This window comes from Oncorhynchus gorbuscha, linkage group LG04 (assembly GCF_021184085.1).
Source record: "Oncorhynchus gorbuscha isolate QuinsamMale2020 ecotype Even-year linkage group LG04, OgorEven_v1.0, whole genome shotgun sequence".
Classification (NCBI taxonomy): domain Eukaryota; kingdom Metazoa; phylum Chordata; class Actinopteri; order Salmoniformes; family Salmonidae; genus Oncorhynchus; species Oncorhynchus gorbuscha.
In genome coordinates this window covers 11464142-11525089 of record NC_060176.1, presented here as the reverse complement: position 1 = coordinate 11525089, position 60948 = coordinate 11464142, and the positions used below count along the sequence as shown (strand labels likewise).

At 45.1% G+C, this 60948-nt stretch overlaps 1 protein-coding gene across 1 annotated transcript; it reads right to left on the bottom strand.

Moving 5' to 3' along the window:
• Nucleotides 1-326: 326 nt before the first annotated feature.
• On the bottom strand, nt 327-34533 carry LOC124033657 (leucine-rich repeat-containing G-protein coupled receptor 4-like). The gene is made up of 18 exons (XM_046345810.1): nt 33742-34533; nt 20476-20547; nt 17223-17294; nt 14205-14276; nt 12266-12481; nt 11079-11150; nt 10370-10438; nt 9145-9216; nt 5846-5917; nt 5520-5588; nt 5270-5341; nt 5096-5161; nt 4896-4967; nt 4474-4545; nt 4200-4325; nt 3938-4032; nt 3767-3820; nt 327-3669 (listed from the first exon to the last, which is right to left on the bottom strand). The coding sequence occupies exons 1-18, from the start codon at nt 33927-33929 to the stop codon at nt 2321-2323; spliced, it is 2880 nt and encodes a 959-aa protein (XP_046201766.1). The 5' UTR covers nt 33930-34533; the 3' UTR covers nt 327-2320.
• Between the last annotated feature and the right edge of the window lie 26415 nt (nt 34534-60948).

The window sequence follows — 60948 nt, the reverse complement described above, 5'->3', positions numbered from 1 at the left end:
ATCAACAGGGTTCTTTTTTAACCCATAATGCATTCAAACCTTTCCACACACCAGTCAGAGGAGCCAATTGGGAGAGGTGTCAGTGCCCTGGTGCACTGTGAACCATTTATAGCAATGATGATTTCAACAGCACCCTTGAGTAGCACTATGGTCAGTCAGTCAGACAGAACCTAACATTGTAGGCAAAGAAAAACACTCCCGATAAGTCCTGATGAGGTCAAAATTAGGCCAACTTAACTGTGTGTCAGTGTGGGGCAAATAAATGATACGAATGAGTGAGAATGTCTGTTAGAAATCTTGTACATAAAACGTTTTTTTTTTTTTTAAAGCAACTGGTTTTATATATTTTGGTTTACAAAAATCACAGTATACAGTACATACTGTACATTCCTCCCACAATTGGCATCAACTAAAGGCGTGACTTAAATTCAGTGGTGCTGTACAACCAGATGTATTTACAAACCAGGCCTACAGTTCAAACCAAAATAACAAAATATCAATAGCATAAGAACACACACCTTACAAAGCACTGCTGGTAGCCACTAAAGTAGAAGAGGTAGCTCCCATGGTTAGACAATGCATCCCATTCTTGATTATTGGTTTTTCTATCAAAAATAATTTACATATGGATAAACAGACAGCAATACACACCAATTTGGAATTTGCACGTAAGGGCTTCAAACATCTCCTATACAATCTGGACAGTTGGTTGGGGTTAAAATTACACTCAGTCAAAACATTGACAAATCCATACAAAAATAAGAAACTTTGTGATAGAATTTCAAAAGCCAATGAGCTTGATAATGTGGACACATTAACAAAGTGTTGAGGGGAGTCTAGGCTTCCCTACATTGCCTAATTTCCTGAGCGCTCACATGAAATACACATGTGGATACAGGCTCCTAGGGTGTGGCATGGTGCAGGCCCCATACGCAAAGTCATGCTCGTGCACATCAAACCGATATTCCCCTACAGTCAAACCTGATCCAATAAAATGTTTCATAGTGAAACACTATCTACATATGTTGTTATTATATCATAATATATACCATGATATACATTACACTGCTGAGCTGTGGGATTGTATGCATATTGATCAAAATGAATGGGTTGTGAGCACCAATGATGTCCATAAAATGTTTATTTTACTACAACGCGAACTGTCTCAGAACAATCCAGAAATGAAGGCCTTTGTGTGGCACCAACATTCAGCGCCAGAGGCTTAGCTTGCACTTGGTACATGCTGCACTCACCTTTCAAAGCCAACTTCCTGGCACCTGAAATAACCTTGTCCATGGCCCAGACATTCTGCACCTCTTTAAGCAATAAATTAGAACAATCCTGGGGGTAAAGCACAGTTCAACTACATTATTTTCAGTCCAGGAGACAAAACAAACAAAGTCATAAAAGTCTCCACAACAACCTGGGAAGACTGTTGATAAAACCGTGCTCTCTTCCATTCCCACGGGACATCCAAGACTTTATCACTCATAGCGAGGAAGAATTGTTGACACTTATTGTCAAAGATAATAAACATTTAAGTCATTGTCTTGTACTCTTGAGGAATGAATACAGGGCATGTGAAGATACATGAACACATTCAGACTGGAGATTCAGTTGGCTCACATTGGGAGGGCTGAAAATGCAGCTGAAAATGCAGCTGTCAGATTAAATTAAACACATTGTCAGTACCCCTTAATTTAAAGCCGCTTCCATACAATTCTCCTTTCAGTTACTTTACATTCTCATATGAAAAACAACCCTAGAATGAGGATTATGATTACATTTTCTACATATACAAATGAATAGTGATTATGGCAAGGCTTTAAAATCGACAGACCAGGGAATAACAATAAAATAAAACATATAGCTAGCTACAGGCAGAACCTACAAAAAGATGGCACATAGATGCTTGCCTCAGCAAGATACGTGACAGATGAATTCAGGCTTGTAACATCTTGATAATGAGTTAGCTCTAAAACAAGAACCAGGCACTGGTGGCAAGGTTTCCTCTTTTGTTACATATTTGACAGACAGTTTGGTGTTATCACACACAGGAATCAGTTGTAAATCCTGAAGGGCCAAACAAGGGTTGGCCAAAAGTCTCAGGTCTCAGAGAAGTCTAATTTAATGCCAGATTCCTTTTTTGTGACAGTTGAGTCTGTTTCACACAGTGATTAAAGAAGTGCTCCCTGAATGATTTGTGTGCAGGGACCCACATGCACATGTTTTGCTGTTTATCAAAAACCTTTACTTTTTGTTATAGTGTCACAGACACAGACACACACACAGACACACACACACACAGCTGAAGAGTTTCTCAGTCTTTGATGCGAGGTATGTTGTATGCGTAGTGGACCAGAGGGAGCCCTCGACTCTGGCAGAAGCAGGCTCGTCCACAGGCCTGCACCTGGTCTGAACTGTCGGACACAAACGAGTCCCCCTCGTCAGCGTACTCTGACTGGGCAGAGAGGGTGCCGCTGTCTGCCCAGTATCCCTCCGTACGCTGGCCCGCTGCCGCACCAGCCGAGAGGGTAGGGCAGCTGTGGGACTTTACCAAGTGTCTGCAGACTGATGTTGAGGAGGAAGAGGTCCTGGCGTGTAGAGCCACCTGGCAGCGCTCACACATGCCTGTTTCCCCACAGAGCTGGGAGTACACCCCACAGTCATAGCCCAGCCGTGTGGAGGAGTCTCCGTCCCCATCCACAACCCCAGAGCCCCCTGCACACTGCCCAGCCTTCATCCCCCGGGCCACAGCTCCATGGCCCCGCAGCCGCAGCCAGTCATCCCGGAAGGCGGGGCTGAAGAAAACGTAGAGCACGGGGTTAAGGCATGCCGGTAGAGGGAAGAAAATGAGCGTGATGGACTTGGCGATCTCAAGGCCCCCTGCGGTGCCAGACCTGGCCAGTAGAGGGGCGAAGGAGAAGGCTGCCACAGGACAGAAGAAGATGCAGTTGGTGAATATGAGCCATGCCACATGGCGTACGGCCCCTGCCTGCTCCTGGTCTGCCAGCTCCACCCTGCCCAAGCCACAGTACAGCTGGGTGTACACTGCTGCTGTGAACAGGTAGGCCAGAGCGTTGAGCAGCACCAGGGCCACAGTGACCCCCAGCGCAGGGCCCTCACCGCCAGAGAAGGGTAAACAGAGAGGGGAGGCTGAAGGGTCGCTGGTACTGAAGAGGGGCAGGCAGGCTGCTGCAGCCGCCAGGAGTCCCAGGAGAGCAGCCGCCAGGGCGAAGCGTCTGTCCCCGAACCCCCTCTCGCTGCTCCTCCTGGGCGAGATGGCCTTCCCCAGGAGCCCCCTCACCGCCACGCTGCGCTCCACAGCCGCCAGGGGCAACAGCAGCACCGCCCACTCGGAGGAGAACACCGCCAGGGCCCCTGTCGCCCGACAACCCACCCCCGTCTCCCACCAGACCCCAAACTCAGCGAAAGAGCCCCAGGTGGCAGCATCCAGGACAGTGAGCACCCCCACATAGACCCCAGTGAGCAGGTTGGTGAGGGCCAGGAGGCCAACCAGCAGCCTGGCAGGGGAGAGGGCCAAGGCCCGGCGGGAGAAGGTGGCTGCCAGCACCAGAGTGTTGAAGATCAGGGCCACCAGGCAGATGAACCACACAGTCAGACGGATCATCCAGCTGCCCAGGAGGTGCTCACAGGGCTTGAAGGCTCCTGGAGGAGAGAGACAGAGTCAGACTTCAGTTAGTAGGAGATGTGATGATGTACACAATTCAATGCTGTAGATGACAATAAAGTGACTGTGGTTTACCTGGAGAGGGAGAGCAGTGCATTACCATCGATATCCTCTCCACATCTTCTCCACCTAGAACACAAAGATGATTTAGCTAATCAGTTTCAATAAACTTTTTATCTCTCCTCTGAATAATACTTGTTTATGTCAAGAGTGGTCTAATGACCAATCATGACTGACATAATTTACCTGTAACCTTCTTGATGTTCTCATCAGTGGAAGATGTTGAAGAATCACATCCCACAAATGCACAGCACTGGTAAGCATAAGGAACTGATACTGACCTGTAGACCACAATAGGACCATTATCATTCAAAGTGTTGCATGACCCCAACCTCACAGTTGGACTTAAGTTTAGTTACTGTAAGTGAATTGGGTTTGGCTCTACAGTGAGTTCACATCTAGTTCAGGACAGTGTGAGGTCATTTGGATGAATTACTGGGATTCTAACCTTAGTTTGGGGAGGCTCTTTGCAGTAAATACATTTTTCATCTGCAGGTTTCCTGTGAGTTTCAGTTGGTTCAGGGAACTCAGTCCAGTTGTTGGAATGCTGGTCAGCGAGTTTAAGCTCAGGTCTCTAAAACAAACAGGACATATTAGCATACATACATTCCTGGAACACACTACTAGCATATGTACACATTTGTTTAAACAGTAATGTATTTGTTATCATGACTTGTATGAGAACAGATGTAGTTTTTACCACAGTACAGTGTCCTACTCACAGGTTTGTTAGCACCGTCAAATAGAGGAAAGCATCTCTGTGGATGGTTTTCATTTCATTTCTACTCAGGTCCCTGCAGTAAAGAAAATTACTTAATGATGTGTTCAGAATCAGGGCAGCAAATTAAGCATGCTTTTTTAAATTAGCCTCTGGCATGAGCTAGTGAAAGCAGAACTGAGTTAATTTCCAATGAGATCTACTTAGGCCCTTCACCTTTAAGCCTCAAGGTACTATAGGCTGCAAGTGTGTGTGTGTGTGTGTGTGTGTGTGTGTGTGTGTGTGTGTGTGTGTGTGTGTGTGTGTGTGTGTGTGTGTGTGTGTGTGTGTGTGTGTGTGTGTGTGTGTGTGTGTGTGTGTGTGTGTGTGTGTGTGTGTGTGTGTGTGTGTGTGTGTGTGTGTGTGTGTGTGTGTGTGTGTACTCACAGCAAGCGCAGGGCAGACAGGCCCTGGAATGTGTCCCTGTCGATTTGCTGGATGTGGTTGTGCTGCAGGCTTCTATAATTAGGGCAGAACACAGAATATACACTCAGGAAAAGGTAGAAGGTGGGGGTCATCTTGAGTGCAATGTTTAAAAATGTGTTTGTGCTCTTGCTCACATTCCCAACAATATATACAATACTCACATTTCCTGCAACTTTAGACAGCCCTGGAAGGAAGGCAGCTCCTCAATCTCATTGTAGGACAGGTCTCTGATGGGCAAAAGGATGAAATAATATAATCTGGAATGTCACCAGCATTCATGTGAAATAGATTAATAAGGTAGGATAAGGGTGAGAGGTGAGGTTGGGGATACTTACAGAGTCCGCAGCACCTTGAGATCCTCACAGAGCTCAACCGGTATGGCAGCAATCTTTGTGCCTGTCAAAGTACTGAGAAAGAAACACGCTGATTTAATTACCACTGACAAACTGTCTCACTTAACCTCAAACAAGGCAGAAAAAAAGCCAATCACTCAATCTGTCTAACACAAACACATTCATTCTAACATTGTTGGTCAGTGTCAGTTGTGTATGTTGATGTAAAGCATCTGCTGTATTGTGTACTCACAGACTCTCCAGGTTGTTAGTCCCAGTGAGACAGGGAAATTCCTGCATCATACTGGCTCCACGTAGCATCCTGAAACACATACCTCACAGGGTTAGAATACAATAGGTATGACACACCAGACACTAACTTTATGCTGAATAACTGTCCACTTGTAACATTAGATTATGGTATGAAATAAGCACCAGCATGATTCAGTGTACTGTATCACATGGTGATTAAATACACTTTTATTGTAAATCAGTTAATTCAGAGATTCTTACCACACTATGAATACAATGTTCAGAGTACCAGACTTGGTTTTCTAACAGATATGGACAGGGACTTACAGGGAGTGCAGGTCAGACAGGTTCTGGAAGGCGGAAGTTCCCACAAATGACAGGGGGTTGTCATACAGGTGGCTGGGGAGGATAAGAGAAGAGGACACTGACAATAAACGTATTTACTATGAGAGAATGGCACCATCTTCTGGACAAGTATCTTCTAGGCCCATGGTTAGTCACTATATTACCAGCGTGGTGCTGTCAGTCAGTCACTATATTACCAGCTTGGTGCTGTCAGTCAGTCACTATATTACAAGCTTGGTGCTGTCAGTCAGTCACTAAATTACCACGTGATGCTGTCAGTCAGGCACTATATTACCAGCTTGGTGCTATCAGTCAGTCACTATATTACCAGCTTGGTTCTGTCAGTCAGTCACTATATTACCAACGTGGTGCTGTCAGTCAGTCAGTCACTATATTACCAGCTTGGTGCTGTCAGTCCGTCACTATATTACCAGCATGATGCTGTCAGTCAGTCACTATATTACCAGCGTGGTGCTGTCAGTCAGTCACTATATTACCAGCGTGACGCTGTCAGTCAGTCACTATATTACCAGCGTGATGCTGTCAGTCAGTCACTATATTACCAGCGTGACGCTGTCAGTCAGTCACTATATTACCAGCGTGATGCTGTCAGTCAGTCACTATATTACCAGCGTGATGCTGTCAGTCAGTCACTATATTACCAGCGTGATGCTGTCAGTCAGTCACTATATTACCAGCGTGATGCTGTCAGTCAGGCACTATATTACCAGCGTGATGCTGTCAGTCAGGCACTATATTACCAGCTTGCTGCTGTCAGTCAGTCACTATATTACCAGCGTGATGCTGTCAGTCAGTCACTATATTACCAGCGTGGTGCTGTCAGTCAGTCACTATATTACCAGCTTGCTGCTGTCAGTCACTATATTACCAGCGTGATGCTGTCAGTCAGTCACTATATTACCGGTGTGGTGCTGTCAGTCAGTCACTAAATTACCACATGATGCTGTCAGCCAGTCACTATATTACCAGCGTGACGCTGTCAGTCAGTCACTATATTACCAGCGTGACGCTGTCAGTCAGGCACTATATTACCAGCGTGATGCTGTCAGTCAGGCACTATATTACCAGCTTGCTGCTGTCAGTCAGGCACTATATTACCAGCTTGCTGCTGTCAGTCAGTCACTATATTACCAGCGTGATGCTGTCAGTCAGTCACTATATTACCAGCGTGATGCTGTCAGTCAGTCACTATATTACCGGTGTGGTGCTGTCAGTCAGTCACTAAATTACCACATGATGCTGTCAGCCAGTCACTATATTACCAGCGTGATGCTGTCAGTCAGTCACTATATTACCAGCGTGATGCTGTCAGTCAGTCACTATATTACCAGCGTGATGCTGTCAGTCAGGCACTATATTACCAGCGTGATGCTGTCAGTCAGGCACTATATTACCAGCTTGCTGCTGTCAGTCAGTCACTATATTACCAGCGTGATGCTGTCAGTCAGTCACTATATTACCAGCGTGGTGCTGTCAGTCAGTCACTATATTACCAGCTTGCTGCTGTCAGTCACTATATTACCAGCGTGATGCTGTCAGTCAGTCACTATATTACCGGTGTGGTGCTGTCAGTCAGTCACTAAATTACCACATGATGCTGTCAGCCAGTCACTATATTACCAGCGTGACGCTGTCAGTCAGTCACTATATTACCAGCGTGACGCTGTCAGTCAGGCACTATATTACCAGCGTGATGCTGTCAGTCAGGCACTATATTACCAGCTTGCTGCTGTCAGTCAGGCACTATATTACCAGCGTGATGCAGCATGATGCTGTCAGTCAGTCACAGTCACTATATTACCATGATGCTGTCAGCCAGATGCTGTCAGTCAGTCACTATATTACCAGCGTGATGCTGTCAGTCACTATATTCGTGATGCTGTCAGTCAGTATATTACCAGCGTGATGCTGTCAGTCATGCTGGTCACTATATTGATGCTGTCAGTCAGCACTATATTACCAGCTTGCTGCTGTCAGTCAGTCACTATATTACCAGCGTGATGCTGTCAGTCAGTCACTATATTACCAGCTTGCTGCTGTCAGTCACTATATTACCAGCGTGATGCTGTCAGTCAGTCAATATATTACCGGTGTGGTGCTGTCAGTCAGTCACTAAATTACCACATGATGCTGTCAGCCAGTCACTATATTACCAGCGTGACGCTGTCAGTCAGTCACTATATTACCAGCGTGATGCTGTCAGTCAGTCACTATATTACCAGCGTGATGCTGTCAGTCAGGCACTATATTACCAGCGTGATGCTGTCAGTCAGGCACTATATTACCAGCTTGCTGCTGTCAGTCAGGCACTATATTACCAGCTTGCTGCTGTCAGTCAGTCACTATATTACCAGCGTGATGCTGTCAGTCAGTCACTATATTACCAGCGTGATGCTGTCAGTCAGTCACTAAATTACCAGTGTGACGCTGTCAGTCAGTCACTAAATTACCACATGATGCTGTCAGCCAGTCACTATATTACCAGTGTGACACTGTCAGTCAGTCACTATATTACCAGCGTGATGCTGTCAGTCACTATATTACCAGCGTGATGCTGTCAGTCAGTCACTATATTACCAGTGTGATGCTGTCAGTCAGGCACTATATTACCAGCGTGATGCTGTCAGTCAGGCACTATATTACCAGCTTGCTGCTGTCAGTCAGTCACTATATTACCAGCGTGATGCTGTCAGTCAGTCACTATATTACCAGTGTGGTGCTGTCAGTCAGTCACTATATTACCAGTGTGGTGCTGTCAGTCAGTCACTATATTACCAGTGTGGTGCTGTCAGTCAGTCACTATATTACCAGGTGATGCTGTCAGTCAGTCACTATATTACCACGTGATGCTGTCAGTCAGTCACTATATTACCACATGATGCTGTCAGTCAGTCACTATATTACCACGTGATGCTGTCAGTCAGTCACTATATTACCAGGGTGGTGCTGTCAGTCAGTCACTATATTACCAGCTTGCTGCTGGTGTGTTTCCCAACTCCTGTCCTGGACTACCCCCAACAGTACACATATTTTGTAGCCCCGGACAAGGAGAGCTGATTCAACTGTTCAACTAATGATCAAGCACTCAATGAGTTGAATCAGGTGAGTTTGTCTGGAGCTACAACCAAAATGTGTGCTGTTGGGGGTACTGTAGGACTGGAGTTGGGTAACACTGTGCTAGTACATGAATGTGTGAAGGCTTAAGGTTCTATTCTATAGTATTTGTTGACTGTCGGACTGGCTTTGAAGTATGGTCTTACATGGTGCGGAGCAAAGGGTTCTTGTGGAAGGCTCCCTCAGGTACGGCTGCTATGTCGTTGCTGTGAAATCCACTGGAGGAAAGTGAAAATATACACAGTGAAAATTATTCTAACCACAATCTTTGGGATGAAGGTGGAATATTAAATATGCTACGATACACTTGCAAGAGCTGAACGAGAAGAACGAGATACAAATTGTGATTAGGAAAACAGATGGGTCCCAAATTAAGTAAACTGTTATAGTTGCCAACATATAAATGATGACTAATTCTGTACACGTGTACTACAGCTTCTTGATTTCTGCACTTAATGTGGTTAATTCTAGTTTTCACCATTAGATGGCATCTTTCAATCTAATGTGTGTCAATTATTTTACTGAAGGTCAAATAATTACTAATTGCTAATTAATCTATACAGCTGTCATAAAACATGGTAAATTCCATATATGTTTAATACTGTTTTTCCATCAGAAATATGAAAGAAATATGAAATATGAAAGGACACCAGTTGTTACTGTCCACATGAAACGTTGTGAAGTCATGATCTATTGTTCAAAATGTCCCAGTGACACTGAAAACAAAGACCAGGTAATATACCTAATGTGCCTGTGTCTTTATCTAGTAGACATGTCACTTATATCCATCACAAGTTCAAGGGATCAAGAAACCATTGTACAGGAACATTAAGACAGCCTCTCTCTCTACTACAGCGCTGACAGACAGGAGAGGAGAGCAACAAAGGTAAGGAAAACAGATAGAGGAGTGTATTCTTGGGGGCACTAGTCAGACCCCATCATTAATCTCTCAGCTCCCCCTGCCAAGGTTCACAGTTCCACTGAGACACATCAACAGCTCACATTTCTACAAAAACACTGCAGCCTGCACGCATCAAGAAAATGATATCTCCTCTAGGCCACATGCCGCTTACTGACTAAACAACCTAATCACTCAAAGTTGACGTTTCAGATTTTAAAAATCTCACTAAGGGAATCTGTGTACGCATGTGCATCCCTGTGTGTGTGTGTGTGTCGGTATGTGTGTGCTTCCATTTGTGACTGTGTGTGTGTGTGTGTGTGTGTGTGTGTGTGTGTGTGTGTGTGTGTGTGTGTGTGTGTGTGTGTGTGTGTGTGTGTGTGTGTGTGTGTGTGTGTGTGTGTGTGTGTGTGTGTGTGTGTGTGTGTGTGTGTGTGTGTGTGTGCATGTGTTTGTCATGGGACAGTACTCACAGCTCCTTCAGTTTGGGCAGTGCCTGGATTGCTTCTGGGAAGGTCATCAGGTTGTTGAAGTTAAGATCCCTGAGGGGCCAAAAGGAGCAGGGAGTTTCATAATCATTACACCACACACCACAGCACACTCAATCATACTGTAACCATTCACTAGCAGTGCTGTGCAAACATACGGTCACCTTAACGATAGTAAAATATTGATCTTCCAGTTTCAGTTACTACACTATAAAACATTATCTTGAAGGGATATCCAGTGTTCACGAATAGCCAAGTGTACTGTAGTTCCCATGACAGACTGGAGTGCTCACGTATAAGGTAGGCTCCTATAGTAAGTAAGAACATTCTCTTTATGCTTTATCAGTGTCAACGTTGTGAGTGAGTTTGACACCGCAAAAATAATTGTAACAGCCATGGTACGTCTAATATGGCTGCTGTTAAACCACAGGTCAGAATGTCTCTGTCCCCTCCGGACTAAAGATGTTGTGTCACTGTTCAGGCTGGCGACGCAGGAGGAAACGAACAATGGGAGGGTAGTGCAGATAGCCATCACGGACTCCGCTCCATTTATCCTGGAGCAATTACAGGAGGAAGTGGACACACTGACGTCCCGGCTGCTCTGGGTGTGTGGGTGGGTGTGTGTGTGTGTGTGTGTGTGAGGGGGGAGTGGCTCATACACACTGTTAATGAGTTTGTATTCAAATGCACTTACAGCGTCTCAAGGTTCTCTAGCCCCGTGAAGCAGCTCTCCCCAATCTCCTTAATTCTGTTATTATGCAGATGCCTGGAAGATAAAGGAGATATTTATATTCCATTCCCGGCTCCAAATAGACTTCACTGTTGCAGACGAGCCAAAACGGACATTGAACAACAGAAGGAACATGTATAGGATATCTAGTCTATGTGATTGAACATGCAGGGAGGTTTTAACAGGAGTCTGTCTGGGTTTTTAAGCAGGATATAATATAGCTATTCTTAGTGACATACAACACACATAAAAACAAAATGCTCAATCTGCCACATGGCATCCCATCCTTTGTGGATGAACAACACAGCACTTTTCACATCTCCCACACTCCCTGCCTGGTAGTAAGACCCAATTCCATCTATTCATCAGGTAAATGTCCTCTGCAGCTATCACCAGAGACCACAGTGATTGGGAAGTCAGGTATCATTGTGAGTGCTGGTGTGTCGAAGGCTGATGTATTTTCTTCTTGTTTATTCTTGCCAGCCACTAGAGACACAGCTCTGTCCTATTTCCCTCTAACTGGGCCCTGCAGCCATAGCATTTTTATTGTGTGTGTGTGTGCGTGCATGCGTTTGTGTGCATGTGTGTGCGTGCACATGTGTGCATGGGTGCATTTGTGTTTGAAGTGATGGCTTCATACAGTATGTTGATATATTTAACTAAGAATTTCATTTGACTTGTAGAGGAATGTATTTGAACATCTGCAGTGTTTGAATGGTGGAGAAATGTAATCTGATGGTTTGTTCCTTTGACACTGTTTAAAAATAACTGTCTTTCATAATAAAAGTGGCGATTGTTCTATTACCCATGATTCCATGATTCTACATTTTCGTCTTCCAACAGATGTAAATCTCCACCAAAAATATCTCATATCTGTGCTACATCTGAATCTACAGTATACTATCAATGAGTTGAAACCCCCAAACTCTCCCATATGGGAAGGAGCACAGAACAGATTCAGAACAGGGTTTAAATAGGATCTTGAGTTTACTGAGCTTGCCTGACACAATGGAACCAATAGAATAATCACAAGAAGTCCAAACCCTGCCCCTCTTGCACTCCAGAGAGACTAGAGCAAACGCTAAATGTATTTGAAAGATTCAAATAGTATTTGAACCCAGGTCTGGAATAGATAGATCTGCAGCACTCACAGCACCACCAGACTGGAGAGGTTGGCAAAGGCATTGTTGGGGATGTGGGTGATGCGGTTGAGTGCCAGGGTGAGAGCCTGCAGGTTAGCCTGGTGTCTCATGGGGCCCACTGGGACCTCAGTCAGGCTGTTGTCATCCAGCCAGAGGTGGCGGAGCTGCTGCAGGCCCTCAAAGCTATCCTCAGGCACCGTCGTGATGTGGTTGGCATCCAGACGTCTGCAGAGGGAGGGGGGGGGGGGATTTTAGAAACCTTTATCTTACTAGTTATGTCACACCAATGTGTGAATCCTGTCATACATTCACCACCATGAACATTCTCATGTTGAGGACATCTCATATTGATACAGCACATAACGAGACAGAGAGAGAGACAGAGAGAGAGAATCAAGGGCCATGTAAGGAATGGTATTTATGAGGTATTTCTATTGCCTCAGTAGAAAAACATTACACTATGGTCTTCCATTTTTAACAGCTTTCCATTGCCCTTACTCTTATCAACTGCAAATATTTGAATGAGCCATTGGATAGCCTACTACATTATAACGTATGTATAGTAAGTATGGTGTTTATGGTGAGAACTACAAACAAAATGTTTTAAATAGCTTTGTTCTACAATCAAGGTTTCTACTAGTTTTGTATTTGGCTGGTGCTGCACATTCTGTACCTCATTCATGAAACCTGCTCCTTAATGCTGATATCACAACATTAACTCTCTAAGTTTCCCTCTCCTCTTCCCTCGCTCTCTTTCCACCTCCATATCTCTCTCTCCCTCTACATTCCCTACGAGTCTGTGTTGGAAGAAGAAAGGCACGATGATTGACATCTAACTCTCAAAGGCATTATACAAACCCAGCTAGGCTCTGCCAAAACATATTACTTCAGCTACAGACCTTAACTCCTAAGAGAGAAAAGACTCGTGCAAAAAAAAAGAGAAGGAAAAAAAGAGAGGGAAAAAAAGAGAGGGAAAACGTGGGACTGAGGGAAAGGATCTGGAGAGGTGATAAATGGCAGAAAGCTGGATTTTCAGCATGTCCCGGACCAGGCTTCCAGCTGGAACTCATCCTACACTATTCACAGTCAGAGTCAAAAGAGGCACAGGGAAACAAAGATGGAGTAATGCTCAGTCATAGTCCCTCGGAGAGTGACATGCAGTAGTCACAGAGAGTCACTAAGTTAAAGTCAAAGAAAAAAGAGACGCTGAGGAGCCGGGGATTTGGAAACCAGTGCAGGGTTCTACGCGGAGCATTTTTACAAGGAGCACATGTGCGCGCCTAAGTTGAAAAATGTAGGCGGACACAAAGACATTTAGGAGCACAATGAAAAATAGGTATTAAAGCTAGAATTCTTAATTTTTCTAGGCACATTGGTGACTAAATTCAAATTCCAGGTCGCACAGCAATAATTAAAATGGCCGCACTGTAGAGCCCTGCAGTGTCTGGGAAACAAAACAACCCACACACATCCCTTTCAAACCCATACAGGCAAAAACCAATCACATAAATAAATAGATGATGTCTCACTGTTGGTAAATGCAGCGTGGTGGGGGGTAAAGACAGCATGGTAACCAGATGGTGCTGTGTGAGCTGTGTAAAGGTTAGTGCAATGATGCAGGCCAGTCTAGAGGAAGCGAATAGGTCAATTGGATTGTAGAGTGAATGCTTCCCATTGTAAATGTCATGATTAAGCTTACGATGTCCATTTGAGGAGTTTTGACATTTCAAGTCTCTAAAATATATGCCATTTAGCAGACGCTTTTATCCAAAGCGACTTACAGTCATGTGTGCATACATTCTACGTATGGGTGGTCCCGGGGATCGAACCCACTACCCTGGCGTTACAAGCGCCATGCTCTACCAACTGAGCTACAGAAGGTGTGTGTGTGTGTATGTGTGTGCATAGTCGTGTAATTCCAGATGGGTGAAGAGATTGGGGGACTCACAGAGACTGTAGAGAGTAGAGGTTCTTTATAGCTGTACTTGGAACAGTCTTCAGCTGGTTATTCTGCAACATCCTGAGGGAGAGAACACAGTTTTATAACCTGAACTGTGGTCACACCAACATGCCTCCTCGTTACAATTTCTGCACAACCAAATCAAATCAAATTTTATTGGTCAGATACACATATTTAGCAGATGTTATTGCGGGTGTAGTGACATGCTTGTGTTCCTAGCTCCAACATGCAGTAATATCTAACAATTCATAACAATACACAAATCGAAAAGTACACAATTAAGAAATATATAAATATTAGGACAAGCAATGTTGGAGTGGCATTGACTAAAATACAGTAGAATAGAATACAGTATTTACATATGAGATGAATAAGCAGTATCTAAACATTATTAAAGTGACTAGTGTTCCATTATTAAAGTGACCAGTGATTCCATGTCTATGCAACAGCCTCTAAGGTGCAGGGTTGAGAAGCCGGCCAGGTGGTAGCCGGCTAGTGATGCAACCAGCAGTCACGTGGTGCGTACGAGAATGACAAGATCAGCTCTGTATCAAGTTAAAGTGTAAACACAGTATGAAAATGTATGCATCAACTACTAGTAAGTCGCTCTGGATAAGAGCGTCTGCAAAATGACAAATGTAAATGAACACAAAAGGACTACAAAGTGTTGCAGCCTCAGCGTCCCATCTCTGTGAAGAGTCAAAGTCATTGACTAACTAGCACCTCAGGCTTTGTTTCATAAGCTTGTGTATGGGTTCAGGGTGAAGTAGAGTGTACAGCATGCATTACAGTATGGGGAGGGGAGGATGTGTGTGTCTCTGAGCATTTGTGTCTGCATGCATATCAAAAAATACTATAGTGTATACTATAGTCGCACAGCAATAATTAAGGAATAGTAAAAACACTACACTCCAAAAATGCAGATTACCTACTGTATTCTATTCACTGTAGTGTTTTTGCGAACTTTACTCACTGTATTGTTTAAAAAATATATTTTTAATTTTACCCCCTTTTTTCACCCCAATTTCATGGTATCCAATAGTTTTTAGCAGTTACTATCTTGTCTCATCGCTACAACTCCCGTACAGGCTTGGGACAGAGGAAGGTCGAGAGTCATGCGTCCTCCGAAACACCACCCAAACAAGCTGCACTGCTTCTTAACACAGTGCACATCCAACCCGGAAGCCAGCTGCCCCAATGTGTCAGAGGAAACACCATGCCACTAGCAACCTGGTCAGCGTGCACTGCGCCCAGCCCACCACAGGAGTCGCTCGCGCGCGATGAGACAAGGATATCCCTACCGGCCAAACCCTCCATAACCCGGACGACGCTAGGCCAATTGTGCATAGCCCAATGCGACAGAGCCTGGCCTCGAACCCAGAGTCTCTGGTGGCACAGCTAGCACTGCGATGCAGTGCCTTAAACCACTTAAATCACTGTATTGTTTTTGCAGACTGAAGTCCGCAAAAACACTACACTCCAAAAATGCAGATTACCTACCGTTTGTTATGAAAATTTGATATCGGCCCTAATTAATCGGCCATTCCGATTAATTGGTCGACCTCTATTATCTATGACATAGAAGTGGGGGGCTTTCTCTTTGACAAAACGTAATAGACAAATACTGAAAGAGCAAATTTGCAATAACCTGTAGGTAGGTAAGACTGGGGTCTGAACGGAAGGTTCAGAGCTTCTGCTCTTTTCTATAACCATAGGGAATATAATACACTTAGTGTACAGAGCATTATGAACACCTTCCTAATATTGACTTGCACCCCCTTTTGCCCTCAGAACAGACCCAATTTGTCGAGGCATGGACGCTACAAGGTGTCGAAAGCATTCCACAGGGATGCTGACTCCAATGCTTCTCACAGTTGTGTCAAGTTGGCTGGATGTCCTTCGAGTGGTGGATCATTCTTGATACATACGGAAACTATTGAGTGTGAAAAACCCAGCAGCATTGCAAATCTTGACACACTCAAACACACAGTGCGCCTGGCACCTACTACCATAACCAGTTCAAAATACACTTCAAATCTTTCGTCTTGCCCATTCACCCTCTGAACAGCTCACATACACGATCCATGCCTCAATTGTCTCAAGGCTTTAAAATTATTATTTAACCTGTCTCCCCTCCCCTTCATCTACACTGATTGAAGTGGATTTAACAAGTGACATCTATAAGGGATCCTAACTTAACTGGATTTACCTGGTCAGTCTATGTCATGGAAATGTTTTGTCCACAGTGTAAATGGTCTATCCTTGACATGCATGTTTCTCACTTACAGGTGGGTGGCACAAATTGGGATATGGGGAGGGGAATGGGCAGGGTATATGCATATTAAATACTGTAATATTTACTATAGTAAAAAAAGTTTGGGCGGACTAACATTTCATGAGTATTTACTATAGTATTCTACAAAATTATATACTACTAGTACAACACACAATCAAGTGATACTACAATGTGTAGTATATAATTCTACAGTATACTACAGAATTATATAGTAAGTACTGTAGTATTCCATAGTAAAATAGTATATTTTATGTGGGGTGTGAGTACTTGACCATGTAGTGATGAGCGTTTGTATCTGTCTGTGGATCCTAGTATCTACTGGACACAAATGTGGCTATGGTGACTATCTCCCTTCCTCTCTACTATCAGTAGTCTCTGTCGTCAAAGCAGGCTAGGGCCCAGGGGAACAGGCCCTCTGGTTTCCTGCTTCTTCACACACGTCACATGGCCACCGCTCGTTGGGAAGGAAGTGAACACCTCCATTTTATTTCATTCACCAATTTTATTTACAGGTGTGTGTGTGTGTGTGTGTGCGCGTGTGAATGTCTGTGTGTTTGATTTTGTGTGGGTTGTGCCCGAGCACTCACCAGTACTGGTCTTTGAACCCTTGGCTCAATGTACAGTCACAGAACATACAGGTATTATATGAGTGTTTGTCTGTGTGTCCGTGTTGTAAGTGTGTGTGTAGGACCAATGAGCGGCACACTTACAGGACTTTGAGCTGATGTAGTCCAGACAGAGCGTCAGGGTGGATGAATGAGAGGTCATTTCCTGCCAGTCGTCTGAGGTAGGAGGGAGACGAATAGAGAGAAAGATGAAGAGGGAGAGAAAAAGATGGTGATCAATTCAGAATTGCATCGGAAGCTAAACGAGGATTCGTACAGTAATCTATATGTTGTTGGTACAACTTTCAAAGCTCTCAATTTAACAGCTTCACTTTGAAATGTTAATACATACAAGATTGAAAGTCATCGACCAAAAAAACAAATGAAAACACCTCACAGGTTCCAGTTTGTGTTATCAGGCATAGCATAGCATAACATAATGCCTGGGGTGCCAGAGAGACGTGCCAGTGCGACGGCATGTTGTCAATTCACCAGACACTCTGGGGAGAGAGTGGACACATTAGGACTGGGCCTGGGTTTCCCCTCCGGGGCCTGGTCTACCTCCCCTTCCCTTCCAGCCAGGGTATCAGGAAGAACTGGCAGTGTGAATAATCATGTGGGGGCGGGTTGTCAGGGACTCATAGTTCCACCAAATCTGGCCTGGGAGATTAGCACCAGATTTATCACCCTCTGCAACTTGAGTCGGGTGGCATTAGATTCCCCTGCAGCCAATAGTTGCTGGGTGTGAGCCTGAGAGCCTGGGGAATCTGAGTAACAACTCCCACCATGCCCTAATACAACCCCACAACGCACCCCCTTACTGGGGCCTACTCGGGGACACACTTCCAGGGATGTCGAACACAGTTGGTCCATCATTTAACAACCAGACAGCATCATATGACAGGGTCTCTAGTCTAAACACACAAACGCTAGTGGCAGACTTCCACTGTGATCCAATGGCAGACCATGTTAAAAATCACATATTTGTTGTGGTTGACAAACATGGTTAGGATTTGGAAGGCTATATAATGGTACATGCTCTACAACTTGACTTGGCTTTGGCTCAAACCAAATGATTGCCTTCCAGTGGTGGATTCCAAAGGACACGCTTCACCATCAAACACCCAAATCAATTTGGCTTCTCATGAGTCTTTGTCAATTATTAATTTCACAGCATTTTCATTGTTTCTCAGCAGCAAACTGTAGGCAAATAGGACAGTTTCATGCACATAAATCAAGCCTACTCCTTGACTCAATTGCACTAAGTTTGCGGCAACTGCAACTACTGACAATTATTTATTATTAATCTGGGACTCAAGTAACACATCTTCAGGTTTGAAAGCAGAGTAGGATTTATGTGCAAATTGGTTAGTGTGTCTGCTAGATTTATAAGGTACTGTAAACTTTACGTCCACAGTCTTGGAGCTGGTCAACGCCCACATGTCTACGGCCCAGCCACCACACACAGGCCTGCTAACAAATTGCTAGGACATCCTTCACATTTCAGGGTGAAGAACCTCCCCACCCATTCCCTTTCTCTCAACAAATTCAGAACACGTCCCCCTAGGCTTTGATGAAGGCAGAAGAATGTGCTAATCCTTGTTGAGGAAAGACTAAATCCTTCCCTTCTGTAGCACCACTCCCACAACCATTCTATTTCACTAAGAAAGTCACTGGTAGACAACATACACTTCAACATGAGAAGGTGAAGAGATTTGGAACACACACTCAGAGAGACAAATGTGTGCAGAGACACAGACAAATACACAAGCACTCAAACACAAATTGAAGGGGATGACTCCCCTACATCTCTTTATCTGTCAGCATGGTAGCTAGGCTGTGTTGTGCTTTGTTCAGGATGGGAGGTGTGTATGAAGGAGGGTTGCGTGACTATCAGAGAGGGAATGCTTCTCTCTGGGCATGTCCCCCTCTCTCTCAGTCAGCCCTCAGGGCTGGAGCTGTGGTTCAGTGACACAACACCACCCCGGGCTACAGAGCCATCCGCTCAGTTCACTCAAATGAAACATTATGATTTGTTTCAAGGATAAGGCTAAACAAACACAAATTAAAAACTAAAGACAGCTGTCAACAAAAAAGCATTCCGAAGCATGAATATAACTGCTAGGCCCTACAGTGCTGCTCAGTAGGGTTGGGCGGTATCCCAATTTTCATAGCGAGATACCGTTTCTGTACCACACCGGCAGTGCACACAATGGGAGCTAATTCAAACAAAAGAAAACTAGTTTTTTGTTTAGTTTTTTTGGGGCACAGAACAATTTAGGCAACAGGGATCCGGAGGGAAATGAATGTCTCTGCTGTGACCAAAAAGCTTGATCTTGACATTTAGCAAGCAAGTTAGCAAAACAAATGCGTAGCTGGGGCCCTCAGCCTGATATAATTGATTTTGGCACATCTTATATTTCTTATAGTTATACTTAAAAGCAGTGGCGTAACACGCACCCCATTTTTGAAAATGCACACACCCCAGTATTGAAAATGATACTGTAAGTATTTTGAAATATACCCCGGTATACGGTATCTCCCAAGCCTACTGCTCAGCTACAGAGCAGGATGGAACCCAGAGAACAGGTTTCACTAAGTATATATGACACTGGGCAGAGACCCCTGTCCCTGCCTGAAAGGTAATGTTGAGTGGTGGAGTGCAGCGAGGGTGCGTTTTTTGCCAGGTTGTCATGGAAACCATTGTTTTGCCTTCTTCCTTCCTGCCTGGCATTCCTCCACTTACAATGCGATGAAAAGTAAATTGCCCTTTGACAGAGCAGATGAAGTAGACCTAGTGTTCAGAAGAGAAGGGAGCAAAGACTTGTCCGAGATGATAGACACAGACAGGCTAAAATAACATGGGCACAGAAGCAGAATAATGTTAGCTGGTCATTTTGCATTCTCAGGGTGACATGTTACCTGATATCAGGTAGACAGATCTTATCTTTACTTCCAGCTCTGAACCAGACAGAGGGGTATTTCAAGAGTTTTAAAAAATGACAAAGATTAGATATGCTCATTGAATGGGTCCCAGAACTGAGACATGCGGTTGCCACCCTGCAAATTCTCAAAGAAAACACAATGAAAGAAAGTGAAATATCTCACATACATGTTCTCTGGAATCATATGTAGCCTATAGTCATGGTACATTTTGATAGCTATCATGATATAACTTGCCCTTTCTGAAAACACTGCAACTTAGCAGACTACTTTGGTGTTAGAGAAACTACAGGGTTCTTTATATCTTGTTGAGCAAACACATAATACAAATGGTCTGTTGTGGTTGAAAACCACTGATTATCTTATGCATGTGACAACAACTGTAGTGGGTAATGTAGAAGAGATTAATACTCACAGTTCTTCTAGATAGGGGAAGTTCTTGAAGACAAAAGCCGGGAGCTCTGTGATGTTATTCATGCTGATGTCACTGTAGAACCAAACAACATGCGTCATGATTGGATCAGTAATTCTCTCAGGTTAGAAAAAGAACACAGTCATGATTACAATTAAAATCTCAAACAATCAAGGTGGATTTATACTCCTAAAGATGCAACAACAGAGAATTGCAGAAATAGTACATAATGTTTGATGCCATGGTAGTGTGTAACAAATGTATCTTTTTGGGGGCATAACTATGAAGTAACTGCTCAGAAGCATGCTTTCAATACGGTTACATTGGTTTTCATGTCATGTAGATTGGTAGAGGGAAAGTTCAGTCATCTTCCCCAGCAGTATAATGATTCATTTGGGCCAAAACAGGTCCCCAGTAGTACTGTAAACCCTTGAAAAAACCCTTCTCGTATTGCCCAGGGGACGTTCACTTTTCCAACTCACTGCAGAGAAAGACAGGCATGTAGCGGCACGACAGCTATGCAGACAGCACTCACATTTCTTCCCCACCTGACTAATTCAGTATGTGACTTACATATAGTTGAAGTCGGAAGTTTACTTACACTTAGGTTGGCGTCATTAAAACTTGTTTTTCAACCACTCCATAAATGTCTTGTTAGCAAACTACAGTTTGGCAAGTTGGTTAGGACATCTACTTTGTGCATGACACAATTCATTTTCCAACAATTGTTTGCAAACAGATTATTTCACTGTATCACAATTCCAGTGGGTCAGAAGTTTACATACACTAAGTTCACTGTGCCTTTAAACAGCTTGGAAAATTCCAGAAAATGATGTCATGGCTACAGAAGCTTTGGATAGGCTAATTGACGTCATTTCAGGCAATTGGAGGTGTACCTGTGGATGTATTTCAAGCCCTAACTTCAAACTCAGGGCCTCTTTGCTTGACCTAATGGGAAAATCAAAATAATTCAGCCAATACCTCAGAAAAATACATTGTAGACCTCCACAAGTCTGGTTCATTCTTGGGAGAAATTTCCAAATGCCTGAAGGTACCACGTTCATCTGTACAAACAATAGTATGCAAGTATAAACACCATGGGACCACGCAGCGATCCTACCGCTCAGGAAGGAGATGCGTTCTGTCTCCTAGAGATTAATGCACATCAATCCCAGAACAACAGCAAAGGACCTTGTGAAGATGCTGGAGGAAACAGGTACAAAAGTATCTATATCCACAGTAAAACGAGTCCTATATCGACATAACCTGAAAGGCCGCTCAGCAAGGAAGAAGCCACTGCTCCAAAACCGCCATAAAAAAGCTAGACTACAGTTTGCAACTGCACATGGGGACAAAGATCATACTTTTTGGAGGAATGTCCTCAGGTCTGATGAAACAAAAATAGAACTGTTTGGCCATAATGACCATCGTTATGTTTGGAGGAAAAAGGGGGGAGGCTTGCAAGCTGAAGAACACCATCCCAACTGTGAAGCACTGGGGTGGCAGCATCATGTTGTGGGGGTGCTTTGCTGCAGGAGGGACTGGTCCACTTCACAAAATAGATGGCATCATGAGGCAGGACAATTATGTGGATATATAGAAGCAACATCTCAAGACATCAGTCAGGAACTTAAATCTTGGTCACAAATGGGTCCAAATGGACAATGACCCCAAGCATACTTCCAAAGTTGTGGCAAAATGGCTTAAGGACAACAATGTCAAGGTATTGGAGTGGCCATCACAAAGCCCTGACCCCAATCCTATAGAAAATGTGTGGGCAGAACTGAAAAAGTGAGTGCGAGCAAGGAGGCCTACAAACCTGACTCAGTTACACCAGCACTGTCAGGAGGAATGGGCCAAAATTCACTGGGCCAAAACTTATTGTGAGAAGCTTGTGGAAGGCTACCCGAAACATTTGACCCAAGTTAAACTGTCACATCCTGACCATAGAGAGTCCCTATTTTCTATGGTAGAGGGCGTGACTGGGGGGTTAGTCTAGTTTATTATTTCTATGTGGGGTTCTAGGTTTGTTTTTCTATGTTTGTGATTGTGTATGATTCCCAATTAGAGGTAGCTGGTAATCGTTGTCTCTAATTGGGGATCATATTTAAGTAGCTGTTTTTCCCACCTGTGTTTATGGGATATTATTTTGAGGTAGTGCACGTAGAATCTCTGTAGTCACGGTTCGTCGTTAGTTTATTGTTTATTTGTCTTTATTTGTTATAAAGTGAAACTAAGTAATGTGGAATTCAACATCTGCTGCGCAAACAATTTAAAGGCAATGCTACCAAATACTAATTAAGTGTATGTAAACTTCTGACCCATTGGGAATGTGATGAAAGAAAGAAAAGCTGAAATAAAATCATTCTCTCTACTATTATTCTGACATTTCACATTCTTAAAATAAAGTGATGATCCTAACTGACCTAAGACAGGGAATTTTTACTCTGATTAAATGTCAGTTATTATGAAAAACTGAGTTTAAATGTATTTGGCTAAGGTTTATGTAAACTTCCGACTTATACTGTATGTAATGCATAGAGAGTAACCATGGGCAAAATTGTGATCGAATCCAACTGAAGTTCTAGGAATTGAGAGATTGTTATATTAGGCAGGTTTAGTAAAGATTGTAAACTGATTGCAGAAGGATCCTAAAGCAGCCAACAGATTAAGGCACATCCAACTTCCAATAAAAATGACACAGGCTATAGTATAAAAGGACTGGTATGGTATGACACCATAGCCATTCCCTTGTGTTCAACAACTCCACAGAGAGTACCTTTTAACTTTGGGCCACTCATCTTGATTAGGAATCCTTTCATCGGGTTCAAAGAGGAGCCCATAGACACCAGATGTTGGAGTTGAATCGAAACAGGACTGAAAAAACATCCTGCGTTTGATAATGAAGCGACCCCCCCCCCCAAAAAAAGGGTCCATCTTGAATTTCACTACCAGCCGTCCCCAAAGTTTTGCAAGTGTGTGCATGTAGGACTTTGGACCCTTAAAGGATAATATCGCCCACCACACTCCCACCCCCCATGTTTCTAACTACAAAGGCCCCCAACAGAAGCCCTCATCGTCCCTGCAATCTATCTTTCCCATCTCCAGGTTACCTAGCTTATCCAATTTCCTTCTAGGCTCTGTACAATGGAGCTTCCACCTTGATCCACCCCCCTCTTTACCCCCCTCCCCCTACGGACTCTCCTTGGGGCGTTGTGTGTTCGGTGGTCCCTCCTTTGGATACATTATGTCTTGCTGACAGCACCCCTACACCTGCACCCTGTCACCATCTTCCACAGGCTGTTGGCTGCCATGGTCAAGAGTGCAGGCAGCCACAGGGACAGGATGAAAGGGTGGTCTGTGAATGCTGTCACCCTCCCTCCCAGCTCCTTTAGTCATCAGGGGACCTGCCTATCCTACATAGAAATACAGCTGTGGTACATATAGAAAAAACAGCACTCTTTCTGAAGCAAAACAGTTACATGCCCACTGTTTTTAGGGTATGAAATGTCAACATGACATCAAATAATGCAAAGGTGTCACTTTGGGCTCATATCAGCCTTGGTGGGAAACGGAAAGAATCACATTTCCAGCAAGAGTTGCCAAAGGTTTCACTTCTCAAGCGAGATTTCCCTACATTTTAAAAAAGAGATCGGCGACAAAGACATCCTTCAAAACACTAATCACATCCAACAGAGGAAAGTATGGGGAGCAGGCAGCAGAGGAAATTATGGGGAGCAGGCAGCAGAGGAAAGTATGGGGAGCAGGCAGCAGAGGAAAGTATGGGGAGCAGGCAGCAGAGGAAAGTATGGGGAGCAGGCAGCAGAGGAAAGTATGGGGAGCAGGCAGCAGAGGAAAGTATGGGGAGCAGGCAGCAGAGGAAATTATGGGGAGCAGGCAGCAGAGGAAAGTATGGGGATGGGGAGCAGGCAGCAGAAATTATGGGGAGCAGGCAGCAGAGGAAAGTATGGGGAGCAGGCAGCATTATGGGGAGCAGAGGAAAGTATGGGGAGCAGGCAGCAGAGGAAATTATGGGGGCAGGCACCAGAGGAAAGTATGGGGAGCAGGCAGCAGAGGAAATTATGGGGAGCAGGCACCAGAGGAAAGTATGGGGGGGAGCAGGCAGCAGATGGGGAGCAGGCACCAGAGGAAAGTATGGGGAGCAGGCAGCAGAGGAAATTATGGGGAGCAGGCACCAGAGGAAAGTATGGGGAGCAGGCAGCAGAGGGAAAGTATGGGAGCAGGCAGCAGAGGAAAGTATGGGGAGCAGGCAGCAGAGGAAAAGTATGGGGAGCAGGCAGCAGAGGAAAGTATGGGGAGCAGGCAGCAGAGGAAAGTATGGGGAGCAGGCAGCAGAGGAAAGTATGGGGGGGAGCAGGCAGGCAGCAGGAAATTATGGGGAGCAGGCAGCAGAGGAAAGTATGGGGAGCAGGCAGCAGAGGTATGGGGAGCAGGCAGCAGAGGAAAGTATGGGGAGCAGGCAGCAGAGGAAAGTATGGGGAGCAGGCAGCAGAGGAAAGTATGGGGAGCAGGCAGCAGAGGAAAGTATGGGGGAGGCAGGCAGGCAGCAGAGGAAATTATGGGGAGCAGGCAGCAGAGGAAAGTATGGGGAGCAGGCACCAGAGGAAAGTATGGGGAGCAGGCAGCAGAGGAAAGTATGGGGAGCAGGCACCAGAGGAAAGTATGGGGAGCAGGCAGCAGAGGAAAGTATGGGGAGCAGGCAGCAGAGGAAATTATGGGGAGCAGGCAGCAGAGGAAATGGGGAGCAGGCAGCAGAGGAAATGGGGAGCAGGCACCAGAGGAAAGTATGGGGAGCAGGCAGCAGAGGAAAATGGGGAGCAGGCAGCAGAGGAAAGTATGGGGAGCAGGCAGCAGAGGATTATGGGGAGCAGGCAGCAGAGGGTATGGGGAGCAGGCAGCAGAGGAAATTATGGGGAGCAGGCACCAGAGGAAAGTATGGGGAGCAGGCAGCAGAGGAAATTATGGGGAGCAGGCAGCAGAGGAAATTATGGGGAGCAGGCACCAGAGGAAAGTATGGGGAGCAGGCAGCAGAGGAAATTATGGGGAGCAGGCACCAGAGGAAAGTATGGGGAGCAGGCAGCAGAGGAAATTATGGGGAGCAGGCACCAGAGGAAAGTATGGGGAGCAGGCAGCAGCAGGCACCAGAGGAAAGTATGGGGGGCAGCAGAGAAATTATGGGGAGCAGGCACCAGAGGAAAGTATGGGGAGCAGGCAGCAGAGGAAATTATGGGGAGAGGCACCAGAGGAAAGTATGGGGGGGAGCAGGCAGCAGAGGAAAGTATGGGGAGCAGGCAGCAGAGGAAAGTATGGGGAGCAGGCAGCAGAGGAAAGTATGGGGAGCAGGCAGCAGAGGAAAGTATGGGGAGCAGGCAGCAGAGGAAAGTATGGGGAGCAGGCAGCAGAAGGATGGGGAGCAGGCAGCAGAGGGTATGGGGAGCAGGCAGCAGAGGAAAGTATGGGGAGCAGGCAGCAGAGGAAATTATGGGGAGCAGGCAGCAGAGGAAATTATGGGGAGCAGGCAGCAGAGGAAATTATGGGGAGCAGGCAGCAGAGGAAATTATGGGGAGCAGGCAGCAGAGGAAATTATGGGGAGCAGGCAGCAGAGGAAATTATGGGGAGCAGGCAGCAGAGGAAAGTATGGGGAGCAGGCAGCAGAGGAAAGTATGGGGAGCAGGCAGCAGAGGAAAGTATGGGAGCAGGAGCAGAGGAAAGTATGGGGAGCAGAGGAAAGTATGGGGAGCAGGCAGCAGAGGAAAGTATGGGGAGCAGGCATGGGGAGCAGGCAGCAGAGGAAAGTATGGGGAGCAGGCAGCAGAGGAAAGTATGGGGAGCAGGCAGCAGAGGGTATGGGGAGCAGGCAGCAGGAAAGGGGAGCAGGGCAGAATGGGGAGCATGCAGAGGAAAGTATGGGGAGCAGGCAGCAGAGGAAAGTATGGGGAGCAGGCAGCAGAGGAAAGTATGGGGAGCAGGCAGCAGAGGAAAGTATGGGGAGCAGGCGGCAGAGGAAAGTATGGGGAGCAGGCGGCAGAGGAAAGTATGGGGAGCAGGCAGCAGAGGAAAGTATGGGGAGCAGGCAGCAGAGGAAAGTATGGGGAGCAGGCAGCAGAGGAAAGTATGGGGAGCAGGCAGCAGAGGAAAGTATGGGGAGCAGGCAGCAGAGGAAAGTATGGGGAGCAGGCAGCAGAGGAAAATGGGGAGCAGGCAGCAGAGGAAAGTATGGGGAGCAGGCAGCAGAGGAAAGTATGGGGAGCAGGCAGCAGAGGAAAGTATGGGGAGCAGGCAGCAGAGGAAAGTATGGGGGCAGCAGGCAGGCAGCAGGAAAGTATGGGGAGCAGGCAGCAGAGGAAAGTATGGGGAGCAGGCAGCAGAGGAAATTATGGGGAGCAGGCAGCAGAGGAAAGAGGAAAGGAAATTATGGGGAGCAGGCAGCAGAGGAAAGTATGGGGGCAGGCAGCAGAGGAAAGTATGGGGAGCAGGCAGCAGAGGAAAGTATGGGGAGCAGGCAGCAGAGGAAAGTATGGGGAGCAGGCAGCAGAGGAAAGTATGGGGAGCAGGCAGCAGAGGAAAGTATGGGGAGCAGGCAGCAGAGGAAAGTATGGGGAGCAGGCAGCAGAGGAAAGTATGGGGAGCAGGCAGCAGAGGAAAGTATGGGGAGCAGGCAGAGGAAAGTATGGGGAGCAGGCAGAGGAAAGTATGGGGAGCAGAGGAAAGTATGGGGAGCAGGCAGCAGAGGAAAGTATGGGGAGCAGGCAGCAGAGGAAAGTAAGCAGGCAGCAGAGGAAAGTATGGGGAGCAGGCAGCAGAGGAAAGTATGGGGAGCAGGCAGCAGAGGAAAGTATGGGGAGCAGGCAGCAGAGGAAAGTATGGGGAGCAGGCAGCAGAGGAAAGTATGGGGAGCAGGCAGCAGAGGAAAGTATGGGGAGCAGGCAGCAGAGGAAAGTATGGGGAGCAGGCAGCAGAGGAAAGTATGGGGAGCAGGGGGAGTATGGGGAGCAGGCAGCAGAGGAAAGTATGGGGAGGGAGCAGGCGGCAGAGGAAAGTATGGGGAGCAGAGGAAAGTATGGGGAGCAGGCAGAGGAAAGTATGGGGAGCAGGCGGCAGAGGAAAGTATGGGGAGCAGGCGGCAGAGGAAAGTATGGGGAGCAGGCAGCAGAGGAAAGTATGGGGAGCAGGCAGCAGAGGAAAGTATGGGGAGCAGGCACCAGAGGAAAGTATGGGGGGGAGCAGTATGGGGCAGGCAGAGGAAAGTATGGGGAGCAGGCAGCAGAGGAAAGTATGGGGAGCAGGCAGCAGAGGAAAGTATGGGGAGCAGGCAGCAGAGGAAAGTATGGGGAGCAGGCAGCAGAGGTTGTTGTCAAGTCTCAACAGAGCACCTTTAAAACTCCCTGGGAATTCACTGCCAATACAAGTAAATAGAGACATACAGATCATCTTTACTCAGAAACAAATGTCAGCTAAAAAGATACATGATACCTTTCCTAAATCACTTTTGGGTTCAACGACAAAATCTACACCTTTTAAACAATTTTTAAAATAAGCAATAATTCATAATCTCTGCTATGATGCAAGATGAGAATAAATATACTATCTCAGCATTATCTCAAAGCCAACCACAACCTCTCCATGGTAAGAGGGTCAAAAAGAGGTCCACCCTGTTCAAGTCTCTGGCAAGTGAGAAATTATACTTGTTATTTAGTGGCTTATTGTGTGGTCTCTGATGGTTGGATCATGGTTTTAGAAAGGTTTGTGGTCATAAGCACATCCTTTGGTGCTGGGCTAATAAAGACGGCCTACACACTGTTTATGCCCCCAATTCACTGACAACGTTTGGATCCAAAACGGATCTTGGTCAGAATGATTTTAACCTGAGCTCAGCATTAGCTTCCCCCTCACAATTACACAGGCCACTGGTGTTTGTCCACAGACCAGACAAGGAGCTCAACAAAGCCACACAACAACCACAGAGCTCCACATTACAGACAGATAAATATACATGGAAAGATTGCCAAGCAGTGCAAAGCCAGACCAAAAAGAGATTCAAATTAAAGTGACTCCAAAACCAAGGCGTGTATATGTGGTATGTGTGTGGGCGGATCAGACACTGGCTGGCATGGAGCCATGAGAGGGAGGGGAAGCTACCGTGCCAAGAACAGCAAGAATTGACAGACAGGACAACGGCAGATAACTAAGATAGAGATTTGGGGGAAAAGGTTACTATGTCCTTCCTTTGAAGATCTCTGGGCGCAGAAGATGGCAAGTGTAAAAAGTATCTGATGTATCTCTGCAAGGGCTTTGCTTCAAGGAGGCATAGCCTTAGTTCAGATGCACCATGAATCTCAAGGTGATCTTCAAAAGGAGGACAACTTCACTTCTTCCATACCTTTTGGCAGTGTTTATTTAGCAGGCTAATGTAATCTAAATGAAAATCGATATCCTGCCGGTAGATCATTTGTTGAGGTAGAGAAGCCAAACCGGGCACCAACCCAACCACCTGCTACCATTGACTACCTCAGAAGTAAAGCAAACTCAGTAATGCTTTGGCTTTTTAGCCCCCTGGTTGTGGGAAAAAAATGCAGGTAACGGGTAACTATTTTCCCAGTCGGATGTTTCTTATTGATTAAAGAGGTGAAGGTGGTGAGAATTGAGGAAGATGGCTGAGGTTCCCTGACTGCCATGCTGGAAAGGAACAAGGGCACTTTGTATACACAAACGGGCAGAGTGTTCCACCATGGGAGTGCAGAGAAGGTCAAGCATTTACCACATGGGTCCTAGGGGAGACTGATTCGCTGTAGCTAGAGTGCAAACAACCAGCCTGCAATGCAAACATGTCAGTCCTAAAACAGTGAGAGACAGAGAGGGAGAGAAGTGATTGATATTGGTATGGGAGTTGTTGTCGTTGTAAACGTACTGTTATTTTGCTATTCAAGTGTATGTTTTTTATACCAATTTACAACATTGAATTGAACCAAGAGAAAGAGAGATATGACAGAGTATGTGATAATGTGAGAGCTGGAGAGGACTACGGAAAAATAGGATGAAAATTAGGAAGATAAGTGATCATAAGTAAAAGGGAGTGTGAGTTGTGTGAGAGAGAGAGAGAAATAGACAGAGCAAGAGGGGGGGGGGGTAAACATTCTACCATCTAGCAGTCATCCTGTTGGGGAGCGGAAACCAGTGACTAGCTCCTTTCACCTCTGCTGACCATGAACAAAAGTATCATTCAGCTTAAGATGGATCGAGGGCACCAATGGCGAGTGAGCTAGCTGGACCAGTGAGTGAAAGGGCATTAAGTCCCCCTATCCCCTCCCTCCCCTAAACTTGTGCTTGTTCACACTATGAAAGGACTTCAATTGAGATGAGATGTGAGAAGTGACCCCCTCCTACCCCAAACCCTCATGCCCCCCGCATGCACACATGAGAGCGAGAGTGCACACAGTCACCAAGCCCTCAAAAGACTGAGATGTTCTTTCGTCACTCGTATCTAGCAGAGATGCAGCAGGCATGCACTGTCAGAGGGGAAATTGGTGTACAGGGTGAGGGGGTTCCAGAATGTATTTCTCTTTCTCCCCACCTGTTGTCCTCAGGCAGGAGAGTCTCATTTTCAGCTGCCAATAAAAAACGTAATGTACACACCAACATGCTGCAGGCGGCTCCACCCCCCAGCCCACCTCTCCAACCTTCCCCTGGGCTGCTGGCTGGTGCCAACCCAACACTCTGATTTATGGACTGATAAAACAAAGGACACAGGCCAATTCCCATCTGTGTCAAATTCCGTAAGATTATGTAAATCAACAGATGCATAAATGTTAAAGTATTGTAGGATATTGCCAACGAAAGTGGCAATGTACAGTACTGTATATTATTTTGTGACTACGTATATGGGTTACTAATTTTGAAGAATGACGACACGTGAAATAAAAACTTGAAGTAACGCTCTCTAAATAACTACAAATGCAGGACAAGAGCAGGTCTAGTCATACCTCTGTCTGGAACTATTCCAATTTAAAAGGACATTCCACAATTCCAAGGACAGAAATTCAACAAAAAACCTGACTTTCAAAAGATGGAGTTAATGTCTGTGGCCCCATTTCTTTTACTTCTCTTCATAACATAACTGCTGCCCTCCATTCTCCTCTCTGCTTCTCTGTACAACAGATTCAGTACCTTCATGGGGTGGCAGGTTGTACTGGATGGAATCACAGCAGGAGGAAAATCACAAACAAAGCCAACCTTCTGGGAAACCATTCTCCCACCTCTGGGGACAGCCGGGCCTGCAATGTGCCTCTTGTAAGACTGCTGGACCTGTCTGCTTCTATCATTATCTGTGTGTGTGTGTTTATGTGTGTGTCAATTTCCCTGTCTCTTTCTGTCCATTAATCTCTCCCTTCAGTAATTTTCCATATCTCAATTTATCAAGCTCTTCACTATTTGCCTGTCTTGTTGATCCCCGTCTGTCTCTGCTGTTTCAGCAAAAAAAGCTTATAATTGCCACTAAACATCACAGCAGATGATGTGTACCCCAATTAATAGATTAAGTTGTTTGTTTGCTGACACACTAATGTAAAGTGTTACCAAAAATATATTTGATTAAATTAACATTATGGAGGTAAATATTTTGTTTAGTTCGTTAAACAAACATTAGCTCACTTCCGGTAAGGAGCATTACCAGCTCAGCACAGCCTCCCTGTGCATTAACTCTGACAAAAAGAGTATTTCTACAGCTGCGATGTGTCGCACTAATCCATCATGACCCCTGACCTCTCTACTCACCAAAACACAGAAGGAATGGAAAGAAGGGGAATTTAAGAGACGGAGAAGAGACATTGAATGGAGAGGGAGGGAGAGAAATAGAAAGAGAGAGACAGCTGCACTAAGGGTCAATTCCACATTAACATAGAAACATTTTTTACTTTAAAATGTATTTCAAACAAAAACCAATGATTGACCACTTTTGACAACGTCAAGTGAACATTTACTTGAAGATTTGTCAGTGGAAATTGCTAAGTAGTCCCTGTGCATAAAGTTGTATCATTTGTTTGCAATCATTGGTTTTTGTTTGACATACATTTTAAAGTGAAAAATCACTCTGTTGGCGTGGAATTGCTCCAAGGCAACCCGACAAATACTCTGAGGGCTTGAACTGAATATATCACATAGTTATGAGCTAAAAAGCTGTCACAAAGCATTTGGTTAACCCTTGCTCAGTGTAGGTGCACAAGAAGCCTTCACGCCCACACTTCCAGCCATAATACGTTGACTTGGCAATTGTAATACAATATTTGGGGATGTGTTGGTAACTTACACGCAAGAGCATGATGTTTGATAACAGCATACACTACACTGTGTCTTAGTTTACAAATTGGTAAATACCACGGTTTCTCTTCATTTTACCTGACACAAAACATCTCTACATTGGCAGTTTATTGGGTCAACTCTAGAGTGTGTGTATTTCTACAATTCTGCTGGATATTAATGAACTCAAGAAGTCAATCAAATGTACTTACAGTCCATGTGGTGTAATGTTCAGGCACCTAGGTGGAAATAAATATAAAAACCAACCCCTCAGCTGTGATGTTAAGTGAAGTAAATAAAGGTGATGGTGATATTGTATAAATGTCTCATTCAGTCTTGGATATGAAACTGTTCTGTATCAATACCCACTGGGCCCAGACGTCAATTCAACATCTACTTCACGTTGGTTCAACGTAATTTCATTGAAATGACATGGAAACAACTTTGAATCAACCAGTGTGTGCCCAGAGGGTAGTCTTCTCAAGGTCAGATCCTTCCTTCTTTTCCACATTAGGAAGCACATTTCCTTCATCCACCTTCAATAAATAACACATAGACCCTTTGACGCCCTTGGGCGGCTGCTCTGTTTATCATTAACTAAGACATTGTGAAACCTTTAAGGCTAGTTAACCAGAAATGTATTAACTATGTAGACCCAGTCTCAGTTTCTCCTCAGTTAGTAATGCTCTTTCTCTCTAGTAAGGTAGTGCAGAGCAACTCGCTTTTCTTGGTACAGAGACAAAGACAGATATGATGGCGGAATCACAGGGAATCCAGAAAAGAAACAGTCATCATTCCTTAAAATCAACTGTAGGCTAACTAAAAGAGCCATGTCATAGGGCTTTTGGTTTAGTTGTTATTTTGTGTTGATCACAACAGCTTTTTCCTTTCGGCGGTTCCTGAACAAGATTCAGAACATTTTTATTTTGTTAAGAATATAGTCTACAAATAATTTAACATTGCACATTTTCCCCATGTTGATAAGTTGCTTGAGCCACAATTTTGCAACTTAGGAAACTTTGGAAGGAAAGAAAATCAGACTTAATTATTACAGTAAAGTGTTACTGAACTGACACATTCCAGGGTGAATTCTGGTGTATCCCTGTAAGATGAATTTGAATCACTTTGTAAAGGACATGTATTGCATATGTAAAGGATATGTCATGCAAATATCAGAATACCAACCACAACAACTGTCTCTGAGATGATGGGTATGTGTGTCCACAGTGTTGTCTTTTAGGGATAGGCATGGGACTTTCTCTGCCATGATGTGAGTTGGTGAGTGGATCTGCATTCAGGACAGACACTCTGTGGCAGGTATAATCACAATCAATCGAGACCACAGAGCTAAGACAGGCCAAAGAATCAGCAAATGAAGACAGATCCACCTTCTTGCTTCACACGGGATGGGCTACTATTCCACATGTCCCTAAATATAAGTGACTGTAGTCTAAGAAAGTGAAAGTCCAGGTGCCAGGCCAAGGAATATGCTATAGCTTGTATGCTTTTCAGTGCAGTAAAATACTACGGTATAAGAGGGGTCATATCAAGGAAAGGTCAGCAAGTGAATGAGTTTGGACCAGCATGAAACATTTTGGCAACCATTGCATTAAAATAATAGCCTAGCCAATACTGTATATACTGTACCAACCTTCAATTTTATGGGCTACTTTTCTTCATTTTTTGTGCTTGCTCTCTCATACCAACCACAATAATGGGTTTGTTATCAGTTGAATAACTGATCCACAGCCCAAAGTTGTAAAAACGCACTCGATTACTTGGCTTCATTGACAGCCATTGTGCAAAACTTTGCTCCAGTATTGACGTGGAGAGGTGCCCCTCTCGAGTAACTAGTGGCCAATCTTACCATTACAAACACGTCCTAACCAGGGAGAGAGATTGATTCTAGGTTTAATCGTGTTTTATTACTCAGTTTCAATATGTGTTGATACTTACAGATAGTAGGTGAAGGCGCTTAGACCAGTCGGGACAGTGGTCAGACCTTTCCCAGAGCAATCGGCGCCTCCGTCCTCGTCGCAGCTGCATGAGGACGAACAAATAGCCGGAGTGGATTGTCCTTGACCAGCCGCACCATTCCGTAGTGAAAACAACCGCAAAAATATCCAGATGACAAACACGCGCATGTTCTTCTTCTGTTCAGACGGAGCAAAATGGCTTTACGTGTTTCTCTTATAAGGACATGTAGGCCAATTTTCATGTGACTGCTATGTTGTGATGGCTTGTCCAAGAAGCTTGAATACGTATTATGATTGATAGGTAGTCGACCACTTCAAGGATATAACATGTTAATGCATCAGTCCCACCAGACATATATCCTTAACTACCTCTGTCAAATCTGGGACATTTTCTTTACTCAAACAATGCGGTTTACCTTGCACTAAGTGTCCTCTTATTCATCCCGTGTGGAGTATTGGTCCCATAAAAATAAGTAGCACCCGTCCACACAGACGACAAAATTGGCACCTTTTGCTTTTTCCGTTTTCGTTGTCCCATTAAATCAGAAAACCAGGCGGATCCGTGCGTGGACAAAATAAGAAGCCTCAATACAATTCTCCAACCGAAATGGGAAACACTTGGTGACTTATTTTTGCTATCGTTTCCCTCCTGATTTGTTTCCTGTAGAAAAACACAGTCAGCTTTCAGCCATTCCTCACGTTTCCTTCCTTTGCTCCCTGCCACCAGCAGCCCGCTTTTTCTTGCTCACTCGGTAAGCACCCTGCCGGACAACCTGCCACACGATCTGCTGAATACAGTATGTTAATACTGACCTACATATTAATTATTTCACAACGTCACACTTTAGCTTTAGTACATTTACATTACATTTAAGTCATTTAGCAGACGCTAGGCAACATACTGCAATTAATAAGTTTGTAATTGTGTAACAATTAATTTAAATGGTCAATTAATTTCCACCTCAGTCCTTTCTTTGAGTGTGGTACCATCTCAGGTTAGTCCTTTTGTAGTAATTGGTCAATATCTGATATAATGGTAGGCTTATCATTCTTGTTTTAGTGAATTCCAAATGACTGAAATGTAGTTGTTATTAGATAAGCCTAATTGTCAGGTTATTATCATTTTTGCCATATGTTTTCTACCAATAATACTGTAGGCCTAAAATAAAGTGTAACCAGACAGTTTCTTCAACAACTACATGCCAGATGAAACTTGTTACTTAGCCTCCTCGGGTCAAATGTTATTTGTTTGATTACATAATTCTTTGTGTGGGTCCTGTGATTTGTTGAGTTGGAACTTGGGCCATACACCCTTTTCTTTAATTGAATCTTTATTTAACTAGGCAAGTCAGTTAAGAACAAATTCTTATTTACAATGACGGCCTACCGCGGCCAAACCCTCCTCTAACCCGGACGACGCTGGGCCAATTGTGCGCCGCCCTATGGACTCCCGATCATGGCCGGTTGTGATACAGCCCGGGATCGAACCTGGGTCTGTAGTGACACCTCTATCACTGCAATGCAGTGCCTTAGACTGCTGCGCCACTCAGGATTTCTGCTTGACTCCTGCCTCCAACAAGGGGGAATGTGAAAGTGTGACAACAATCCTGCCAGTAGAGTAGATACTTCTCTCCCAATGGTTTAAGAGTCGCTGTGCTAAATAGGACTCTATCTTCACCAACCGGGTGGCGGGCAAGGTACTTTGTTACTTGTCCATTGCTTCCTCCTCCAAGCGTTGCTCTTTTCTGTGGTTGGGCAGGCAATCCTCTGTGGCTTGTGTCAAAGCCTCTGCCGCAGAGGTGACCAGTGTGAGTTCCCCAGAGGCATGCAGACCTACAGTGGGTGCTGTCCAAGGTGCCATTCAGCCTGTTCAACATACAAATATATGGATAGTTTATGATACCGAAGAGGATAGTGTATGACATCATTAAGAAACGTTGTAGAACCAGCCATCTCTCCAAACTGAGTAGCCAGAGAAGAAGGAAACTTCTTAAGGATGCCACCATCAGCAATATCAGCTTTGAAAGAGACACATCATTCTACACATCATGCTCTGAGCATCATGGAATCAGGGCTGTGTTCTGTTTCATACCTGAGAGAAAAACTGATCAGCTCATTACACTTGTTGTTTGGGTCCACAGTGACATCAGCATGAATAACATCACAGAGCTCAGAGCATTCATTGTCAATAACTTTGAACAGAGAGTATTCATATTTTCTTGTACATGACTCATAACACAGTTTTTGTCATACCCATATGATAATCAGTCATTTTAAAACACAACGGAGACATTTTTAGAATACGTGTTTGATCAATATGTTGCTCAACAAAATATTCAGAATTCTGTCTTTTCAATTGAAGTTTCTCTTACATCAAATAGTCAAGGCATTGTGGAGTCAGTTAATGTAGCGTTTTCAGAAAGCCATATATTTTTTTCAAGCACCGAAATGATACTCACAACAATGTCATCCAATTAGTTCTAAATGTTATTAGTGCACATGATGGTGACATACTTATAACATGCAACATACATTCCGCCACTGTGTGTGAACGCAACAGCAGCCAAGTTTGTTCGGATGGAGAGGAAGATCCTGCAAGGTTGTCAGTTTTCATGTAAATTATATTTGCATAATTTTGCAAGTGAAAGGTACAAAGGCACTTGTTATGATAGATTGTTTGAGAAGGAAATTGTCCAAACAGAAGCACATTAACAAAGCAAATATCTATGTAACATAGCAGGTTTATCAATGCATTGGTGGACGTACATAATGGGCAGAGGTTACAAATGTGTTTTTAAGTGACACATTTTTACAAGTTTTGGATCCCTTGATGTTAAATGGAGTATGTAATACAATATTAGATTGTCACATTTACCAATTTACCAATACCTATGGATCTGTTATGTCACCTTTTATACAACCTTTATAGAGTGTGATATAAGTTTTAAGATTAGTAAAAACCTTTTGCATGCTATATAAAGCCTTTATATGGGGAGGGGGTGTAGATCAGCTTTAATATTCCAGATAGATTTGGCATTTATAATCTCCCTTATTTGTTTATTCACCCCTCCCATCCCTACCATCCCTCCCCTGATTGGGGTAAGCTAACAATACGTCCTCTATTGCAACCTACCGTGATTATAACTGTAGTTAACTCATTCGGAAGTCGGAAGTTTACATACACCTTAGCTAAATACATTTAAACTCAGTTTTTCACAATAACTGACATTTAATCCTAGTAAAAATTCCCTGTTTTTGGTCAGTTAGGATCACCACTTTCTTTTAAGAATGTGAAATGTCAGAATAATAGTGGAGGGAATGATTTATTTCAGCTTTTATTTCTTTCATCACATTCCCAGTGGGTCAGAAGTGTACTTACACTCAATTAGTATTTGGTAGCATTGCCTTTAAATTGTTTAACTTGGGTCAAACGTTTTGGGTAGCCTTCCACGAGCTTCCCACAATAAGTTGAGTGAATTTTGGCCCATTCCCCATTCCTCCCACAAATGTTCTATAGGATTGAGGTCAGGGCTTTGTGATGGCCACTCCAATGCCTTGACTTTGTTATCCTTAAGCCATTTTGCCACAATTTTGGAAGTATGCCTTGGGTCATTGTCCATTTGGAAGACCCATTTGCGACTAAGCTTTAACTTCCTTACTGATGTCTTGAGATGTTACTTCAATATATCCACATAATTTTCCTGCCTCGTGATGCCATCTATTTTGTGAAGTGCACGAGTCCTTCCTACAGCAAAGCACCCCCACAACATGATGCTGTCACCCCTGTGCTTCACGGTGGGATGGTGTTCTTCGGCTTGCAAGTCTCCCCCTTTTTCCTCCAAACATAACAATGGTCATTATGGCCAAACAGTTCTATTTTTGTTTCATCAGACCAGAGGACATTTCTCCAAAAAGAACAATCTTTGTCCCCATGTGCAGTTGCAAACCGTAGTCTGGCTTTTTTATGGCGGATTGGAGCAGTGGCTTCTTCCTTGCTGAGCGACCTTTCAGATTATGTCGATATAGGACTCGTTTTACTGTGGATATAAATACTTTGGACCTGTTTCCTCCAGCATCTTCATAAGGTCATTTGCTGTTGTTCTGGGATTGATTGGCACTTTTCGCATCAAAGTACGTTCATCTCTATTAGACAGAACGCGTCTCCTTCCTGAGCGGTATGACGGCTGCGTGGTCCCATGGTGTTTATACTTGCGTACTATTGTTTGTACAGATGAACGTGGTACCTTCAGGCATTTGGAAATTGCTCCCAAGGATGAACCAGACTTGTGGAGGTCTTGGCTGATTTCTTTGGATTTTTCCATGATGATCAAGCAAAGAAGGCACTGAGTTTGAAGGTAGGCCTTGAAATACATCCACAGGTATACCTCCAATTGACTCAAATGATGTCAATTAGCCTATCAGACGTTTCTAAAGCCATGACATCATTTTCTGGAATTTTCCAAGCTGTTTAAAGGCACAGTCAACTTTGTGTGAGTAAACTTCTGACCCACTGGAATTGAGATACAGTGAATTATAAGTGAAATCATCTGTCTGTAAACAATTGTTGGAAAAATTACTCGTAGTAGATGTCCTACCCGACTTCCTAAAACTATAGTTTGTTAACAATACATTTTTGGAGTGGTTGAAAAATTCGTTTTAATGACTCCAAACTAAGTGTATGTAAACTTCCAACTTCAACTGTACATATATTCCTAATTTCCTCTTTCTGCAACTGCTGGATTTTCACCAACAGTGGACAATCCACCATCCATTCTTATGTTAATTCCATTCCTCTGATGTCCACAGTGTAACTGCGTTTGTCTGTTGTAAGAAGAGAGTCGGACCGAAATGCAGCGTGTAGGTTACTCATGACTTTAATGAAAGATATGACGGTACATGAAATAACTGAAATACGAAAACAACAAACGAAACGTGAAACTAATTACAGCCTATCTGGTGACTACAACACAGAGACAGGTACAAACACCCACAAAATACAAAGCGAACTCAGGCTACCTAAATACGGTTCCCAATCCGAGACAACGAGAATCACCTGACTCCAATTGAGAACCGCCTCAGGCAGCCAAGCCTAACTAGACACACCCCTAATCATACACAATCCCAATGCTAATAAAACCCCAATACGAAACACAACATATAAACCCATGTCACACCCTGGCCTACCCAAACATATAACAAAAAACACAAAATACAATGACCAAGGCGTGACACACAGATTAACTCATCTTTCCCAGTATAACACCATTTTGCTATTTCCTTTTGCAATACATCCCTCCATTTTACTGTAATATCTTACGAGTGGCAGACAGACTAATTCTTACATTTCTTCTTTAAGTAATTGCCTCTTCCAATTTTGTGGCAGAGCTGCGATGAGTTGGTTATCATTTTGTATTGAGCATACACCTCCTTACACTGTTGTTAGTTGCTTTGTGTGACAATTTTACCATCCTTGTTTACAATATTTTTTTTGTATCAGTACATTGCAGTTTTGCTGTAATATTTGATCTACCTTTTCTGGAGGATGACATTTAAATTGCAGCCAACTCTGTATGGCTTTTATTTCAAAAGGAAGACACTTTAAATAGGATAACACTGTCAATCCAGCAGAAATGTGCAGTTTTAATCTGCAAAAAGACAAAGAGCCAACATATGATGTGCCTTTCTTAGTAGCCTGCTGGAAAACCAGTTTGGATTGAGAGATGTTGCATGTGCCTTAATATTAAAAACATTTAGCCCTCCACATTTATGGTCTTACAGTCACAACAGTGCCGTCAGAAAGTATTCACACCCCTTAACTTTTTCCACATTTTGTTGTGTTACAACCTGAATTTAAAATGGTCAATTGTGTCACTGGCTTTACAAACAATACCCCATAATGTCAACGTGGAATTATGGATTTAGACATTTATACAAATAAATACAAATTAAAAGCTGAAATGTCTTGAGTCAATAAGTATTCAACCCCTTTGTTATGGTAAGCCTAAATACGTTCAGGAATAAAACATTTTAATAACAAGTCACATAATAAGTTGCATTGACTCACTCTGTGTGCAATAATAGTGGCTATCATGATTTTTGATTGACTACCTAATTTCTGTAACCCACACATACCATTATCTATAAAGTCCTTCAGTCAAGCAGTGAATTTCAAACACAGATTCATCCACAAAGACCAGGGAGGTTTTCCAATCACTTGCAAAGAAGGGCACTTATTGGTACATGGGTAAAAAGCAGAAATTGAATATCCCTTTGATCATGGTGAAGTTTTTCATTAAACTTGGTATATCAATACACCCAGTCACTGCAAAGATGCAGGTGTCCTTCCTAACTCAGTTTCTGGAGACGAAGGAAACCGCTCAGGGATTTCACCATGAGGCCAATGGTGACTTTAAAACAATTTACAGAGTTTAATGACTGTAATATGAGAAAACTGAGAATGGATCAACGTCACTGTAGTTACTCCACAATACTAACCTAATTGACAGAGTGAAAAGAAGGAGGACTGTACAGAATAAAAATATCCCAAAACATGCATCCTGTTTGCAACAAAGCACTAAAGTAATATTGCAAAAAAAATTGTCAAAGCAATTAACTTTTTGTCCTGAATAGAAAGTGTTATGTTTGGGGCAAATCCAATACAACACATTAAAACCATCCATATTTTCAAGCATAGTGGTGGCTGCATCATGTCATGACATGGCTTGTAGTTGTTAAGGACTGGGGAGTTTTTCAGGATAAAAAATAAATAGAATGGAGCTAAGCACAGGCAAAATCCTAGAGGAAAACCTGATTCAGTCTGTCTTCCAACAGACACTGAGAGACTCCCGAGTGGCACAGTGGTCTAATGACAGAGGCGTCACTACAGACCCTTGTTCGATTCCAGGCTGTATCACAACCGGCCGTGATTGGGAGTCACATAGTGCGGCGCACAATTAGCCCAGCGTTGTTTGGGTTTGGCTGGGGTAGGCTGTCATTGTAAATAAGAATTTGTTCTTAAGTGAGTTGCCTAGTTAAATAAAAATAAAAATGTATCTTTCAGCATGACAATAACCTAAAACACATGGCCAAATATACACTGGAGTAGCTTACCAAGACAACATTGAATATCGTCCAGTTACAGTTTTGAGAATCTATGGCAAGACTTGAAAATGGTTGTCTAGCAATGATCAACAACCAATTTGACAGAGCATGAAGAATTTTGAAAAGAATAATGGGCAAATGTTGTACAATCCAGGTGTGCAAAGCTCTTAGAGACTTACCCAGAAAGACTCACAGCTGTAATCGCTGCCAAAGGTGATTCTAACATACATTGACTCAGGGGTGTGAATACTTATGTAAATGAGATCTTGTATTTCATTTTCAATAAATGTGCAAAAATGTCTAAAAACATGTTTTCACATTGTCTTATGGGGTATTGTGTGTAGAAGGGTGAGAAAAATAAATACATTTAATCCATTTTGAAGTCAGGCCTTAACACAACAAATTATGGAATAAGTCAAGGGGTATTAATACTTTCTGAAGGCACTGTACCTACTGCCAGTACAGTATGGGTTGTTGCCTGATTGGTTCCAGAGAATAAGAAAAAAAGGAGCTAAAACATGAGTTAATCATCAGAAATAAGCATGAGATAATCTGCCAAAATGAAGACAAAATGCTATGCAGACATATAATTATTATGATGTAGAAGAACAATTTACATGCAGTTGTTGTCAGCAGCAACCAAAATAGATCCTCTGCTTCTGATAGTTCCGGGTTACTGCCAGACTGAGCAAAACATAGATAGTGTGTTAAAAGTCATGTAATGATTAACTAGTCTGTTTAATTAGCAAGACTTATTATACATAATTTCTTAGAAATAATGTAAACATACCTCCTCTCAGTCAGCAACAGTTTTCTAAACCTATATTGACTCCACACTGAAATACTGAAATAAGCTGGCTGTCAGGCTGGGTCTCTATCTCTAACTTGCATATACCATAATAAAACATAATGTTTATTTGAAAGATTCAGCTAGCTAGATTGTAAAGTGCCAAATTAAAGAAGCCTATTTTTTTCTGTTTAGCTAGCAATGTTAGCTAGCTAGCTTACAGTGCCTTGCAAAAGTATTCATCCCCTTTGGCTATTTCCTATTTTGTTGCATTACAACCTGTAATTTATATGGATTTTACGTATAAGTGATGCGTACATATGTATTCACCCCTTTGCTATGAAGCCCCTAAATATGATCTGGTGCAACCAATTACCTCCAGAAGTCACATAATTAGTTAAATAAAATCCACCACAACAAACCTGCCAAGAGAGTGTCGCCCACCAAAACTCATGGACTAGCCAACGGACCAGGTATTAATCAGAGAGGCAACAAAGAGACCAAAGAGAACCATGAAGGAGCTGCAAAGCTCCACAGCGGAGATTGGAGAATCTGTCCATAGGACCACTTTTAAGCCGTACACTCCACAGAGCTGGGCATTACGGAAGAGTGGCCAGAAAAAAGCCATTGCTTAGAGAAAAAAATAAGAAAACACATTTGGTGTTTACCAAAAGGCATGTGGGAGACTCCCCAAACATATGGAAGAAGGTACTCTGGTCAGATAAGACTAAAATTGAGCTTTTTGGCCATCAAAGAAAAGGCTATGTCTGGCGCAAACCCAACACCTCTCATCACCCCGAGAACAGCATCCCCACAGTGAAGCATGCTAGTGGCAGCATCATGCTGTGGGGATGTTTTTCATCTGCAGGGACTGGGAAACTGGTCAGAATTGAAAGAATGATGGATGGAGCTAAATACAGGGAAATTCTTGAGGGAAACCTGTTTCAGTCTTCCAGAGATTTAAGACTGGGATGGAGGTGTCACGCCCTGATCTGTTTCACCTGTTCCTGTTATTGTCTCCACCCCCTCCAGGTGTCGCTTATTTTCCCCAATGTATTTATCCCTGTGTTTCCTGTCTCTCTGTGCCAGTTCGTCTTGTATGTTAGTCAAGTCTACCAGCGTGTTTTTTCCATCTTCCTTTTGCTATTCTCTTTTTGTGGTCATTTGGAGGAATTCATGGCAGAGGTGAGAAAAGTCTCCGGTATTTCGGAGAAAGGTGGCCAGCAAACTCCTTGACTTACGTCAAAACACCCGTAGTGTGGCAGACTATGCGGTGGACATTCGCACATTGGCCACTGAGAGTGCCTGGAATCCGCAGTCTCTTTTCAATACTTTTCTGCACGGATTATCTGAGTAGGTAAAGGATGAGCTAGTTGCTCGGGAACTGCAGGTGAAACTCGACTCTCTTATCGTCTTATCGGTCAGACTGGGAGTTCCCTAATTCCCATCACCCACACATCCCTTTTTGCTCTTGTGCTGTAGGGAGACCAATCTAAGTCTCTCCGAGTGCTCATTGACTCTGGGGCTGATGAATGTCATTTTCGGAGCTTGGTATTCCCACTTAGCCTCTCTCTGTGTCCATGGATGCTAGGGCACTGGACGGCTGCTCTATAGGAGAAGTCACCCATAGTACTGTGCCCATTCAATTATGGGTTTCTGGCAGCCACAGTGAGACAATACAGTTCCTCCTCATTGCATCTCCCCATGTTCCAGTTGTTTTGGGATTTTCCTGGGTCCAAAAGCACAATCACGTGTTTGACTGGACCACAAGCTCCATCCTAGGTTGGAGCCCATTTTGCCATTCTCTCTGCCTTCAAGCAGCACAGCCTTCCCCTAATCAACTTCCTCGGGAGGTTAGGAAGATGGTGGATGTCTCTGTTATCTCCACGGAATACCATGACCTCTTGGAAGTGTTTAGCAAGGCATGTGCTAAACACTTGTTTAGCAATGGCACCATCCTTAATGTTTAGCAATGGTACCGTCCTTATGATTGTGCCATTGATCTTCTCCCAGGCAATACACCACCTCGGGTTGGTTTGTAATCTGTCCAGACCAGAGACCATTGCTGTGGAGGAGTACATAGAAGAGTCTCGCGGCCCACCTCTCGGCACTCACCTCCTCTAACGTACCGTTCAAATGGTATCTAGTTGTCGACAAAGCCTTTGTGGACCGGAAGCATCGGTTCACAACAGCACCAATCCTCATCCATCCAGACCCCTCGCGTCAATTTGTGGTGGAAGTGGATGCTTCGGGTGTTGGAATGGGGGCCATCCTGTCCCAGCGATCTGCCCAGAACCAGAAGCTTCATCTCTGTACTTTCCTGTCCCATCGACTCAATCCTGTTGAGAGGAACTACGAGGTTGGCAACCGAGAACTCCTGGCGGTGAAGATGGCGTTGGAGGAGTGGAGGCACTGGCTGGAAGGAGCAGAACAACTATTCCTGGTCTGGACCGACCATAAAAACTTGGAATATCTCCATTCAGCCAAACGCCTCAACTCAAGGCAGGCCCGGTTGGGCCCTCCTGTTTACCAGATTCAACTTGACCATTTCCTACCGTCCTGAGTCTAAAAATGTGAAGCTTGATTCTCTCTCCCGCCTATACAGTTCCTCTGCCACACCCTCGACTTCCGAAACCATTCTCCCTACCTCATGCCTTGCTGCCACTGTTGATTGGGGTATTGAGAACCTGGTTCGCAAGGTGCAACACTCCCAAATTGGACCTGTAGGGGGCCCGGCTAACCGGCTGTTTGTCCCTAACCCAGTCCGGTCCCGGGTCCTGGAATGGGCTCATTCCTCCAGGCTGACCTGTTTTCCAGGGTCCCGTTGTACACTACCCTTCCTTCAACAACGTTTCTGGTGGCCCACAATGATCTCTAATGTCTCTGCTTTCATCACCGCATGCACTGTGTGTGCTCACAACACGACTCCACAGTAAGTTCCTTCTGGCCTCCTGGAGCCACTACCGGTTCCTCATCGTCCCTGGTCTCATATATCTCTGGACTTTGTCACTGGGCTCCCCCCATCTGATGGTAACACTATCATTCTGATGGTAGTCGATTAATTCTCCAAGGCTGTCCATTTCATCCCTCTCCCCAAACTACCTTCTGCCAAGGAGACGGCCCAGCTTATGGTGCAGCATGTCTTCTGGATCCATGAACTCCCGGTAGACATGGTCTCCGATCGGGGTCCTCAGTTCTCATCTCAGTTCTGGAAGGCATTCTGCACCCTTATAGGGTCGTCGGCCAGCCTGTCATCCGGATTCCATCCCCAAACTAACGGTCAGTCGGAGTGAGCCAACCAAGGCCTCTTTAAGGTGCCTGGTCTAAACCAACCCCACTACCTGGAGCCGTCAACTGGTTTGGGTGGAGTATGCCCGGAATACTCTTCCCAGTTCTGCCACGGGACTCTCCCCTTTCAAGTGCTCCATGGGGTATCAGCCTCCACTCTTCCCTGAATAAGAGAAAGAGGTCAGCGTACCCTCGGCCCAGATGTTTGTCCTCCACTGTCGACGTACCTGGAGAAGAGCCAGGGCGGCTATTCTCAAGACCAACTCCAGGTATTGTCGACAAGCGGACCATCGTCGGACCCTAGCTCCCTGCTACCGCATTGGGCAGAGGGTATGGCTTTCCACTTGGATCTGTCCCACAAGCTGTCTCCCCGGTTCATTGGTCCTTTTCCCATCTCCAGAGTCCTGAGTTCCACTGCTGTCCGTCTTGTGTTACCCCATAGCCTCCTTATTTACCCTACCATTCATGTGTCTAGGATTAAGCCTGTGTCTCACTGTCCTTTGTCTTCTGTCTCCAGGCCCATCCCTCCTCCCCGGGTTATCAGTGGCCAGCCAGTGTATACGGTGAGATGCCTCCTGAAGGTTTGACCACAGGGCAGGGGTTTCCAGTACCTGGTTGACTAGGAGGGTTATGGCACGGAGGAGAGGTGCTGGATTCCTGCTAAAGACATCTTGGACCCGGCCCTCATTGCAGATTTCCACCGCCGGGTGAATACTTTCGCAAGCCACTGTACAAACGTAATCAAATTCTAAGGATGTTTCAAGTTTATTTATCTAGCCTAGAGTTTATCATATGACTTTGGCTTCATATATTTGAATTAAATAATCAACTTTGCTTACCTTAATACATTGAAAAATAATGGGCTTATTGGTATACTATTTGCAAGTTGGTTCATCCTCCGTCCTCTTACATCATCATGCTGGAATGGCAGTTGGTTTTTGATACCGCAATGACAGTTACATTTTTAATTGACCAAAAGGTTCTATATAGAACCCGTTTTTTTGTTTGTTGCTAAGAGTGTATTTTATCAAACACATTTCCTCTTGCTTCTAGCTAGCATTTAGTTTGCATCAGCAGAGGTTTGTATGAACCTTGCTGTTTGCCACTCAAACCTGCCACTCAAACCTCGGCAACAAAATATGTTGCAAAATATGAATTGGATCTTCCCCATGCCATAGAGAGCTAACGTGTTGGACATCAGCTTGCCATTTCTCTGACCATGCGAAATCATGCAGCAAAATCATTAATGTGGATATAAATATCAATGCAAAACACCCTAAACAAATTAAAAGGGAACAATAGTGTCATTTCAAATTTTGATGTGACTGGTTTAGCTTTTGTTAGCTGTTGTTTTCTAAAATCGCCATTACACTCTGAGGTAGGGATAGAACCCTCAAGGTTCTTTGCCTTCACTGGGTATATACATTGAACAACAATATTGTCATGTATTGTCATGTATTGTCATGTCTTGTCCTTGTGCTTTCTCTTCTCTTCGTTTCCCCCTGCTGTCGTATTAGGTTTCTATCCTCTCTCTCTCTATCGTTCCGTTCCTGCTCCCAGCTGTTCCTCATTCTCCTAACGACCTCGTTTACTCTCTCACACCTGTCCCCTATTTTGCCCTCTGATTAGGTCCCTATTTCTCTCTCGGTTTCTGCCTCTGTCCTTGTCGGATTCTTGTTTGCTGTTTGCTGTGTCCTTGTTCCGTCCTGTCGTGTTTTGCCTTTTCATCAGATGCTGCGTGTGAGCAGGTGTCTCTGTCCGCTACGGCCCGCGCCTACCCGAAGGGACCTGCAGTCTGTTGCCGCTTATCCTGCAATTCTCCTCAACAACTAAGAGGATTTATGTTTTCCCTGTTTGGACATTTCCTGTAAAGGATTGAGGATTATGTTTTCTCTGTTTGGACTTTAATAAACTCAGTTTCTGTTAAGTCGCTTTTGGGTCCTCACTCACCTGCATAACAGAAGAATCCGACCAAGAATGGACCCAGCGACTACGGATCCTCGCTACTCAGCCGTCGAGATCCAGGGAGCGATGCTCGGCAGACACGAGCAGGAATTGTCTGCTGCTCGGCATGCCGTTGAGACCCTGGCCGCTCAGGTCTCCGACCTCTCAAAACAGTTTCACAATCTCCGTCTCGATCCACCAGCTACTTCCTGGGCTTCCGAGTCTCTGGAGCCCAGAATTAATAACCCACCGTGTTACTCTGGGCAGCCCACTGAATGCCGCTCGTTTCTCACCCAGTGTGATATTGTGTTCTCTCTCCAGCCCAACACATACTCAAGGGGTAGAGCTCGTATCGTCTACGTCATATCTCTCCTTACTGGACGGGCTCGTGAGTGGGGCACGACAATCTGGGAGGCAAGGGCTGAGTGTACTAACGAGTATCAGAACTTTAAAGAGGAGATGATACGGGTTTTTGATCGTTCAGTTTTTGGGAAAGAGGCTTCCAGGGCCCTGGCTTCCCTATGTCAAGGTGATCGATCCATAACGGATTACTCTATAGAGTTTCGCACTCTTGCTGCCTCCAGTGACTGGAACGAGCCGGCGTTGCTCGCTCGTTTTCTGGAGGGTCTCCACGCTGAGGTTAAGGATGAGATTCTCTCCCGGGAGGTTCCTTCCAGCGTGGATTCTTTGATTGAACTCGCCATCCGCATAGAACGACGGGTAGATCTTCGTCACCGAGCTCGTGGAAGAGAGCTCGCGTTAACAGTGTCCCCCCTCTCCGCATCACTACCATCTCCCCCACTGGCTCAGGTGTTGAGCCCATGCAGCTGGGGGGTATTCGCATCTCGACTAAGGAGAGGGAACGGAGAATCACCAACCGCCTCTGTCTCTATTGCGGTTCCGCTGGACATTTTGTCATTTCATGTCCAGTAAAAGCCAGAGCTCATCAGTAAGCGGAGGGCTACTGGTGAGCGCTACTACTCAGGTCTCTCCGTCAAGATCCTGTACTACTATGTCGGTCCATCTACGCTGGACCGGTTCGGCAGCTTCCTGCAGTGCCTTGATAGACTCTGGGGCTGAGGGCTGTTTTATGGACGAAGCCTGGGCTCGGGAACATGACATTCCTCTCAGACAGTTAGGGGAGCCCATGGCCATGTTCGCCTTGGATGGTAGTCCTCTCCCCAGTATATTATGTGAAACACTACCTTTAACCCTCACAGTTTCTGGTAACCATAGTGAAACCATTTCTTTTTTGATTTTTCGTTCACCTTTTACACCTGTTGTTTTGGGTCATCCCTGGCTAGTGTGTCATAATCCTTCTATTAATTGGTCTAGTAATTCTATCCTATCCTGGAACGTTTCTTGTCATGTGAAATGTTTAATGTCTGCTATCCCTCCTGTTTCTTCTGCCCCCTCTTCACAGGAGGAGCCTGGTGATTTGACAGGGGTGCCGGAGGAAAATCATGATCTGCGCACGGTCTTCAGTCGGTCCAGGGCCACCTCCCTTCCTCCTCACCGGTCGTATGATTGTTGTATTGATCTCCTTCCGGGGACCACTCCCCCCCGGGGTAGACTATACTCTCTGTCGGCTCCCGAACGTAAGGCTCTCGAAGATTATCTGTCTGTTGCTCTCGACGCTGGTACCGTAGTGCCTTCTTCCTCTCCCGCCGGAGCGGGGTTTTTTTTGTTATGAAGAAGGACGGTACCCTGCGCCCCTGCGTGGATTATCGAGGGCTGAATGACATAACGGTTAAGAATCGTTATCCGCTTCCCCTTATGTCGTCAGCCTTCGAGATTCTGCAGGGAGCCAGGTTCTTTACTAAGTTGGACCTTTGTAACGCTTACCATCTCTTGCGCATCAGGGAGGGGGACGAGTGGAAAACGGCGTTTAACACTCCGTTAGGGCATTTTGAATACCGGGTTCTGCCGTTCGGTCTCGCTAATGCTCCAGCTGTCTTTCAGGCATTAGTGAATGATGTACTGAGAGACATGCTGAACATCTTTGTTTTCGTTTACCTTGACGATATCCTGATTTTTTCACCGTCACTCCAGATTCATGTTCAGCACGTTCGACGTGTTCTCCAGCGCCTTTTAGAGAATTGTCTTTATGTGAAGGCTGAGAAGTGCGCTTTTCATGTCTCCTCCGTCACATTTCTCGGTTCTGTTATTTCCGCTGAAGGCATTCAGATGGATCCCGCTAAGGTCCATGCTGTCAGCGATTGGCCCATCCCTAAGTCACGTGTCGAGCTGCAGCGCTTTCTCGGTTTCGCGAATTTCTATCGGCGTTTCATTCGTAATTTTGGTCAAGTGGCAGCCCCTCTCACAGCCCTTACTTCTGTCAAGACGTGCTTTAAGTGGTCCGTTTCCGCCCAGGGAGCTTTTGATCTCCTCAAGAAGCATTTTACATCCGCTCCTATCCTTGTTACTCCTGACGTCACTAAACAATTCATTGTCGAGGTTGACGTGTCAGAGGTGGGCGTGGGAGCCATTCTGTCCCAGCGCTCCCATTCTGACGATAAGGTCCACCCTTGCGCGTATTTCTCTCATCGCCTGTCGCCGTTGGAACGTAACTATGATGTGGGAAACCGCGAACTGCTCGCCATCCGCTTAGCCCTAGGCGAATGGCGACAGTGGTTGGAGGGGGCGACCGTTCCTTTTGTCGTTTGGACTGACCATAAGAACCTTGAGTACATCCGTTCTGCCAAACGACTCAATGCGCGTCAGGCTCGTTGGGCGTTGTTTTTCGCTCGTTTCGAGTTCGTGATTTCTTATCGTCCGGGCACTAAGAACACCAAGCCTGATGCTTTATCCCGTCTCTTCAGTTCATCTGTAGCCTCTACCGACCCCGAGGGGATTCTCCCTGAGGGGCGTGTTGTCGGGTTGACTGTCTGGGGAATTGAGAGACAGGTAAAGCAAGCACTCACTCACACTCCGTCGCCGCGCGCTTGTCCTAGTAACCTTCTTTTCGTTCCCGTTTCTACTCGTCTGGCCGTTCTTCAGTGGGCTCACTCTGCCAAGTTAGCTGGCCACCCCGGCGTTCGGGGTACGCTTGCTTCTATTCGCCAGCGGTTTTGGTGGCCTACTCAGGAGCGTGACACGCGCCGTTTCGTGGCTGCTTGTTCGGACTGCGCACAGACTAAGTCAGGTAACTCTCCTCCTGCCGGTCGTCTCAGACCGCTTTCCATTCCCTCTCGACCATGGTCTCACATCGCCTTAGACTTTATTACCGGTCTGCCTTCGTCAGCGGGGAAGACTGTTATTCTAACGGTTGTCGATAGGTTCTCTAAGGCGGCTCATTTTATTCCCCTCGCTAAGCTTCCTTCCGCTAAAGAGACGGCACAAATCATCATTGAGAATGTGTTCAGAATTCATGGCCTTCCGTCAGACGCCGTTTCGGACAGAGGTCCGCAATTCACGTCTCAGTTTTGGAGGGAGTTTTGTCGTTTGATTGGGGCTTCCGTCAGTCTCTCTTCTGGTTTTCATCCCCAGTCTAACGGTCAAGCAGAACGGGCCAATCAGACTATTGGTCGCATCTTACGCAGTCTTTCCTTTCGAAACCCTGCGTCTTGGGCAGAACAGCTCCCCTGGGCAGAATACGCTCACAACTCGCTTCCTTCGTCTGCGACCGGGCTATCTCCTTTTCAGAGTAGCCTTGGGTACCAGCCCCCTCTGTTCTCGTCCCAGCTCGCCGAGTCCAGCGTTCCCTCCGCTCAGGCTTTTGTCCAACGTTGTGAGCGCACCTGGAAGAGGGTCAGGTCTGCACTTTGCCGTTATAGGGCGCAGACTGTGAGAGCCGCTAATAAGCGTAGGACTAAGAGTCCTAGGTATTGTCGCGGTCAGAGAGTATGGCTCTCCACTCGTAACCTTCCCCTTACGACAGCTTCTCGCAAATTGACCCCGCGGTTCATTGGTCCGTTCCGTATTTCTCAGGTCGTTAATCCTGTCGCAGTGCGACTTCTTCTTCCACGACATCTTCGTCGCATCCACCCAGTCTTCCATGTCTCCTGTGGCAAGCCTTTTCTTCGCGCCCCCGTTCGTCTCCCCCCCCGTCCTTGTTGAGGGCGCACCTATCTACAGGGTCCGGAAGATTATGGACATGCGTTCTTGGGGACGTGGTCACCAGTACTTAGAGGATTGGGAGGGGTACGGTCCTGAGGAGAGGAGTTGGGTTCCATCTCGGGACGTGCTGGACCGTTCGCTGATCGATGATTTCCTCCGTTGCCGCCAGGTTTCCTCCTCGAGTGCGCCAGGAGGCGCTCGGTGAGTGGGGGGGGTACTGTCATGTATTGTCATGTATTGTCATGTCTTGTCCCTGTGCTTTCTCTTCTCTTCGTTTCCCCCTGCTGTCGTATTAGGTTTCTATCCTCTCTCTCTCGTTCAGTTCCTGCTCCCAGCTGTTCCTCATTCTCCTAACGACGTCGTTTACTCTCTCACACCTGTCCCCTATTTTGCCCTCTGATTAGGTCCCTATTTCTCTCTCGGTTTCTGCCTCTGTCCTTGTCGGATTCTTGTTTGCTGTTTGCTGTGTCCTTGTTCCGTCCTGTCGTGTTTTGCCTTTTCATCAGATGCTGCGTGTGAGCAGGTGTCTCTGTCCGCTACGGCCCGCGCCTACCCGAAGGGACCTGCAGTCTGTTGCCGCTTATCCTGCAATTCTCCTCAACAACTAAGAGGATTTATGTTTTCCCTGTTTGGACATTTCCTGTAAAGGATTGAGGATTATGTTTTCTCTGTTTGGACTTTAATAAACTCAGTTTCTGTTAAGTCGCTTTTGGGTCCTCACTCACCTGCATAACAAATATAAATGCAACATCTAAAGTGTTGGTTCCATGTTTCATGAGCTAAAATTTAAAGATCCCAGAAATGTTCCATACAAACAAAAAGCTTATTTCTCTCCAATTGTGTGCACAAATTTGTTAACATCCCTGTTCGTGAGCATTTCTCCAAGATAATCCTTCCACCTGACAGATGTGGCACAATCAACTCCTTTATTTTTCTGACATTGAGGGAGAGGTTGTTGTCCTGACATCACAATGTCAGTTCACTTACCTCCTCTCTATAGGCTGTCTCGTCATTGTTAGTGATCAGGCCTACAACTGTGGTGTCATTAACAAACTTGCTGATGGAGTTGGTGTTGTGCTTAGCCACACAGTCTTGGTGAACAGGGAGTACAGCAGAGGGCTGAGGACACATCCCTGGGGGGTCAATGTGTTGAGTCAGTGTGGAGGAGGTGTTGTTGCCAATTCTCACAGCCTGTGATCTGCCCGTCAGGAAGTCCATGATTCAGTTGCAAAGAGTGGTTTCTAGGCCCAGGGCCCTGATCTTGGTAATGAGCTTGGAGGGAACAATAATATTGAATGCTGAACTATAGTCAATGAACAGCATTCTCACATACACATAGGTGTTCTTCTTGTCAAGATGTGTTAGGGACATGTGAATTGTGATGGAAATGGCATCTTCCATAGATCTGTTGGAGCAGTAGGAAAATTGAAGTGGATCCAGTGTGTCTGGGATGATGGCCTTGTTATGGGCCTTGACCAGTCTCTCGAAGTACATCATGATGACAGGGGGGTGAGTGTGACGAGACGATAGTCATTTAGGCATGTTAACTTGGTACAATGGTGGTCTCCTGGGACTACAAACTGGGACTGGGACTGTTAGAATGTCAGATGTCAGAGAATAATATATATATGCCATTTAGCAGACGCTTTTATCCAAAGCGACTTACAGTCATGTGTGCATACATTCTACGTATGGGTGGTCCCGGGGATCGAACCCACTACCCTGGCGTTACAAGCGCCATGCTCTACCAACTGAGCTACAGGTGTCAGCTGACCAGCTGACACCTGCCAGCTGGTCAGTGCACACTCTGAGGATGCGCCTATCTCTGCCATCTTGTGAGTATTCACTCTTTTGAGAGATTTCCTCATGTCAGCCTCGGAGAGCGAAAGCACTTGCTCACCCGGAGCCATGACATCCCTCCTGGATGGCTCGGTGTTGTCTACCGTGAAGCGAGCAGAAATGTATTAAACTCGTCTAGGAGGAAGTATTCAGTGGGCACCACTCACCTGGATTTGCTTTTGTAGTTTGTGATAGCCTATAGTCCTTGCCACATGCGCCAAGAGTCTGAGTTGTCGAACAATGATTCAAGTTTGAGTCTGTATTGTCTTTTAGCATCCCTAATGGTTTTGCAGAGCTAGTACCTGCTCACCTTGTACCTTGCTGACATTGAATGCTGCAGTACGGGCTCTCAGCATGGCACAGACTTCTTTGTGGATGAGTCTTTGAACATGTCCAATCAGTATTCTCAAAACAGTCCTGCAGCATTGAGACCGCCTCCTCCGTCCAGCGCCTCACTATTCTCTGTCCTGGACGCTGCCTCTTGAGTTGCTGCTTGTAGGCAGAACAGAGAGACGTGATCGTATTGGCTGAAGTGGGGACAGGGGGTGGCTTTCTACGTGTCACCAATGTTTGTGCATATGTGGTCTAGCATGTTATTCCCTCTCGTGTGACAGGAGACATGTTGGTGATATTTTGGGATAATTTGTTTTAAAATTGTTTGGTTAATTTTGACGACAAAGACTGCTTACAAGTTAGAGGATTCTCGATGGCTAATGGTCTTGAGTGCTGCTGTGATGTTGGCTTTTGGCTGTATGTAAACAGCTGTGGCAGATGGTGGGGTCGGCATTTTAGCATCAAAAACTCCAGATCGGGTGAACAGGAGCTCGAGATGTTTTCAACTTCGGAACACCAGGAATTGTTAATGAGAAAGCATATACCTTGCCTCTGCTCTTACCAGAAGACACCGTTCAATGCATACGGAAAATGAAGAACCTGTCTGGTTGAATAGCAGAGTTCAGTGTATTGTTCATCAACCATGTTTCTGTGAAGACAAAGACAGCATTCCCTGATGTCCCTCTGCGATTCATCTCTTGCTCTGAGTTCACAAGGTTTATTATCCATTTATGTAAATGTTGAGCAGCTTCACTGCGGATAGATTGTATGTTTTAAAATTCAATAAAAAAAATGTAATATTATTATTTTGTTTTATTATCCAGTGATTGTATATTAGCCATCACAATACTAGGAGGGGGAGGCTGTGTTGCATGTCTATTCAGCCTTGCTTGGAGTCTCCCTTTCCTTCCTCTTCGTTGCCCGCGTTGCATGATGAAAGATACTGTACATTTGTAGCCTCCGATCTAATGTCCAGAGGGTGTTTGTCGGTTGTAGGAAATTATGGCACAAACATTCTGAGCAAACAAAGTAATAATTATAAAAACAATAGCAAGACACGCCCCTTACTCAGCGCCACCATGTTACATGTTACATCTTACACATAGGGTTGTAGTTGGGGGTGAGAGTTGAACTGGGATGTGGACATGACGCAAGGGTTAGGTTTGGGGTTGAGGGTTAGGGTTGAAACAGGACTTGGACATGATGCTAGGGTTGGGCTTGTGGTTGAGGCTATAGGTTAAACCGGGATGTATTATTAACGAAGGTTGATATGTATAATACTACAACATTCATTAAGGTGTCATGACTGGTTTCATAAAGGTGTTATGAATGCATTATATTCCCTTCAAGTGATGTGTTTACTGTAAAAACTGTCATAAAGACACTTCTCATGGTTATGACGTAGTTATGTAGTCTTGACAGATGTCCTCCTAACACTTTTTACTGTAGCCTAATTTTAGCCTAAGTGATTGACTGTTTTGTCAACATACAGTACCAGTCAAACGTTTGGACACACCTACTCATTCCAGGGTTTACTTAATTTTAAAAAACTATTTTCTACATTGTAGAATAATAGTGAAGACATCAAGACTATTAAATAACACATATGGAATCATGTAGTAACCAAAAAAGTGTTAAACAAATCAAATATATTTTATATTTGAGATTCTTCAAAGTAGCCACCTTTTGCCTTGATGATAGCTTTGCACACTCTTGGCATTCTTTCAACCAGCTTCATGAGGAATGCTTTTCCAACAGTCTTGAAGGAGTTCCCACATTCTGAGCACTTGTGGGCTGCTTTCTTTCACTCTGTGGTCCAACTCATCCCAAACCATCTCAGTTGGGTTGAGGTCGGGTGACTCTGGAGACCAGGTCATCTGATGCAGCACTCCATCACTCTCCTTCTTGGTCAAATAGCCCTTACACAGCCTGGAGGTGTGTTGGGTCATTGTCCTGTTGAAAAACAAATGATAGTCCCACTAATCGCAAACCAGATGGGATGGCGTATCGCTGCAGAATGCTGTGGTAGCAAAGCTGTTTCAGTGTGCCTAAAGAAATCACTGACAGTGTCACCAGCAAAGCATGGCCTACCATGCTTCACGGTAGGAACCACACATGCTATCACATTCTAGGAGAAGACCCAGATGCAGACAGTGTCGATGTAACAAAAGTGTATTACTAAAACAGGGTGCAGGCAAAATGACAGGGCAAGGGCAGGCATGCCCCTTTCAAAAAATGTAGAACTAAGAACAGATAGAGCCCTTGGTTCACTACAGACCTGACTGTCTTCGACCAGCACAAAAACATCCTGTGGCGGACTGCACTAGCATCAAATTGTCCCCGCGATATGCAACTTTTCAGGGAAGTCAGAAACCAATATACTCAGTCAGTCAGGAAAGCAAAGGCTAGCTTTTTCAAACAGAAATTTGCATCCTGTAGCTCTAACTCCAAAAAGTTAGAGACACTGAGTTAAAGACACTGTAAAGTCCATGGAGAATAAGAGCACCTCCTTCCAGCTGCCCACTGCACTGAGGCTAGGAAACACAGTCACTACCGATAAATCTACGATAATCGAGAATTTCAACAAGCATTTCTCTACGGCTGGCCATGCTTTCCTCCTGGCTACCCCAACCCCGGCCAACAGCTCCGCACCCTCCGCAGCTACTTGCCCAAGCCTCCCCAGCTTCTCCTTCACCCAAATCCAGATAGCAGATGTTCTGAAAGAGCATCTGCTACCTTCCTCATCCCCGAATTGTTTTAATTTACCTTTTTTCTCTTTTGCAATAACAGGAACATGTTGAAAAGTGCTTCCGGGGTCCAGACACTCTCAGTTGCCAACGTGCGGAAATCCAACGCATAGTCTGCCACACTGTGGGAGTCTTGCCGAAGCTGGAGTAACTTCTGGGCAGCCTCTCTCCCAGACAATGGAGCATCAAATTTTCTTTACCTCCACCACGAACTCCTCCAGACTGAAGGTTACGGCCGACTGTTGTTCCCATACTGCCGTAGCCCGGCCGAGAGCCCTCCCGGACATTATTGTGATGAGGTACGCTATCTTAGAGTGGTCTGAGGGGAAGGAGGAGGGCTGCAGCTCGATGATAAGGTAACACTGAGCGAGAAACGCCCGACCGGTGCCTGACTCTCCATCGAAGCATTCCGAGGGAGGTAAGCAGGGTTCCCGGAGTGGCCGGGGAGGTGGCACTGCTAACATCCGGGTTACTGACGGGCTGGGAGGTTACCGCCGTGGTAGGCTGCCTAAAAGACAACCCGCAGAATTGCTGCAGCAATGTGTTCAACGCTTGGTCATGGCATTCGGCTAAGGTCTGGAACCCTTCCATAAGATCACAAAGCAACTCCTCGTGTCATCCAATGGTTGATTATTACGTTGCGGAGCTGGTCCAAGACTGCTGGGTCAGTCATGGCCAGTTCGTACTATCACATTTTAGGGAAGACCCAGATGCAGAGAGTGTCAATGTAACAAAAGTTTATTACCAGAACAGGGGGCAGGCAAAACGACAGGTCAAAGGCAGGCAGAGGTCGGTAATCCAGATCAGAGTCCAAAAGATACAGAACCGAAGGCAGTCTCAGGGCATGCAGAAGTGAATAATCCAGTGTGATGTAACAAGGTACAGAATGGCAGTCAGGATCAGTGCAGGCAGAATGGTCAAAACTGGGAAAACTAGAAAACAGGAACAGACAGGAGCAAGTGGGAAAACGCTGGTAATAATAATAATAATAATAATAATAGGCTTGACAAACAAAATTAACTGACAACAGACAAACAGAGAACATAGCTATAAATATAAGACAAACAGAGAACAAAGCTATAAATACACAGGGGATAATGGGGAAGATCGGTGACACCTGGACGGGGGTGGAGACAAGCACAAAGACAGGTGAAACAGATCAGGCAAAAACAATTTCATAGTTTTGATCTCTTCACTATTATTCTAGAATTCCAAGATGGCGTAGCAGTCAGATGTGTGTTGTGTCTTGTTCTTTGTAAATATTGTGGGTTTTTTTGCATATATTTTGAATATATTTTAAGCTCAGTTTCCATCTACGGACTGAATATACTCCTGCAACCCGCCTCACCCAATGTGGTATGAATCTGCTATTTTTATACTCTAGAAGCGAAACCCCCATCAGAAGCTAGCTAGCTAACTAGCTACTAGCTGGTAGTCAGTTAGCCACTGCTAGCGGTCTTCACCGTTAACGCGGACATCAGCCAGCCTCAGCTCGATGTCTGCACAGTGCGATATAAACCCAGAGCATATCGGACTGCTTTTTCTCTACTACATCTCCAGATTCCTACCGCAAGCCCTGAACCTTTACACTGGATCATCGTAGCTAGCTAGCCACAATCCGAGTGGCTACTCCTGGCTAACGTCTCTGTCCTGAAGCAAGCACGAGTTAGCCTTGAGCTAGCCTCGAGCTAGGCCCATCTCCCGGCTAGCCAAAGAGGTCCACCAGCCAATTCTTGGGCTACAATACCTCTTGTCAATTGGCCTGGATCCTTTACTGCCAACACGGAGCCCCGCCGATCCATCACGACTGGTCTGCCGACGTAATCGTTCGAGGTGGCTTCAACAGGTTCTTCCATTGCAACATCGACGGAGGCCCATCTGCTAGCCCCGGCCTACTAGCTGTCTGAATCGCTGTGTCTCCAGCTCGCCTAGCGTAGTAGCGACTTCTGAATCGGCTCCCTGACTCATCTATTGCTACTCATTGGACCCTGCAGCCCCCAGCACCACTCCCGTTCCCCAGGCGCTTTCATTTTTTGACTTATGTAACCGTAAATGCCTTGGTTTCATGCATGTTAACATTAGAAGAAAAACTCCCTAAATTTGTTTAATTCACTGCTTTAGCACACTCCGCCAACCCTGATGTCCTAGCTGTGTCTGAATCCTGGCTTAGGAAGGCCACCAAAAATCCTGAAATTTCCATCCCCAACTACAACAATTTCTGACAAGATAGAACTACCAAAGAGGGCGGAGTTGCAAACTACTGCAGAGATAGCCTGCAAAGTTCTGTCATACTATCCAGGTCTGTGCCCAAACAATTCAAACTTCTACTTTTAAATATCCACCTTTCCAGAAACAGGTCTGTCACCATTGCAGCTTGTTATAGACCCCCCTCAGCCCCCAGCTGTGCCCTGGACACCATATGTGAATTGATTGCCCCCCATCTATCTTCAGAGTTCGTACTGTTAGGTGACCTAAACTGGGAGATGCTTAACACCCCAGCCATCCTACAATCTAAGATAGATGCCCTCAATCTCACACAAATTATAAAGAAACCTACCAGGTACAGCCCTAAATCCGTAACCATGGGCACCCTCTTAGATATCATCCTGACCAACTTTCCCTCTAAATACACCTCTGCTGTCTTCAACTAGGATCTCAGTGATCATTGCCTCATTGCCTGCGTTCGTAATGGGTCTGCGGTCAAACGACCACTCCTCATCACTGACAAACTCTCCCTAAAACACTTCAGCAAGCAAGCCTTTCTAATCGACCTGGCCCAGGTATCTTGTAAGGATATTGACCTCATCCCGTCAGTAGAGGATGCCTTGCTCTTTAAAGATGCTTTCCTCCCCATCTTAAATAAGCATGTCCCGTTCAAAAATGTAGAACTAAGAACAGATATAGCCCTTGGTTCACTTCAGACTTGACTGCCCTTGACCAGCACAAAAACATCCTGTGGCGTCCTGCATTAGCATTGAATAACCCCCGCTATATGCAACCTTTCAGGGAAGTCAGGAACCAATATACACAGTCAGTTAGGAAAGCTAAGGCTAGCTTTTTCAAACAGACATTTGCATCCTGTAGCACTAATTCCCAACATTTTTGGGACACTGTAAAGTCCATGGAGAATAAGAGCACCTCCTCCCAGCTGCCCACTGCACTGGAGCGAGGTAACACGGTCACCACCGATAAATCTACGATAGTCAAGAATTTCAATAAGCATTTTTCTACGACTGGCCTTGCTTTCCACCTGGCTACCCCAGCCAACAGCTCTGCACCCCCTGCAGCAACATGCCCAAGCCCCCCCCCCCCGCTTCTCCTTCACCCAAATCCAGACAGCTGATGTTCTGAAAAAGCTGCAATATCTGGATCCCTACAAATCAGCTGGGCTAAAATTATCCACTGAAATTGTTGCAACCCCTATTACTAGCCTGTTCAACCTCTTTCATATCGTCCGAGATCCCCAAAGATTGGACAGCTGCCGTGGTCATCCCCCTCTAAGGGGTAGACACTCTAGATCCCAAACTGTTATAGACCTATATCCATCCTGCCCTGCCTCTAAAATCTTCGAAAGCCAAGTTAACAAACAGATCACCGACCATTTCGGTGATCCCACCGTACCTTCTCCACTATGCAATCTGGTTTCCGAGCTGGTCATGGGTGCCACGCTCAACGTCCTAAACGATATCATAACCGCCATTGATAAAAGACGGTACTGTGCAGCAGTCTTCATCGACCTGGCCAAGGCTTTAGACTCTGTCAATCACCACATTCTTATCGGAAGACTCAATAGCCTTGTTTCTCAAATGACTGCTTTGCCTGGTTTACCAACTACTTCTCAGATAGAGTTCAGTGTGTCAAATCGGAGGGCCTGTTGTCTGGACGTCTGGCAGTCTCCATCGGGGTGCTACATGGTTCAATTCTTGGGCCAACTCTTTTCTCTGTATATATCAATAATATCGCTCTTGCTGCTGGTGATTCTTTGATCCCCCTCTACGCAGACGACACCATTCTGTATTCATCTGTCCCTTCTTTGGACACTGTTAACAACCATCCAGACGAGCTTCAATGCCATTCAACACTCCTTCCGTGGTCTCCAACTGCTTTTAAATGCTATTGAAACTAAATGCATGCTCTTCAACCGATTGCTGCCCGCATCCGCCCTCCTGACTAGCTTCACTACTCTGGACAGTTCTGACTTAGAATATGTGGACAACTACAAATACCTAGGTGTCGGGTTAGACTACAAACTCTCCTTCCAGACTCACATTAAGCATCTCCAATCCAAAATTTAATCTAGAATCTGCTTCCTGTTTCGTAACAAAGCCTCCTTCATTCATGCTGCCAAACATACCCTCGTAAAACTGACTATCCTATCGATCCTTGACTACGGCGATGTCATTTACAAAATACCCTCCATCACTCTACTCAGCAAACTGGATGTAGTCTAATCATAGTGCCATCCGTTTTGTCACCAAAGTCCCATACACTACCCACCACTGAGACCTGTATGCTCTCGTTGGTTGGCCCTTGCTACATATTCGTTGCGAAACCCACTGGCTCCAGGTCATCTATAAGTCTTTGCTAGGTAAAGCCCTCCCTTATCTCAGCTCACTGGTCACCATAGCAACACCCACCCCATAGCACACGCTTCAGCAGATATATTTCACTGGTCATCCCCAAAGCCAACACTTACTTTGGCCGCCTTTCCTTCCAGTTCTCTGCTGCCAATGACTGGAACGAATTGCAAAAATCATTGAAGCTGGAGACTTATATCTCCCTCTCTAACTTTAAGCAACTACCTCATCCTCATATTGTTATTTATCTTCTTGCTCTTTTGCACCCCAGTATCTCTACTTGCACATCATCATCTGCACATCTATCACTTCAATGTTAATGCTAAATTGTAATTATTTCACCTCCATGTCCTATTTATTGCCTTACCTCCCTACTCTTCTACATTTGCACACACAGTACATATATTTTTCTATTGTGTTATTGACTGTACGTTTGTTTAAAAACAACAACTCTGTGTTTTTGTTTTTGTCGCACTGCTTTGCTTTATCTAGACCAGGTCGCAGTTGTAAAT

Bases quoted from the DNA above. Each gene is read 5' to 3' on its own strand.
- LOC124033657 (XM_046345810.1), bottom strand. From the start codon at position 33,929: ATGCGCGTGTTTGTCATCTGGATATTTTTGCGGTTGTTTTCACTACGG. The intron at 5,162-5,269 runs GTAAGTATCCCC...TTTGCCCATCAG, and splicing joins CTCAAGGTGCTGCGGACTCT to AGACCTGTCCTACAATGAGA. The intron at 4,968-5,095 runs GTGAGTATTGTA...CCCTAATTATAG, and splicing joins TGTCTAAAGTTGCAGGAAAT to AAGCCTGCAGCACAACCACA.